General features: G+C 38.0%; 7 protein-coding genes and 1 long non-coding RNA gene across 16 annotated transcripts in view; 1 reads left to right on the top strand and 7 right to left on the bottom strand.

The window, feature by feature from the left end:
* Positions 1 to 20545, top strand: part of LOC103717139 (tobamovirus multiplication protein 1-like) — a 23598-nt gene extending 3053 nt beyond the window's left edge. The window contains exons 4-11 of the mRNA XM_008805415.4: positions 5704 to 5796; positions 5902 to 5973; positions 8401 to 8473; positions 8565 to 8610; positions 8700 to 8763; positions 11174 to 11227; positions 19937 to 20014; positions 20092 to 20545. Coding sequence (XP_008803637.2) covers positions 5704 to 5796; positions 5902 to 5973; positions 8401 to 8473; positions 8565 to 8610; positions 8700 to 8763; positions 11174 to 11227; positions 19937 to 20014; positions 20092 to 20184 — 573 coding nt within the window. The 3' untranslated portion in view covers positions 20185 to 20545. The remainder of the gene's footprint in view (positions 1 to 5703; positions 5797 to 5901; positions 5974 to 8400; positions 8474 to 8564; positions 8611 to 8699; positions 8764 to 11173; positions 11228 to 19936; positions 20015 to 20091) is intronic.
* On the bottom strand, positions 13985 to 17127 carry LOC103695860 (kinesin-like protein KIN-14H). Of its 7 annotated transcripts, XR_005514068.1 has the most exons (6): positions 16969 to 17121; positions 16481 to 16881; positions 15906 to 15966; positions 15680 to 15824; positions 15271 to 15543; positions 13985 to 14302 (listed from the first exon to the last, which is right to left on the bottom strand). XR_005514068.1 is itself a non-coding variant. In XM_039131864.1 (5 exons), exons 1-4 carry the CDS (start codon positions 17035 to 17037, stop codon positions 15380 to 15382), a joined length of 477 nt encoding a protein of 158 aa, XP_038987792.1. In that variant the 5' UTR covers positions 17038 to 17127; the 3' UTR covers positions 13985 to 14302; positions 15271 to 15379. The 7 variants fall into 7 exon arrangements, 5 of the variants coding, with proteins under 5 accessions (XP_038987792.1, XP_038987793.1, XP_038987795.1 ...); XR_005514069.1 differs by lacking the exon at positions 15906 to 15966 and having other exon boundaries at positions 16969 to 17123; XM_039131864.1 differs by lacking the exon at positions 16481 to 16881 and having other exon boundaries at positions 15906 to 15999; positions 16964 to 17127.
* Positions 20546 to 22776: 2231 nt separating the features above from the next.
* LOC103717156 (beta-amyrin 28-monooxygenase) lies at positions 22777 to 23389 on the bottom strand. The gene is made up of 2 exons (XM_008805440.3): positions 23186 to 23389; positions 22777 to 23082 (listed from the first exon to the last, which is right to left on the bottom strand). Exons 1-2 carry the CDS (start codon positions 23387 to 23389, stop codon positions 22777 to 22779), a joined length of 510 nt encoding a protein of 169 aa, XP_008803662.3.
* A 145-nt stretch (positions 23390 to 23534) lies between these two features.
* LOC120112436 (cytochrome P450 716B1-like) lies at positions 23535 to 24286 on the bottom strand. Its single transcript, XM_039131862.1, has one exon. The coding sequence runs from the start codon at positions 24058 to 24060 to the stop codon at positions 23566 to 23568; it is 495 nt and encodes a 164-aa protein (XP_038987790.1). The 5' UTR covers positions 24061 to 24286; the 3' UTR covers positions 23535 to 23565.
* Positions 24287 to 28437: 4151 nt separating this feature from the next.
* LOC103717138 (protein FATTY ACID EXPORT 5-like) lies at positions 28438 to 33763 on the bottom strand. Of its 2 annotated transcripts, none has more exons than XM_008805414.4 (3): positions 33318 to 33751; positions 30250 to 30337; positions 28438 to 28830 (listed from the first exon to the last, which is right to left on the bottom strand). In XM_008805414.4, exons 1-3 carry the CDS (start codon positions 33514 to 33516, stop codon positions 28758 to 28760), a joined length of 360 nt encoding a protein of 119 aa, XP_008803636.1. In that variant the 5' UTR covers positions 33517 to 33751; the 3' UTR covers positions 28438 to 28757. The 2 variants fall into 2 exon arrangements, with proteins under 2 accessions (XP_008803636.1, XP_038987791.1); XM_039131863.1 differs by lacking the exon at positions 28438 to 28830 and adding an exon at positions 28837 to 30142 and having other exon boundaries at positions 33318 to 33763.
* Positions 33764 to 37778: 4015 nt separating this feature from the next.
* Positions 37779 to 41805, bottom strand: LOC103717137 (purple acid phosphatase 18-like). The gene is made up of 5 exons (XM_008805412.4): positions 41538 to 41805; positions 39511 to 40179; positions 38685 to 38873; positions 38522 to 38610; positions 37779 to 38381 (listed from the first exon to the last, which is right to left on the bottom strand). Exons 1-5 carry the CDS (start codon positions 41691 to 41693, stop codon positions 38162 to 38164), a joined length of 1323 nt encoding a protein of 440 aa, XP_008803634.2. The 5' UTR covers positions 41694 to 41805; the 3' UTR covers positions 37779 to 38161.
* Positions 41806 to 43087: 1282 nt separating this feature from the next.
* On the bottom strand, positions 43088 to 58035 carry LOC103717136 (zinc finger CCCH domain-containing protein 55-like). 2 transcript variants are annotated; one of them, XM_039131861.1, is made up of 6 exons: positions 57893 to 58035; positions 57517 to 57628; positions 47105 to 47385; positions 45975 to 46844; positions 43638 to 45789; positions 43088 to 43533 (listed from the first exon to the last, which is right to left on the bottom strand). In XM_039131861.1, the coding sequence occupies exons 4-6, from the start codon at positions 46721 to 46723 to the stop codon at positions 43504 to 43506; spliced, it is 2931 nt and encodes a 976-aa protein (XP_038987789.1). In that variant the 5' UTR covers positions 46724 to 46844; positions 47105 to 47385; positions 57517 to 57628; positions 57893 to 58035; the 3' UTR covers positions 43088 to 43503. The 2 variants fall into 2 exon arrangements, with proteins under 2 accessions (XP_038987789.1, XP_008803631.2); XM_008805409.4 differs by lacking the exon at positions 47105 to 47385.
* Positions 58036 to 60109: 2074 nt separating this feature from the next.
* On the bottom strand, positions 60110 to 61765 carry LOC120112435. The gene is made up of 2 exons (XR_005514065.1): positions 60652 to 61765; positions 60110 to 60577 (listed from the first exon to the last, which is right to left on the bottom strand). It is a non-coding gene; the product is annotated as an uncharacterized LOC120112435 (long non-coding RNA).
* Between the last annotated feature and the right edge of the window lie 8239 nt (positions 61766 to 70004).

Genomic DNA, 70004 nt, shown 5'->3' with positions numbered 1-70004 from the left:
TCAAGACAGAATACATATAATTATGGTACACCATACTGTACCGGACGGTATGAAGCATACCGTATCGTACCGGTTTCATACCAATACATAGTATGTACCGACACTTACTATGCTGAACCAGCCTTCATACTGAACGTACCACAGTGACAAGGTGGCACCGGTACGGGGCGTGATATCGATAAGGTATACCATGCAAGGAATGTAATTTTAGTAAAATTAAAAATAGAGGTGGTGGATAGAAAATTAAGGATTATGAAGTTGCTAACAATGATAATTTTTGGTATTTAAAATCGATTATTTATAAAGGAAGATCGAAGAGGATGCTATCAATAGGATTAAAGTAGGGTGGATAAATTGAAGAAGCGTAACTGAATATTATGTGATAGTAGAATAATTATTAAGTTGAAGAAAAAATTTTATAGGACAACCATACAACTAGCTATGCTTTATTGTACATAATATTCGATAGTTAGAAAATAATGTGTACAAGATGAGTATGGTGGAAATGAGAATGTTGAGATGGATCTATGGTAATACAAAAAGAGATAGAATAAGATCAGAAAAAGGTAGAGGTAGCACGAATTAGGGACAAATTAAGAGAAGAATGACTTTGATGGTTTGGATATGTACATCAGCCAAGGGATGCACTTGTATGAAAGTTATTTGATGCATGTAGAAGGAAAGAGGGGTAGAGGTAGATTGAAAATCATATGGGATGAAGTCGTAAGGAAGGACTTGATATCACTATATTTTTTGGAAAGTATGATCCTAAACAAAGCGGAATAAAAAAGGATTCATGTTGTTGACCCTAACTAGTTTGGGATTAAGGCTTAGTTGAGTTGAGTTGAGTATTTATAAGTAGTAGATCACATCCACTGACTCGGATCATCAATGTTAGACCCCCATCTTTCAATTTTTGTTGATCGGATATGACTTGGAATTCGGTTGATTAGATCCTAGTTCACTAGCGAGCAAAATTTTGCATGGAGAATTGCATCCTTTTCCATATTTTTCTTTTCACTTTGTTGATACATTTGAGGAGCTTTAGATAAGTATAAACATACATACAAATATTATAAATGGAGAGATTTTTAGATATTACCTTGTAGGATTTGGTAAACGAATACCTAACAAAGGAGTTATGTTGCCATTATAGAAAATCTATAGACTATCGAATAGCATGTGGAACAACATGATCACTTGTGGAGTAAGATCAACTAGTCCAGGATCACTGCAAACAAGCACCATAATTTACTCGATATGCAAGAACAATAAAATTGGGAAGAATAAATTTGGAGGAAGAAACTAAAATAAGTTTTTAATGAAAAACTCAAAACAAAGGAGCTACTACACCTACGTTCCACTGTCTTCTCATATGCATCAACTCTCTTCTCTCTCTAAAGACCCAAGATATTGGCCACATCGAAAGGATGCCACTTCTTCAACATGACCTTCTTTATAAGGACATAATTTTGGATCTTGAGCTTGCTATAGTTTAACAAAATAAATAAACTATTAGAAAATCTAGGATTCTTAACTATTCCTATTTTAAGTAGAAAAGCAAGTCTAAATGAGAAGGCAACTAATTGCAATCCTAATATAGTTAGGGCTTAACAATGCTTGCCAACACTCCCCCTCATTGCAAAGTCAATGCTTATGACTCCATGCGAGCTGCCTCAGCGAGCAACTCCTTGTTGGCCCATTCCCTCCGATTTTTGTGCCGAAGTCAACAACTTCAACACTCCCCTTCAACATTGAATCTGTAGTCATCAGGTAGAGATTTCATCAAACATCTAATTGAAACCAACAAATGTCCAGCAACGATATCTTCCAATCATGGCCGGGGAACCGTTCCAAATCGGATGGTTCGGGGCGTACCAAGCCATATCAGCGGCGGATCGAGACGGTTCCGACAACCGAAACGAAAGCCGTCAACGAAGGGGGAGAAGGAGAATGAGAGGAAAAGAGAGAGAGAGCGTGCGGTGGAGAGAGAGAGGGAGAGGGAGAGGAAGGAAGAGACGGGGAGGTGGAGGCCGGCGAACCGCGTGGAGGCCGGCGGAGGAGGGGCTCCACCCCAGGTCTCCTATTTTATTCAAAATAGGGGGTCCGGCGGGGCCCTTTTTTATTGCAACTTGTACATGAAGTCGGCAAATCGCTCGTCGACTTCACTTAAAAGTCGTGAAATAAAAAGGGAGCCTCCTCCGAGACCCCTGTTTCGAAGAAAGTAGGGGACTCGGGGTGGAGCCCCTCCACACGGATCGCCGACCTCCGCCGGCCCTCCGCTGGCCTAACATTGGCCTTTGCCACCCTCCTTTCTCCCTCTTTCTCTCCCTTTTCTCTCTTTTTTCTCTCTCCCATTCTCTCTCTCCTCTACCTCTTCTACTATGTTGGCATGAGGCTGGCACGAAACAGTACGGAGGTGTACCAACCTGTGCTGCCAAGCAACCGGTTCGAGCCCCGGTTTCCGCATAGCAGACCATTTTTCCAATCGTAGTTTAAAATAATACTTGCACTTGCAAATTTTAGTGGCCACCTTTGCATGTACTAGCAATGATGAGCATGCATCTGATTGTATGCCATGCACGTCTATGGCCTTGAACCAATTTGGTCCGTACATACCTGCATATCCTCATCATTGTGCCATATACAAAATGGCACCTTGCACTCATAGAATCTATGTATGCTCACACAGTCTCATGTCTCTCATCATCATGCCACGTCCATAATTTATTTTCTGCAGGTGCAGCTCCATGTATCTGCATAGAGCTAGCTCTCTCTAAACATAGGGTCGGTTCTCATATTTTGTGCTCCATTAAGATTGTGACTGGTGGTGCATCATGGACAGCATTTTTTGTCTCTTCCTGTTCAAAACTAACAGGCTCTTCAATCACAATCTCTTCCAAATCTGATAATTGATATAATATCCACATGATTAGGCTCCTATCCAGATTTTCTTCTGGATTTTATTGAATCTTGAGCTGATCAACCTTGTCATGTTCAGGAATTTTTTCTAAACTTGATCCAGCCTATAACTGATCAAGCTCCCCATGCTTCAAATCTTCATCTTTGAACTAGTCCTTCACTTCATCTGAGTCTTTCGGGAAGTTTGGAATCAAAACCCACCCTTTAAGCAAATTTTGTTTGAGAATACTCTAATGTCTCACCTTGCTATATCTTGAGTGGACAACACAAGAATATTCTATGTTTTCTTCGGCATCCTGGATTTGAAGATAACTCTCTCTACTCATTGTAGATTTGAGCTTCCAGATCACCTTCTCAGATTTCAAAATCCATTTTCTTCTCATGATCTCATTATTAGGAGTATCCATTGGCATCGTCTCTAACTTTTTGAAGATACATGACAAATCTTGTCCGATCAAATATGATGTAACCATAGACCTCCAAATTGGATAGTGGGTGTTTAATTTACGGAGTGGGTAACTAGTAGCAAAAACAACCATGTTGATATTGGTGAAGTCGGTTATCATAGTTCGAATATCGAATCACAGTAGAGTTTACATGTTTGCACTTGCACAGTGAATTACAGAAGCTCCAGGACCATGTCAAACAATAAGCTTCAAAACCACCAACAATCAAGTTGCTGCTCTAAAACTTGTGCTCTGAACAAATCCAATTGAACATGTACATTGCTCGATAATATGTAAAATGACATATCAATTCATTATCTAATTTCTCGTCAAAAAACCTTTTAATGTATGATCATAGTGAATTTGAGAGAGAGAGAGGGAGTGGTACTAATATGCACAGATGTAGGTGGTATAATTTGTTTAACTTTTATACACTGATACTCATTTACTTCATAATTATAACATATTTTGAAGATTTGTCACCTAATATAAATGCATGTAGTTGTACCTTTGTGCCTGATAGTGGACATGTTTCGTTACTACAATATCACAACACTAGCTTTCAATTTTATTGTCAACTACTGGTAAATGCTTTATGATGTCAAAATTTAATAACTCTTTTTCTTTATGGTAGTAATAAGTTATATTCCACAATTTAGAAGTGAAAAGTATGTAAGCAAATGGCAATGAACCTTTTATATATAGATATATTTTAAAATTGATGAATCCCTACTTTGAAGTAGCAAACATAATAAAATAGAACTCTTTAGTACACTTTTGTTTATTAATAAAAGATACCTATATATTCTGAGGAAAAAACTCTAAATAAAACAAATTAACTTTTCATTTTGACTTGACATCAGATGTCCCCACTCAACTTCAAACTTTCATTAACTTTCCAACATCAAAATATTTCTCCAATTTATTTCTTTGGTTGCCACTGCCCACCTCCAGGCTTTTAGCAATTAAAAAAAAAGACAAAAACTTATTTTCTTGGGCATAGATATCTTTAAAGAAAACTTAAAAATTCTTTTCTTCTTCTCATCCATTGTTTTAATGACTTTTGCAGTGATCCTCCATTCAATAACATTTTCTCATATTAACAACTGTGATTTGCATTCTTCTAAATTTTCAACCTTATGCTCTTTTATTTCCCCTTATAAATTTGATTTTCCTGATGTTTCTCACTAAATCTTAGTGTCAAAGTGTCTTATCTTCTTCACTATGCTCCACTTGCTTTTGTTCATCAGTGTTTTTAATCTTTCTATATTTTCATCCACCTTGCCATGCTAATGAGCATTATAGCCTCATCTCATCTATTCTTTCTTTGCTTTATGAATCCCACTTTGGTAGCCCTCTATTTGCAAAATCCTCCAAAATTTAGGGTGTTCGAATCTCTTGTCATAACTTCCATCCTACTTTTCCACTGTCAAAACATACTGCTACCTGTCTACCACCATGTTGAATCCAACCCCCTCCCCCCCTTCCTGGCACCTTTTGAACTTTCAACTTGGACCCTAATTTAATGGCATTGTAGTTGCACCAAGACTTTAGTTAAGGATGGCACATACTCCATGCTCATATCACAGAATAGAATGATGATGATCTTGAGGTTAATGTATAACTAGACAGAAATATCTAAATTAAGGAAGGTAAGGGTGATTTGATCATGTCAGATAACAGCCATCATGAGTTCTGACAAGATGACAGGATACCTGAACTAATCTATTAGGAAGTAATAAGAGACGGTTTTTGGAAATCTCTACCTAATTATGAATCTGCATCATGATTCAGTTGGCTTAGTCAAGTGCTGCAGCACTGCTGTTTTGCTTTTGTTAATCAGTGAAGAATGAATTCAGAGAAATAATTTTGTGATATATGGTTGCCTGTGTTAGGATATAAATGCGAAAAATTATTAATTGCATGGACTGAGACTGTTCTCGTATATACAATGGCTTGATAGTTATGCTGGCTTAGCCATGGCCAGGAACTGATGTAGTTACTCTTTTGTTGATCTGCAAGTAATATTTCCTTCAAATACAATAAATTTTATGGTTTCCATTAGGACATTCTAATGCATCAATTTTTTTTTGTTTATTCATTTTTTAATTGGTGTCTTTTCATGATAGGAATTCATTCATGGATTTTATTCTATGAAAGCTAGGATGATTAATTGGTTTCTCTTCATGATAGGAATTCTTTTATGTATTTTATTCTATGAAAGCTAGGATGATTAATTGGTTTCTCTTCATGATAGGAATTCTTTCATGTATTTTATTTGTGGTGCAAAATCTTGGATAATTGATTGCAATAATTAATTATTTTCTTGTACCAGGTATTCACTTTAGCACTATTAGACCTTCCTGGGTTATTATTTTTCTCTACATACACGCTGCTTGTTCTATTCTGGGCAGAGATATATCACCAGGCAAGTTTGATGGGTAGTTCTTGCTTGTATGCATGAATATGTGTTTCCTCTTATAATGTCTAACCTGCCATTTTATATCACTCTTGCTTTTCTTTTGATTGCTAGGCCAGGAGTCTTCCGACGGACAAGCTAAGGACTGTTTACATCTCTATCAATAGTGTGATTTATATTATTCAGGTGTGTGTTTTGTCAAATAAATATCCTCTCCATGCATGAAATTTTTCAAAGTGAGTACTGCTAGTCTTCTATTAAGGGATTTATATATCTGTGATCTAATACAATATGGTAAACTGTAATATACAGTATTACAAGATGAACACGAGGTGATACATATCTTTGGATGATTGATCTGCGTATATCCATAATCATTTTAAGAGCTAGAATACAATTGTAGAGCTTCTAGGAGAAAACCATATGAAGGCTGTAGATGATTTATTTCAGATCCTCTCAAAGGCTTCAAACTCTGAATAAGATGCATCAAGATAACTTCCCAGTTCATTTTTTTTTCAGTAGAATATGGACCATGCTTTCAAATGCTGGCTCGTGCCATGACAATATTGGTAGCCAGCAACGGTCAGCATGGCAGCTATTAATTTTCTAGTTAAAAAGAGCTTTCTAAATCCCTTTTTGTTTCTGCTTGTGTAGGGAATGGGATGTGTGCCAGTATTGCAGAGCATCGTACATGCCATTTGGGCTACTGGTTGGTGTGCCCTGCGCCACTGGCACTTAAATCCTTAGTGTGTATAATCCTAATAAAATACTAAAAGTCTCAATTAATGACTCAAGACAATGAAATTTTACATAATTCTTTTTTTACGATTTTCTTTGCAGCAATTCCATTGTAGTATTGGTCTTATATGATATAGGACCAAAGTCAGTGAAGTAATTTATACGTGTGTTGACTTTGTGCTGTAAGGGAAGTCAGCAACATCTGTTAAGGTGAAATCAAAGAGGGAGACTGACCAAGTAATTGATGGGACTGCAGGCTGGTGCTGCTTCTTAGAGTTGTTTTATGTGTAACACAATAAGCATTCTTTTATAGAAAAGTTAACCTCTGGTTGTGAGGAAGATATCAATTCGCAATTATTCTTCGGAATATGAAATCATTTCCTAAATTATAAATTAAATCAAATCAGAATTCTATTGCAAATTAGTAGATTTATCTATTTTGTTTACTTCAATGTTATCAGTTGTTCATTTTCTTGATTTTCATTAAAAAATACAGTTTAAGGAAATAACTCTACACTTTGGCTTTCCATAACATTAAATAATCTTTCTATTTTCAAGAAAAAAATATAGAGGGGCATATAAAAATTTCCTATGCAACTTGCATGAGCAAGTCTAGAGCTTTTAAAAGCCAGTTTTCATTTGTCATCACTACAAATAATTTATTTTCACACCATGCAATCTGTAGTGCTTTATAACCCATGTGGACTGTATCACAAAATGTATGTTGTATGTGGCAAGATTTTTGACAGCAACTCTCAAGGAATTCTAATAAGGACGATTAAAATATTTTTTTGGTGAGAAAGTTTATAAAACAAACTTTATTGCAGAAAAATAGTTAAGAATCCTTATGTTACATTAAGATAGTAACAGAAATTTGAACAGAAGCATAAAAAATCCAGAGATAATTTTGTGAGTGGATCTGCAAAAAATTATCCATGAAGATCTTAACTGGGAATAGCTGGTAAGAGGTATATAATAAAGAAGTAAATTTCTGTCAAGAGGGTGGATAGTAAAAAAGGTAGGCAAGTGTAGTGGTCTTCCATGTGTCACAAAAAGGTTATAGACAGATGGTGCTGTAAAGCTATTGAAGAACTTCCATCGACACAACACTAGTTATAATGGTGGCAGTATGGCCCGCTGTTTTTTTCTGAACTGCAGGAAATATTTACAGTCATTTGTGCTCCCTGTGCAGTTTTATCTTCAGTTCTGACACACCAAGTATAAATTACTCATGCATACTGATACGCCTGCCTGTGCTCCCTGTGCTGCTTCTATTGAACCAGCATTATGCCAGTTTCTTATTTTAATAAGTTTTTCACTGAAAAAAAAAATTACATTTAGGTAGCCCACTGTTCAAATGAATTGGCATGTTGTTTGGCATGAAACTACCATATGCTTGTTGGGTTCCACTAGTATCCCATATCAACTTTTCATTTCCGACAGAAGCTTCATTTGCAACTGCTCTTCTTATGCTAGGTTGACGGGAAGGGGATTACATAATTATGTAGGTAAACTATGACATAATCATGCTATGTGAGCCAAAAGTTTGGCTCCTAGAAATGTTTAAACATTCGCCAAAAATGTCTTACTTTGTTGGGAACTAATATGGTACTTGCTTTGGTTACATGTTAGTATGATACTACTTAAGTTGATAATCTATAATGCATTTGTTGAAACAGAACAATTTTTAATCATTAAGTGGTTCTTTTAGCTCTTATATGCAACCTAAGGCCTAATGGTAGCTACTTCCTGGCAAATAAGTGCTTTTTGCTGACCACTTTAGCAGATTGATAATTCTCTACTGGTCACAAGTAATTTGTTGCTCTAAGTCATGTAGTGCCTTTTTGCACTTTAATGGAAATCACTTTCTGTCAGGTTGGTATATGGACATACCTCTGGATAAATGACAATAGTGTTGTGGAGTTAATTGGAAAGATCTTCATAGTAGGTATATTATGATTTCTCTCTCAATCTGACTTGGTTGAATATTAACCGTCTTGATATGCTTGTGTTTATGGTTATGTCTTTTGCAATTTCAGTGGTATCATTCTTAGCTGCACTTGGATTCTTGGTATATGGAGGAAGGTAAACTTGTTTGTGTCAGTTTCTTGTTTTGCCTAGATATTTTGTCTTCTGCAGCCTTTTTTCATGATCATATCTGAATCTGTTCATAGGCTATTTTTCATGCTGAGGCGTTTCCCCATTGAATCAAAAGGGAGAAGAAAGAAGCTTCATGAGGTAGGATCTTCTCTTATAAGTTAATGAGGGAAGTTAGTTAAAGACTTTATAAAGAAATCTAAATGCTGGATAAAAGGATGAACCAGATATTGATCATGTTTCTTCACGTGGTATCTATATCTATATTTCTATCTGTTCATCCATCTCTTTAGACGCACACATACATGTGCACCTACATATATACACACAGAAAGAGGGAGAGAATACTACCAGCGGGATTGGAGCCCAAATCTTTTCAGTGCAAATAAATCGACTATCTGAATTGAAAATCCACAGTGCCCAGTTCTGAGCCTTTTTTTTAAATTGTCTAGAAAACCAAAAAAAAAATCAGATGTTTTGGTGGCTGCACCCTATGCATCAAACAAATACAAGATGAGTATATTAATTTGATTGATTTTTTAGAAGAAGCCAACCCTGTTAAACTTATGTTCATACATCTTTTAATGTGTAGTATTCCCTGTCATAAATTTTATTCTAGCCCTACTGATACCATCTATTTCATGTCATTCAATGCATAGATATGAGACTTGCAAGACATGTTGTAGGTCATGATCATTGTTGTGGGTCCTCTATTTAGTTAGCCCATCAGGGCTTGAAGGTTCCGAGTCATCTCTCTCTGTCTCTCCCTCTCTCTTTCTCTCTCTTCATATATAAACACATATGGGCTCTAATTTTTCTAGGCATGAGCAACTTAGTTGTATCTTGTGCCAGCACTCATAGTGGACCATACAAATTGATGATTCTCACCTTTTATTTAGTTATATGAATCCTAAAAGACATTTAGATCAAAATTCAATTGCCTGGGCTAGTTCTCAATGATAGATGAATGAAACTTTTTATTCTATTGTTGGGAAATAAATCATTTAATCATCATATATAATAATTCTCAGAGAAACTGTCTTCGGATTTTTCATGTTTCAGTTCATTGTGAAGGATATGGTTTATCAACTTGCATGCAAACATACACACTCTTAAATAGTTGCAAAAATGATATAAACAAATAAAAGGAAACAAGTATATAAAATACTTGTAGCCATAATTTGCAAATGTAGCCACTTGACTAAGCAATTACTCTTTTTTTTCTCATTTTTGCAGAGGTAAATGGATTCTTTTATTTTTATATATCATCTATAATGTATATATTGTCAATCTCTCTCTTATACTGATAAATTTTATGTGTACAAAAAATACCAGGGCCTCATAAGAATTTCTGCTTGGTTGCATGGTGCAGAGTGCATTTAATTTTTATTTAGGCAATTTACGAACATTGCATTCCTTTTGAAAAAATAATGCCTGCTCATTCCTTGTTTCCCTAGTAGAATCTTGTATAAGTTTTGATTGTAATGTTGAGTGTCTCCATGCGTAGACCTTTTCTGTAGGAGTACATGATTTTATGAGTGTGCTGGCCGCTGCGGAAGCAGGGGTTGGAATGAAAATTTCCATGTTATTGCGCCTCTGAACATGGTATTAAAATTATATTTTAGAGCATATTGTGTGTGTATGTGTGGATAAACAAATGACTTAGAATCTAATAGAACTCTTATAGAACTCAACATGTTCAGAAAATTCTTCATAAATATAATTCGACAACCTCATAGCAGTGCCATAACCATCCAAACAATTTGTTTTTGGTTCTTGTTTATGAATGAAAGTTATTGATTTAAAACACTCCATAGACACATTTAAAAAAAATAAATCATGGATTTAGAAAAGGATATAACTTTTCGATACCATAAATTGCATGATGGCTATGAGAGACATTGATCTTCATCTAGCATCAATATCATGGTATGTCGTACTGGCCCGAACCGGATGGTGTACTGGTATGCCAAAAAAACTCCGTATTGTACTGTACTAACACTATACTAGTGCGACACCAGTACGGGTCTGGTACCGAGATTGCGAATTTTGATCGATATTATTCCAAAAGAGACATAATGAAGCCATGATTAATCCCTTTTCATTTTACACTATGTTTTTCTGCTTACCATTAATTTTCAAGAACATACTGGTTTCCCTTAATAATAAAATGATTTGACTTCCCATTAGCAATAATGATGCTCAATTATTAAATATTATGTCTTCGTCATTCTTTTATTATTATTTTGACCGGATTGTAGACTATAATTCAGTAATTAGTCAAGCTCAAATGTGTTACTTATTGGAATTCAGATAGTTAGATTAAGTGAATTGACGCAACATCTAAATATTTATCCTTGTAGAGCTTTAGAATACAGATCTTTCCCTCTGACCTCCCTTTCCTTTTTGTTCTTTCTGATCCTTTTTCTTCTTTGAATCAGTTTTCATAAGCATCAATAAATAATAATTTCTTTGTTCTGTGTTCTAGAAAGTATTTTAGGTAACTACTGAGTATTTTGATTATAATTTCATATTTTGGAGTGCACTGCAGGTCGGATCTGTTACAGCAATATGCTTCACCTGCTTCCTCATAAGATGCTTTGTGGTAAGTATTCAAGTATTAAATGCACTTTGCTGTTTCAAAGTTATAGTGATGTTTAGTATAAATTATAAAATGTCACCTTCCATAGAATGAGAACAACATGTTGCGTGCCTATTTTGATAGCATAATATTGCATGTTGATATATATTCTCTTATGGAAAAGATTTTATTTTTTTACAAAATTAAAAATAATAATTCATAGAAAGAATACACTATTGTGGTTTAGTCATGCTCTTGGTACTGGAGAGCTCTTGTTTTTATGATCTTATTTTCACATGCTCTTGGAAGGGGGAAAAGAAGGAAAAGGATATGCATTTATATTGTTCAGTTTGAGCCTACTAGTTTGAATGAAATCATTAGTCACATGGTATGCTTTATCTTAAAATACTTATAATTATATTTTTTTTATTTTTTATGATAGATAATCCTAAAATGATGTTCCCCTCAAATGTGTCTTAGAACTCCTACAAGTGGTCATGTTTATTAGAGTGCATTTATCTGAGTATCATCATATAATAACATTACTCAAAAAGAATATTATCATGAGTATCAAGCGTGACATGTTTCCATAACAAAATTCGTTCAAAACCAAAACTGACTAGATCAAAACATGTATGATGGATCAACAACATGCATTATTATTTTGATGTCCAATTGGTTTACACCAAGAATAGGTTTCAAGGCATGGTCTGCTATGCCAGTATCGGGCACTGGACCGGCTGCCCGACAACACGGGTCGGTATGGGCCCGTGTCGTGCTGTGCCGGGCCTATACTGACACAGTATAGAAGGCGGGGAAGAGGGCGAATGGGAGAGAGAAAAAGAGAGAAAGGGGGAGAGGGAGGCCGGCGAAGGCTGACGCTCGGGTAGGAGGCGGAGGCTACGACTGGGTCCCCTATTTCGTTTGATTTCACTTAAAATTGCGAAATTTTTTAGCGGCCGGACCCCTATTTAGAACGAAACATGGAACCCGGCCACGACCTCCGCCTTCTGCTTGGGCGCCGGTCGCCGCCAGCCCTCCGCAAGCCTCCACGACCCTCCGTCGGCCTTCCCCCTTCTCCCTCTCTCTCCCTCCCCCTTTCGCTCTTTTTCTCTCTTTCCTTCTCCTTCTCCCCTTCCGGCAATAAATTTTGTTTTCGTTGCCGGAACTGACCCCGGGATGGCTCGGTACGACTGGAACTTCCCGGTTCGAGACGGTTCCGCCGACCCTGTTTCAAAAGTTAATAATTTGATTAAATTGAAAGAAATCTACTGGAATATTGTTTGATAGAATAAAATATGAAGATGAGGCTGTAGTTGCAATGACCAACCAAGAAATGCTCTAAAACCATCATGTTTTTGTATGCTGCCTTTGTTTTACAAAAGGATGGTAAGTTGGATGAGTGCCAATTTATTGGCAATAAAATGGGGTAGATTGCCATGGTCAAATACAGAAGGATGACATTGGTAGATGTATATTCCATGATTGTGGCATGCTTATGACATTTTGTGAAGTTTCTGTAGTGTGTTCATTACCCATTTTCTAGTTTTAGTTTTGGCACTTGTGCAATGACTTGAAATAGAGCATATAATAAATAGTAAGTTGAGCTGTGGCAAATGTAGCGAGGATCAAGTTAAATGGGTATTGAAATCTTGGTAAAGACTAGCTGGTGGCAAAATTATTTTCAAATCTCAGATAGTTTGATCATGTATGATGAGACTGAGTGCTAGATCCCGAGGGTGCTTGCATAATGCTTCAAGGATCTAGATCCTTGATGATGGAAAGACTGAGAAACATAGATGGGAGTGCTAAACATGGTTTTCTTTCTTGATAAGAATTATATCTTGAACATTACTGAGGGAGTCTAGGTATCCAAAAGAATCTGCCATGTGATACTTTGGGCATGTTTGGTTGGGGTGAGGTTGGCAGCCCAAAGATTGCTTCCGGTGGAAGCATGGACTTTAGGTTGCTTGGTTCACCAAAGTGGTCTTGAAGTCAACTTCCCACAGAAGTCCCACTTTGCCACATCACAACTAAAAGGTGACTTCAGCAACTTTGGAAGGGGAGTGTCTGAAGTCACCCAAAGTGGACAGACTTCAACTTCTGCCACATCTATGAAAGCAAACATGCCCTTCAAGAAATCAGACACAGGATCATGTTTGTGCTATATAGATGTTTGCAGATGTCACTACCAGAAAACACGCGTATAGTAACGGAGATTTCCGTCACTATATCGTGTTTCCGGTTACTAATACGGAATTTGTGACCGGAGCTCCCGTCACTGAATTGGTTACAAAAACACGCGTCACTAAATTTTTAGTGACGGCGGCGATTCCCGTCACTAAACACCGTGACAGAACCGCCGTCACTAAGCCGTTACAAATCCAAAAATTAAATATTTAAAAAATTACATATTTTCCGTCACTATCCAGTCGCTGAGTTAGTGACGAAGGTAACTTGGTCACTAATTTTGTCACAGTATTCGGTCACAAGTTTGGTCACTAATCTGTCACAACCTTCAGTGATAGATTTAGTCGTCACAAATATGGTCACAAATTTCGTTACTAAATTTGTCATTAATCCCGTCACTGACCTAGTAACAAGATTACCGTTACTAATTTGTCACAACTCACTGAGCAAAATTAATTTTTAGTAACCAAAATCCTGTCACTAAATTTATGGCTGCTCGTTACAATACTTGATAAACAATTCAGTAACCAAATTTGGTCACTGATCACATTCCAATAATCTGGTACATTTGGTACATTGATTGGCTCATAATAATAATAATAATAATAATAATATCATTAATAGCAAAGGCATTCAACATTACGCAAAAGTCATTTAACACATCATTCAAAATAGACATCAACATGTCCTAAATCCATCAAAATCAAAATCCAAAAGCATGTCATAGAGATCAACAGAGATTTCATTCCTCCTAGGAATGCAAAGACCTATCATCTAAGGCAAAAGCAATCATAATGAAGCATTCCAACTTTAGCATGCGCAGAGACCTCCCTCCATGACAACCAAGGACCATTGAAAAATTGGTGCATGATTGCAATAGTTTTGTGACTGACCTCATAATCAAGAAACCTGCAATTTAAAAAATATTCATTAGAAAATAAACTAAATACTTTAAATGCAACAAACACATAAATTCAAGTTAGTGATGGTAAATTCAAGACATGGAAAGTGATCATGCTATTATATTCTCTTCGTCATTCTTATTAAGGCGTTATTTTCATTTCTACCACAATCAGAATTGGACATTTTGTTTTATTTAGAAACTCCAACCAGTAACCAAACCACAAAAATAGAAAAGTTGATTGATATTGGGTCTTTATAAATTTAATGATGAGCCAATTAGATGTGAAAGATGGGTGGCAGAAACAGATTATTGTATGGAGGGTTTTAGCTCCAAGTTTCAGGAATTAAACTAGTTCAAATATGATATTCAAATACCACCTAAGGTATGATAGTTGTAAGTACAAGATGAACCTGTCACACTATGAACCTCCACTTGAGAGCATAATAACCAACAAAGACTTCAGTGTGCGAGAATGACATCTAAAGACCGACCATTAGCAGAGAACATTAGGCTTGTTTCCAAATTACAGCACCTCTGTATTTAATGGATCTGGAATTGCAGAACCTAAAGATGAACTGCTGTACACCTAAACAATTCTCAAAATAGAGTCCCCACCGACTGTTATACAATTATAGTAAGGAGAAGCAAAGGCATATAGCTATCGCACAAGATGGACAGCATTCAGTTAAAAGGATAATCTAATGTTATACTGCATGGAGTACAAAAGTAAACAGTAAACTCAATTAAGAAATAATATTGTCATACGAAAACAAGTTATCTTCTAGCTATATCAGATTAAGACCGTCTATCCTATTCAAAAACAGAACCCATGGAAAAGATTTTTTCATCCAATATCACTAGAAGGTGCTTCTAAATATATTTATCCTTTGGTTTCACTCAGCAACAATTAAGCACTACATAGAATTGATTTTTGCAATAGTAGTTATAAAATAAAGGAAAGAACTGGATTGACCTTTTCTAGCTCTTCGGATAATTTTGCCCGCAAATTTTCAACTGCAATCCTTGCCTCTCTTTCCATCTCATAAGATTTAATGAAGGCCTGTCATTTTTCAAATCTGCCATCAGAAACATGCCAAACAATTAACAGAAGAACTAGAAATTTTCAAAAGATCTATCAATTTGTCAGCTTCCTCCTTTCTGAAGCTTTCCAGCAAAGATGCATGCTGCCTCTGAAGGTCCTGGATAATTGCATTTAATTCTTCAACCTTGGCCCTCATCTGAGCCTCTACAGAAGATAAAAACCGACCAAATAAATACTACAAACACCTAGTTCTTCAAACTTCTAATCAAAAAAGATTTCTTTTAACAGCCAATCAATGAACAATTAGCAGTCCGAATTAAAAGGCATAAGTGACATTTACCAATCTCTGCATGCCTTTTCTCTTTAGAATCCAACATACTTCTGAGTTTCTCCTGATCAGCCAAATACCCATCTTCAAGCTCCATGAACCATCTGATACAAGTCCTTAGTTTCTTTATGTATTTTATCATCTGCTCGCTCTTTCCCTATAATATAAATAAAATTCCCACAAAATCAGTTAAAATGGGCAAAAATTCAACAAAATGGGAAATTTTCAGACCAATTACCTTGTAATCATTCTGGTTCTTCCCCTTCATCTTCTCACCCAAAAGCCTCTCCACATCCTCCCTAGATGTGAACAAAGTAATCCCAAGAAAGAATCTTGCATGAATAAACCATGATACCAAAGGCCACATGTGACAACACCGTGTGATTCACCTAACTACTGGTTTCCAGACCCCCATGTGAACTGATCTATATGGTATACCTACATTACCATTTACCACATTATGATGCAAGGTAAACTGTTAATTATGTGGAGCCCAACCTCATGATCTTGGTTGTGCTTGGGTTGACATCTACCATCCTGAACCTCAAAATGTTGTGCAACCAAAATGCAGCTTTGAAGTTCTCCAAGCAAAACAAGAAATTAAACCATCATGCTTAGACATCAACAGCTTTGATTTTAACTTTGTTTTTCTTTCCTTTTCTATCATTCTTCATCTCATATTCTTATATAAATCATAAATGCAATGAATCCAATGGACTTTCCCATCCTTTGCCTAAAAAACAGAAAGAAATAACATATGGTTTACTGGTTTAGGCATTTCATCAAACGTCTTTAAGTCAGAGAAAGACTTACAAGTTACAACTCAAGTGCAGCGGGTTGACGACCTGACGTGAAGAAGATGGGGTTGCACCGTCGCAGTCTCACAGACGTGAGTCAGGGGACGGCCGGACGGGAGCCGGGAGGGAGGCGAGGAGCCGAGGAGGTCGCGGGATGCCGGGGAGGCAGAGGAGACGACCTCACCGGCTCGCTGGCGCGGAGAAGACTTGCAGGCAGCCGGGAGGGAGGCGAGGAGGTCGCGGCCTCGCGGGATGCCGGGGAGGCGGGGCAGGGAGGCGGAGGACTGAGGAGACGCCCCTGCTCCAATCTTCCAATCTTCCTTCGAGCTGGGGCCTTAGGCGGCCTAAGGCTTGGGCCGCCCCTGCTCCAATCTTCCTTCGCTTGTCCACAGGCGCCTCATCTAAATTCTCCATCTTCTGCAAGAACCGAACCAGTGATCAATCCAAAACCCTAGAAGCCAAAACCCTACCCCTAGGAGAACGATAGTAGAGGGCAAACCTTACATTTGAGGGGCTTGGAGTGGGGTCGAAGACCGGGGTGGGAGGGGGCCTGTTCTGGTTCCGGGAGGACATGGATTTAAGAGGATATTAGGGTGATAGGGTTAGGGTTTTGAGGTGGGAGGTGGAGAATGTACTTTATTTATTGTAGGGATCTACGCTACAGATTGGATCATTGGATGGAGAATGTAACTCTGAGAAGAAATATTTTGACCAATAAAAACATCTACAGTAAACTTTATTTTTATTTTTATCTTCATTTATATATTTATTTTTATTTTTTTACTTTAGTTATCTTAATTTATTCATAATTCTTAAAGTAGAATCATAGTTCTAGCTCATCCTCCTTTGAATAGATAATATTACGGTAGTAAAAATTCTTACATCAAGGCTTACGCTGCCAACCTTTCACCTCTCTTCTTTTCGATTCTAGATACTATTGGCATGCTTGTATGCTTAGACGAATCTGCTAGGAATGCCATACCGTTTTGGAGAGCGATTGGGATTTGGGCTATCAAAGAGATTTGGACAAGGCGGCGGGCACACTTAGTTTCATTTTGGATTTTCCTCTTTTTACCTTTTTTTTAAGTTATAATTACTCAAAAATAATATTTTTAATATTTTTGGAATTAAAAATTAAATTTGGTGACGGAAATTTTTGTCAATAACCCGTCACTGCCAAAAATAATCTTTTAAAAATTTATAAACACTTGGGTTACGATTTTTGTGACGGCTGAGTTTGTCACTGTCTGGTTGCAATTTTGGTTACCAGTTGTGTGACAGATACCCCGTCACTATGGTGGTCACTAAGTTTTGGCGCCCATCCTATCCGCGTATTCTGTGACCGGTCTGTCACTAATCTGTTACTAAGTTTACACCATGGTGACCAAATTTCTGTTGGTCACTAATCCGTCACAAATAGTGACTGATAACGGTCCGTCACTAGTTTTCCGTCACTATACGCGTGTTTTCTGGTAGTGTGTGTATGAATGTACTAAACTATTAGTTAGATTAGTTGCTCCATGATTTGATGAAAGCGGCATCATCTTTTTTTAAAAGTTATGTTATACCTAACAGCTTTTGTAAAGTCTTGACACGGAGTGGGGATGGCATCATGATTTGCTATGTTGAAGTGTGTCATGGAGTATCCATTAACCAAGTTTCTACACCTCAAGGAAACCAAAACTTGAATTGTTTAAGGAAAATAGTTTTTGAACTTGACAGGAACAAATGACAAAGATTATAGTTTTGTCAACTAGGATGATTAGTGGAGAAGGAAAGAAAGAGAAGCTTGGTAGTGGTAAAGATGGTGGGCAAAATTATCTGCAAATCCCTGAGATAGTTTGGGCATGCATGATGAGACTTATAGCCAAACTTAGTGAGTGTTTGCTTTTTTCTTAAAGGATCTAGATTCTGGACGGAGGCTGAATAGACGAAACAAATGGACTTATTTTTCCAGGATAATGGTATTTTAGGTTCCACGGATCCATTTGTTGTGATAGGGTGAGATATATTCTTTTTGTTAAGAAGGATTACTTACACAACCTATTAATTAACAATTTTGTGCCCAACATTTTCATAGAAATTGACAATTTAGGGCATGTTTGGCACGTTTGCCAGTTTATGATTTTTATTTTTGTTTTTTGAAAACTACATAAACAAGGCAAAAACCATGTTCGGTGCTTAGATTTTTTTTTTTTTTTTTGATGTTTTTAAAAACTATGAGCCAAGTTTTTAAGATAGTGAAAACCAGATTCCTGGTTTTCACATTTTATGAAAAGGGAAACCATCCATCATTTCTGCTTTTAGCCCCCTAATTGAGACACGGCTTCCTCCCAAGGACCTGATCTTATCTTTCTTCTTTGCTCACAACCCCATCTACCTCTGATCACCTCTGCCACTAGCCTGATCTGCCTTTGCCATAGTCTTCCTCCTCTGCAACCTCTCCTTATCTTGTTCTTCTTCTCATCCTCTTGTCCTCCACCAACGAGCTCGCCATTTTCTTTTTCTTGTTTTCCATCTCTTCCTCTTCTCCTCCCGCCTTTCTTCCCTCCCAACTAGCTCGATTTGGAAGGATTTGGTCCAGCTCTACTTCCTCCTATCCTTTTATTCTCCTCATTTTCTTTTTTCTCCTTCCCTTCCTCCCTGCACAGCTCACCACCAGCATCATCGTTGGAACCACTGTCGCTTCGTGCACCTCCTCTTCTCTCCCTTCTCTTCCTCCCCTCGCACCCGATCACCAGCACCATCACTAGAACCACCACTATTGCATGTAGCGCTTCTCCTCCTCTTCCTCCCTCCAAAACCATCATCACTACCTAAACCTCCCTTTTCTCCTCCCCTTCTCCTCGTTATGTTACTCCCTTCATCGCTCACCACCAACATTATTGCCATCACCACCAAGGTTTTAAATCCTACGGGATGGGGACATCTTGGTTTTCCTATAGAACGAGATGTCTCACATCTCATCCTATCTTGGTGACCATCCCGATCGAGCATCCTGGTACTTGCTTGGGACATCCTTTTATATATATATATAAACCTGACGTGACCATCACATGATGGAATCCCGTGAGGCTAGGTAAACAAAGATGGATGGCAGGATCATACTAAACTACTCAACTTACTTCAAAGACCACTTTAAAACTATTAAACTCGAGGGGTACTAAGTGAAATTGACTATAAGTTGAGGAGGTGTCTAAATACTTCTCCTTATAATTAATAGTTATGCATGTAACTTTCAGACTTAGGTAAACTTTGTATCTCTGATGGGTATTTGTAGCAGCTATCCAAGATCTTGTCTAAATAGGAAGGAACAATCCTACATTCCTTATCATAATTTGGTATTATACAACTAAGCATATGTAGGTCATTGCAGTAAAATTTTCTGTGAGCTACTTGTTGACTACTCTTGCTTCCATTCACTGCATTAATCATTTACTTATTCTATCGTATATCCATTTCCTATTTGTAGGTTGGGTTATCCGCGTTTGATCCTGATGCATCTCTTGAGGTTTTGGATCACCCAATTTTGGACCTCATCTATTACACGGTAAGTTTATATAGTCTTTTAGCTGACAGAATTGCTTACATCTGATGTTGTAACACATTAAAATTTGTATTGAACAGCTGGCTGAGATCCTTCCTTCAGCACTTGTTCTATACATCCTCCGCAAACTTCCTCGTAAACGAGTGTCAGCACAATACCACCCTATCCAGTAATGTCATTGAACATCTGCAGCAAGGATGTTAGATCTATCGAACTGTTCGTGGCATGGTTGGAACTTGTGGGAGCTTAGATGAAAGACTAGATTTGGTGTTAAGGCTTTCTGCCATGACTTTCTTTTGTGACTTCCAATGTGTTGTTTTATGGTGTAGGTACTAACAAGCCCTCATAGTAACATTAGTTAGGAAATGTGGTGTTGGAAATAGCAAACCATTTTAGAATAGAATGGTTTGATTTGTTTTAATAGATGACATATATCCAATCATGGAGTAGTACTTGTCAGGAAGTATAGTGCTGAAAATGATTGTTCAATTTTAGTTTAGTTAGTTCCAGTGATACGAGTAATTTTATGTGCTACGTAGAGAGGTTGGCTTAATGTCGTCATTTTCTTGTTTCATTGGCTCAAAAATACCACATGGAGGAGTGCTGAGAGCCTCTCCCTCACGTTAGATGGAGAGAGGAGGGGCACATATCTATAGCTACCATTTGTTTATGTTCTCTTTTCTCTAGAATTGTAAGATTTCTACTAATATAAATATTAAACTCTTATAGCAGTTATTGAAAAAAAAAAGTATCATTAAAGATAATTTTCAGTCACGTTTCTTAATCTATGTTTTTAAAAGTAAAATAGAATTTTATACAATGGACCCTAAGTCACTTTGCTAGATCAACTATGCTCTCTAATTTTAACTTACACAAGTACTGAAATACCATCTTTAGTGTACCAACCAACCTAGAAAATATTTTTCTAGGCAAATAATTGAGGTCGTCAAAGGCAAATTGCTTTGTACCGTGACATTTTTTTTCTTTTTAAGGTTTCTTTTTCCTTTGTGTTGGGCGGCCGGGGGTTGTTTAAGCTTGAATCCATCTCAGAGGCATTTGCTTTAATTTTTAAAAGACCATTTAGAAGGTTCAAACACTGCACCCAGCGTATTGTGTTGTTTTACCTTTTTTTTTCTTGGACAGCTAGAAAAAATGCATTTTTTTAGATCAGGTTTAGGATTTATTTGTTTACTTCATCATGTTTTTGGATAGAATCAAGTCAAAGACAATTCATAAGACAAACCATAAAATTTTATGTATAAGTTGATTACATTGTTATATTTTAGCCATCATGAACCAAAACAGTAATTAAACATGTAGGCTTTGCTGGCACCACATTTGGCACAAGATTAATTGACCATCACATATGATACATACTAATAATTAACTACTTAAAAGTTATAATTCAAAACCAAATTAGTTTCTTAAACTCAGGGAGTGCTGTGACAGTAAAAGTTTTAATAGTTTTGGATCGAATCATGTCACTTGGTGATTCGTAACCAATCATATAAGTCTTTTTCCTTAATCCAAGACTTGGAGCGTGTTAATGTTGAGCTAATTCTAGATTGAGAAAGGGTAAATCCATCCACTTTTAAGGCCCTACCGAGGAGTCTAGCTTGAACGAACTCAAACTTAATGCGAATACTTTTCATAATTTTCAGGTCGATCCATAAACCAGCAAACTCATGCACGGTCAGATGTTGGCTAGACAGAGGCCGAAAATGTGACCGTGACTTTGTCTGAAGCTAATTGCGGGAAGATGAGGTAGGATTTGGAGAAACTAACTCTAGTGATAAAATGAAAGATTAAAGCTTGAAAATTTCCACCATATTTTCTTATTTTAAAGCAGGATTTCTTTTTCCGAAAACACCATTTAATGTTTTCTCATTATAACACTAATAATCAGTTTAGATTGCAATAACGATAAAATTACTATATTTAAACAGTTAACTTGTCTTTTGTTCTAATGAAAATGGATGGAAATAGTACCCTACTTATTGACGAAAATCTAAGAGATTAGAACGTCACATAGAGTAAGAGGGAGTGCAAAACCCGGCACTAGCCAAAGGGACCACTGCCGGAATTATAGATCAAGAATAGATGTCTCCCCGCATAAGATGGCATGACATTGTGGGCCCTTCGAACGGTGTACAACTAGAATATTTCAAACTTCTTGTGCAATGAACCAGTTTGATTTTCTCAGCTTTATAATAGCTTTTGTTTGCGAGCATTAGATTAATCATAAAAGAAATTCCCCTCTATCGTTCCAAACAAAACATACATGCGCGCACAAGGATCGCCATGGGACTAAAGAAAAGAAAATATTAACTAGTTAGGTCCCCCTACACCGGCAACTCCAAAAGGTAAAAGAAAATCCTTGCTATGGTTCCATATGATGCAGTTAGCTCCAACGCTCGATAGCCTGCTATCAGAAAATGGATAACCATCAAATAATATGGTCTCATATACTATACATGGCATGTCGCAATTGATAATATTGTCCATCTCCTAATAACGGCCATCGAGTGCCATAAAACTACATATGATGCAAACCACGTAGCATAAAGGATCCTACGATCCTCCCCAAAAGCAAGACCAGCCAAAAGGCCAGCATACCATTTTTTCTTTTTCCATGATAGAAAAACAAATACATCTTAGCTGCAAAATGACCTTGAGTTCCTCTTGACAATTCCCCATCTTCTTTTTATCAAAAAAAAAAAAAATCAACCTTTGAGGACTCAATTTATTTAACAATCACAAGTTGTTCATAGATTATTCTTCTGCTCGAGCTGGATTGGAAGCCCTCGAGAAGGTGATGGCATTGGATCCCTGCTAAAAACATCGTCTTTGCAGCACAATTTCCATTTGAATCTCGTAACTAGGTAGTGCATTGTGACGAGTGTCTCTATTCTTGCAAACTCACTGCCGGGGCAAATTCGTGGCCCGCTTCCAAATGCCACAAAGCAGTAAGGTGGAATTGATGATTGGTTCTCAAATCGTGTTGGATCAAATTTACATGGTTCTTGGAAAATCTTAGTGTCCATATGTGTTATGCTTGATGCCCAGAACACCTAAAGCATTAGAGGGACAAACTTCAAGTTCGATGAGAATGGCTAAAAATCTTCCATTCAAAAGTAACAATGAGTAACAAAATTATTCAAGTTCTCTCCCTACCTGCCACCCTTTTGGTATGAGGTACCCATCAAACTCAACATCTCTCAGAGCTCTTCGAAAGTTCCCAAACAGTGGAGGGATCATCCTTAGTATCTCCAGTGCAACTCGCCACGTATACTTCATCTTGTAAAGATCATCCCATGTTAGAGCCTCCCCCGGGGCCTTGCTCTTGGCTATCTCTTCCTGCTCTGCAGTCCACAGCATAAGAATTCCAAGTGAGAGAAGAACACATATAAAAAAAATCAATAACTCGATTCCTTCGGGTATATACCAGAGTTGCCACTAATTAATGAACATTTTGTGGGCTTCCTTGCATTGAGAGGAGGGTGAAGAATGTGACAAAATGGAGAACAATTCTTAAAAAATAAAAAATGAGGCAATCATTTAAATAACTCATATGAAATCATAGATAACAAGCAAAAAGATTTGTTACCATGAACGACGGCGTCACAGGTGACTTGATCCTTGGCGAGGTGGCGGATCATAAAGGTCATGAGGATGGACGAGGTGTCATGACCAGCGACCATGACGAGCATCGCGTTGTCCACGATTTCTTCATCGGTTAATCCATCGGGGCCATCTTCACCACCCAAGGTGAGCAGACGGGTGATGAGGTCTTCTTCGCCGGAGGAGTCCTGGCCTTGGGCCGCCATGGACCTTCTCTCTCGGGTGATTCCGGCGAGCACCTTTCGAGCCCGCTGGCTCGCTCTCAGGCTCCTGCTGAAGTGGGTGAAGGGCAGGTTCAGGGGCACCGCCCACATTCCCGCCAGCATGTCCGCAAAATCCTTCGCCAGGCCTTCTCGCATGGGACCCCTCTTCAACCCGAACATAAGGGAGCATATGATGTCGAACGTGAGACACTTCATTAAAGGCATCACCTGCAAATAGTTCCAAGGATATCAATACCGTGTTTGTATCTGTGCTCTACCAGAAGTAATTGGTCCCATGGCCTCGTAAACTAGTTAGTGAGCATTTGTGGCCTCTCTTTTGTCTGGAGAAGCTAGCTTGAGAGTCAAAATGATTCAAGACAAGGCGGTAGAAAACAGACTCAGGCTTCCTTCCACCTTGAAATCGCTTGCTGAGGCTTACATTTTTGAATCGAAGCATATCCTTTACAATAGTTTTTAAGGCAAAGAAGAGAGGTATAAGATATATTAGAAGTATAAAACTTGGCAAAATAGAAGCGTAAGATTCTTATTTTGCTCACTAGTGTCCTTTTAAGATTAAAGACATAAAACTTACCTTATGATTTCATTGATCATTAAATGATTGTCATGCCCTCCAGAAAATTGTAGACTCGTTTCTTCTATTCCCCGTTTCTGTTCTCTATGAAATTTTGAGATTCTAGTCTATACTAGATACCTTAAGCTTCTTAACTCTTAGTGGAGAGCAATTGATGATTTAGAAGAGTTCATGAGGAATATTCCTATCGCCATTGTGTTATCTATAATTAGTGGAAATGAATATTTGAGGCTTACATTTTTCAAATCATGTTGCCATGTTTTCATGCTGGCCGCCTCACCTCTACTGTTAGTCTTTTAAATCACTGTTTCTTGTTAATATAGTTAAGCCATAAGGCTTCTAGATTATGACGAAATGCTGATACCAGTTAATATAGAAGGATAATAGCAAAATATTGGTTATGCACGTATACGTGATGCAAACGTTATGACTCTAAATTGTCGCGATCGCCTCCTTTGTTCCATTTTTTGTGAGTAATAGTCCCAACTAGCAACCCTCATACCTATTAACAATTCAGCATCATGATCGAATTATTACCTTGAATTATAACGATGTTAACACATCAAAATTGCTTTTCTTTTTCAGATTCTTTTTGCATATTTTTCTTTTTTTTTTTTGGACTGTGAGTAGTATTATTTTTTCTTATGACAGGCAAGATAACAACCATACCATGACGGTCTGCCGGGCGATCCAATTCACCTTGAGATGATGCCTGACCTCCCAGTCAATTTTGCCCACGTAATTCTTCAACACATCTGGCTTCAGGAACTGCATTATTGCTGCTCTCACACGCTTGTGATCCTCTCCAGCCAATTCAATTATGGACTTCTTGCCCAGTATCCTGGTAATAGAACTTGGCTGCTGGGGAACCAATGCTTCATTCATGAATACGAACTTGTTTGCTGCCGGACCGGTCAGAAAGATTGTCGGCGTCCCGAAGAGTGATAGCTTCGAGATTGGCCCATACTTTTCTATTCTTTTCTCGAGCCATTGCTCGCCGGTGTTGGCCCGCATGGCTCGGAGAAGGCCGAGGCTCTGGCCAATGATGGGAAGGCCTAGAGAACCAGGAGGGAGTCTTTTTGATGAGCTTCTTTCTTTGGTTAGAAGATGGATGATAGGCAGCAAGGAAAGGAAGAGAACTAGCAAGGCTACAATAGCCATTGGAAGAGTGGAGATGTTAAGAATGTGGCCAGGCTTTAAAAGAGTTAAAGGTTGAATCATTCAGTGGTGCCATTTTATTCATGTCCTTGCTTGTCCTCAAGATTCTATTTTGTAGTTTTGCAGGTTGATGGCTTTGGCAAGTCTGAGTGGTTGCACTAGTTTTTATTAAACACGGACAAAGAGAGGAGAGGCAATGATGGAGAGGAGGATAATAAGCAAGTAGTAGATTGTCCCATCATATATTTGCTGGAAAATGACATGGTATCCAATCTATCTGAAAGCTAAGATGCCTCCACAGCTAGGACAAAATTAAAGTTGGGTGAGTTTTAGTATTCCAGGTTTTCCTTCCCATTGACTAGCGAGACCCTCCTTACTAATAATCAAAGGCTTCAAGGAAAGCTGCTTGGTGATAATGAAATGAGAGACCCTAAAAATTAAAGGATGGATGAGACAAATGATCAACAGATATCTTTTCTCAAGAATAAAAGAAAAAAAAAGAAAGGATCAACCGAGTTGGCTCACCCTACCTAAGAATTTGGTAGAACTAAGAGTAGATGCTTCCTGAGAATTTGGAATCCAAAGCATTGTAAACTAAGATATTAGCTTGGCAAATATGGTTGGAATTTGCGAGCATGTCATTCCAAAACTTCTCGAAAATGAGAAGATGCACAAACAACCTTCACCATCATGGCATCCCACCTTGCTAGAAACCCAGCAACATCTTCTGCTGGATCTTGCGGCCAAGCAGATACCAAACCTAAATATGGAATAAACCTAGTAGTCTTAATTGTGATCATTGATAGTGTGGGTAAACCATGGAAAAAATGAAGGAAAGAGTGACTAACCAAGTAGCAATGAAGCAGCATCGCAACAGTACACCAGGTGTGCTCTACAGGAATGAGACATAGTAAGGGTGGTGATTAGTATGAGGTGCAGAGGGCCAACGGTTACAATAAGATGCACTCCCTCTATTAATCGTGTCATGCAGGAGACATCTAATTAAACTATAAAACTTTAGGATGGCACAGCAACTCAGAAACCGGCTGTTGCACCAGTGGCAATACCTAACTGACGTTCATGATATTATTGGAAACTATTTTCCAGATTATGTTAAAATTGCTGATAATTGCATGCAATAAAATTCAAAGTAAATTAAAAAAATAGAAATAAGTAATACAAGAAACTGGAAAAAAAGATGAAGAGGCGTGCCTAGAACAAGGCATGTGAAAATACTACCCTCAATTCTGTAGCTCCATATGGTGGGCCTCTATAGGCCTGGTCTACAGCTGAGCTGGTAGACTGGAGCTAGGGTATAATTTCTCATTGTGATGACTCAAGAACAAGGATAAAATCTAGGTTGGTCATACAAAGTTGCAAACCAGTCCGTGAGCTCGAGGAAACCAAGTTTGCCTTCCAACTGGCAAGAGAGACACCCTTAAATTTATCCAGAAAGATTGAGAAGCCCCGAGGGGCATCGGCTATGTATAATCAATGAAATCATGAAGTCATGATCAAGGATTCTATCAACAAAGCTAGTTTCACCAAATAGAGCCTGAACTCTGAATGGGTTATCCAGCAGATAATAAGTTGCCAATTCCGATTGCTCAGTAACAGTAAGACGTGGATGAACAAGGGAAAGAGAAAGTCGTACATGGTTCCTAGGAATTTGGTATCAAACATTCTAAACTAAGATATGTATTAGCGCAGTGGATATGTTCAAAACTTGCAATCCTGCCATCCATAACTTGCAAAGAAATGATACAATGCATGCAGCACCAACACTGTCATGACTTCTCATAAAATGAATCCAGTTCTCTTAGTAGCATTAGATCACCTAAGAGTAGTTATCTCTGGTAGAGTTAGCAAGCCATGGTAAAATTGAGCTAGAAGATTTGACTGACCACATGGTACTCAAGAAGAATCACACCGCCATATGTACTCTCGCAAGGATGAGATGCATGGCGGGGTGGAGAATGTGAGGTGCAAAGGGTGAAGACTTTAGATTTCAGGTAGCTAGCTCTGTTAAACCCATAGGACGCACCAAATTAAATTAAAATAATGCAAGCAGACTTGGGATGGTCTAACAATTCAGAAGCCATTTACTGCACCACCAATGATGCTGAGCTATGGACAATCATGAAAAATCCTGTTCATGAATGTAAGAATCAGCAGGAACTGCCTGTTAAAGGAATAACTGAAAGTCAGCATTAAGGCTGAACTATTAAAAAAACATTAACATGTGAAATATCACAAATATACAATCCATTTATGATGACTTCCAATATCCGGAAGACGTTATGAACATGTTCATTGCCTCTCCAATCCCTCCTCCCTTCCCCAATCTCCTTCCCCCAGCTGAGTTGAAGGAATCATAATGAATATCCCACAATTGCATAAGATACTGAAAGATCACCATCTGGAAGATGGATTTTCTAAATTGCTGCAGTCCAAAGCTTAAAGGTTCACTGAATAGATAGAAATGGATGCCAAGTTCAAATGTAAAGAAATAAAAAAGAAATGAAAGCCAGCTTTGGTTTCAGAAATCATTGCCTGCTTAAGATCATCCATACTCAACTGAGAGATAAAAAATGTGATTCAGGGTAAAAATGGGCATAGAAAGAAAGGCAGACCAAAAGCTGGCAATTTGACAGTGCATTTATGCAGTTCTCATCAGCATGAGAAAAAAACACTAAAAGAAGCCAAGCAGTAGTGAATCCAAAGATCAACGAAAGCAACCTTTGCAATAAGGATGACATTCCACAAGCAGAGGCATCAGTTGTGGAGATCAAGAGACAATGAAGGATTGCCTTCAATGGTACCAAGACCACATCTTTGCAAAATAAAGCACAGAAATGGCAAAGTTATCCCATGCTGTTTTCTTTTAGTCGTGATGAAAAACAGCATCCACCTTAAGAGGATGTTCATTTTAATGTAATCATCAAAATGACAATATAAACAATCTAATGGGACTACCTATGCATTAGTGAACTTTCATTTTCTTTCAAGACAAACACCAAGCACATGCTTTTTAAAGTATGCATGCCGTTAAGATATGACTATCCTTCAGCAAGGAATACAACTGAGAAAACTTACAAAACAAGAACCTGATTCACGTTACATGTTACTTTCCCTAAAGCACGTTGTTGGTTTGAAATTTCAACTGACAAGTTTACTCTGCCTTGGATGGGATATGGTTGCCACCAGTTGCAATCTTGTAAAGGTAGAATCCAGACATCAGTGCACTGCAAGGGAACACAATGTTCAGGATGTGACATATAAATGCGACAAATTGTGTTATTAACACAACATGAAACATAAAGCATGATCACATGATGCTAATAGAAAAAAAAGGAGAACAAATAACCCTTCAAAAAAACTATATTTTTCATGCTTATCCAAAAGTTTATGAAGCAAAAGATACACCTGTCAGGAGAAGGCCAACAGTAAATTAAAGTGTGGAGACAAACAAGTAGGCTTGCTCCGTGAAAACTGGTTGCCGTTTCTTAGCTCACAGGAAAAGAATTTCAAACAAAATTCTGCTTAATTTTGACTTCTTCATTAGTGTCAGGTACATGAATCAATTTCTGTAGTACTGTAGTTTGATGTCAAGTTTAATTTAGTTTGATGCCAGGAAAGGGTAAGCTTGCCCAAAGTTAAGAAGTAGGGATACATTAATTTATGTTCCAGTTTCACAGTAGCATATCAGGATAGTTTTAAATTTGCAGAATCATTAGTTTCTTAGAACAAGATTTATAGGTTGAATCAGTGAATGTCAACTATTAACTATAATGTTTCAACAGATCCTGCAGTATTTGTTTTATTGGGTTCCCGTTAACCAAGAAAAAAGAAAGAAAGAACCAACGTACCAAGGAAGGAAAACTAAAAAGAGAAAGGAAAAAGATTCTAGTTTACTCCACATCAAACTTTTGCAGCTCCTTATATGGATTCAACAAGACCATTAATTCTAGTTAGTAACTTCTAAGTTACCATCTCAACACTGAGACAGTGAGGAGGCTGACACGAAGCACATATCGTTTTCTTGAGAAAACACCAAACTTAAATCTTAAGTTGCTAGGAAAGTCCTAAGATGTTTCACCATTTGATGTTTATAGGAGCATGTCTGTGTAAAAAGACATTATTTTTTATTTGACCATATTCTCCATATATATTTTTAATTACAGAAGACTCCTACATTATTAAGTTAACCAAAATGCACCTCCAAAACTTCTATTTGACACCAACCTTTACAATGACAATACCGTCAACAGCCATACATTCTCTGCCTAGTTTTACTATTAAGTATGAAATATTCAATAATCAATTTTCAAAGAGAAACCCCGTGCATACGTAGCTTGAGAAGCTAAATCTCAGTAATTCCCTATGGATTTTTTTTTTTTTTTATGTCAATGTATGTTTCCCATATATCGATGTCTTACATAAGTGTTATAAAAGAGGATATAATCCGTTAGCCAATATGTGCACGTGTGCATACGTATATAATTATTCAAATAAGTGGTAGCAGAGCCCGACCAGTGGATAGCACCTATGAGACACCTGATTATGGAACAGTTTAGTGAAAACCAATAATTGAGGATAGAAACTAACATGCAAAATATGATGGATATCAATAGCAAATTGACTAGATATTCAACTGGGCAAACCTGAGAGCAGCAACTACCCCAGCTGGCATTATCTTGAATGTTTCAAGGTATCTTTGCCCCATAACATATGCTAATATAAGGGCACAAACTGTGTTGCAGACAGTAGCAAGAAGATAATGTCAAACAATGGAAAGGAGAAAATAGTAAGTAGATGGGGAAAAAAAGAAAAATAAGTAATAAAGTTCTTTTTCTTGATTTAGTACCACCAACAAATTAGATGAGTCAGTCAATATTAGTCCAAGAAGGCAATTATCAAAAATTAACAGAAAAAAATTTATAACAACCAGAGCATTTAAAATAAGATTAAAAAGGAAAAGCAAAAATATAACTTCTTGTTGTTTTTTCCAATCAAGTCCTCTCATTGACATTAAAAGAATGCTTCTGATATCTGAAGGAAATGCTTTTGTCAGTTCAGAGTGAAAAGTAAGGCAGCTATGTTACTGCTTTTCAAGGTTGTTCAATGAACTCTTAAACTAAGCAAGATTATCTAATTCCTAGTTCAGATGCTACTGAGAATAACAAAAACAAAATATTTGAATACTTTGTAATATCAAAGTTACATAGAGCTATCACCGCACCTTGAGAGAGAGAGAGATGGCAGTAATGTGCCACCACCATTGTTGGAATACTGAACCTCCCCCAAGAGCAAATCTTTAGAAGAGGGGTGCCCACCATCGGATTTAAGTCATGTTCGCTGTGTTTTTTTTTTTTTTTTTTTTTTTGAGCAATACCAAGGATTTGACCCCGGACCTCCTGAAGGGCAAGCCTCTATGGGAAAGGTGCCAACCAACTTTGCTAACAGTTGTTAGCCAAGTCCTGTTCACATGACATCATCTCTTTTGGAAGTTGGAGGGATGATGCTGAACAAATGTAAACAGGATCTCCAGCCACTAGTTTCAAGTTCGGTGTATCCCAAGTCTTTTGACAAAGTGGTATTCATTTTCAGTAGTTTGAATGAAGAAGAAACCCAGAATACAATGACAATCATTACATGTTTCAAGTCTTTTCAAATTACAGAAGCCTTTGACCCTACTACGGTTACAAAGATGGATCCTAAGGAAGCTACAATCTTTGTCAAATTTTGAGCCACATATACTGGAGACTTGCTCTAACTGAAGCTTAAAATGAAGACCTTGGCTCTATTAGCAAGACATTTGTTCCAAAATTCCGATTGCAAAATCAACTCAACATGGATACCATATGCAGTGAGCACCAATGTGCATCACAATTTTCAGATTTTCAGAGCAATTATCTACTGTTGGCTGGAAGAGAGATCCTAAAGCAAAAGTGGCAACATAATAAGTATCTATGCTACTGCAAACTTAGGAAGCCAACAAACAAATCTCAAATAGAGTTCGTAGATTCACAATCAAAGTCAAAAGTGATGCAATATTGTAACTATCAATATATAGAATCATTTCCATTGACAATGTGCCTATGAAAAATGGGGAAAAGCATTATCTATTTAAAACTGTCCTCTTTATATTAATGTGATCACTTCATGATACAACAAGACCCCTTCTCAGACAGCAGAGATAACTTAATCATGAGTGACAAATAAGAATCCAGTTTGCGGACCTAAGTATATTTTGTTAATAATCACCATGGACTTTGGATATTCACCAAAAAAACACCAACTCAGATATTCTCAGAAGTCGAATTTTCTCATGTTCACCCTCAAAACTACCTCTACCAAGCTAGAAATATTTTTTAGCATGTCCCAACTTCCCAAATTCAACCCTATGTACCATCAGAGAAGTGTGCACCACCCATAGTCCAAGGCTTCAGATATGTATACTAGGGATTAACTAGAATCCAGGATCAGCAATTGCTCAAGTTAACACATAGAAATTGATTCAGGTACAGTGATAATGTGAGTTTTCTGGCTATTATAAAGCCTTCGATGCTGGAAATCTCCATTTCGTCATGACTATGGTCATGCATCCGCACAAAGTTTTGGGATTTTCGACCTTGTCATCACTTTCACCCTTTTATGCCACTCAAGATAAACACGAAGCAGCCTCCACTTAAGTGATACACGACCCTCTTAGTTTTTTTATATTGCCCTTCTTAAAAAAATGCCCTCTAGAGATCTATCCAAAAGTCAATTGTATCTAGATAAAACTTCAATTAGTATTCCATAAATTATCATTGATAAGTCTGCACCATTGCAACCGGCACTAACACTTCCCACTAAACTACCTTTTAGATTGCAATTTCACACCTTGTGTCTCCTATCCCTCCCTTGCTTGCCAGAGAACAGAAATTGCATTATTAAATCAAGAAAGGGTTAAAATCTTCACTCTTAATGACCAAATGAATTCCCACCTCCAATCATCCGTGAGACATAAAATCACCTCCTTAGCGGTTATCATTTATCAGAGGAGATAAAAATGAACTGGGAAGTAGCTAGTAAACTGGAGAAGTAGCATGTATTAAAATGTCATTGCTTTACTTATAATAAACAACTTAATCCAGAAACTGTGACCTACCACCTGAATTGCAAAACACATCACCTAGCCAACATCTCTCATAAATATGCTAAACTTTCCTTTCTGAATGAAAAAAAAACTTTATAAGATAGTATTAAGATAGCTCAATTAGACACGCAGACGAGAACTTTCAAGTCATATGAATCTATCTAAACTTCACATGATAGCTTCTATTTCCTCCTTGAGCATATGACTCCTTAGAAATACCATCCATTCTTTATTACGAAAAGCTGCTATATTAGAGAAAAGGTGTTATAAAAAGGAAAACAGTGAGTCCTAATCTCGTAGACCAATTGCACTGTCACTAGACCTTGCCATTTATCATATTTTGAATAGAATAAAGAAGGAGATAGAAGAAAATAGAGAACCATCTATTATTTGGCTCACAAATCTATTGATCGATCGCTTCCTCAATACGAAGTAAACATAATTCAGCAAAATAAAAAATATATCTAAAGCATAGATATCAACAAAAAAAATGCAATAGAATCCGATGGCCAAAAGAAATCAAACGAAGGGAAATGGATCGAGGAGATTGTAAAAGGCTGGACGAATCAATTGAGAGTAGTTGCACACCTGTCTCAAGGATCAGGGCGAGGGAGGAGTTGCGGCGCTTCTCGAAGGCCTTAAGGCTGACGAAGCCGGCGAGGAGGAGGAGGAGGCCGGAGCCAGCGCCGCCGGCCAGCGAGGCGGTGCTTCCCCTCCGCGCGTAGCCCACGAGCCCTCCCACCAGGATCAGGAGCCCGTACGGGATCGTGAAGCAGAAGTCGTGCATCTCCTCGTCTCCTCTGCGAAGTCCCCAACAACAAAGCTTCAGCTTCAACTTCAACTTTCTTGCCGAGAGCAAAGGAAAGAAGAGAGAGGAGTCTTTGGCGATCTCCTAAGGGTTGTCTTGGGGAAAAGAAAAGAGAAAGGAATGAAAGAAACGGGAGTTAGCGGTGGGACGAGGTCTAGGAGAGAACGGCACGGCTGGGGAAAGTGTGGCCTCCACTCGCCAGGGCCGTAGAGAGGAACGAAGTCATCATATCAGAGCTGTCAAATTTTGATCAGGACGGAGCTTTGATTCCTGATGATGGTATGATAGTAAAACATTTTTTTTTTCATAAAATAGATGGATCATATTCAAACCTATGTCGCATGAATAAATATAATAAAATTAGAAAATAAAATAATCCCAAGGTCAACCCCAACAATAGTTTTTTTGTTTTTTTTTCAAAATACTCGACTGTACAAGAGGCAACCCACTCTGTAGCCCTCTGGGTAGACATGCTTAGGGCTCAAAGATACATGCTCTCTCGAAATCCTTCGCATACGGTGTAGAAGAGGTTGTGCATCTATTGATCCTCTCTGACTTTGAATCAACCTAGTCACGATGGCTAAACCACCCTCAACAGCTATGAGGTCAGCCATCATAACTTATCATCAGTAGGTAATACATGTCCAAATCGCCGTCAACTCTGCTTAAAAATTGAGATATCAAAAATCTAACTTCTGCTGGCAACTACAAACTTAAAATTTAGGCGTTCAATCACAAATCCCACTCTATTCCTACCGTCGCTCGCAACCATATAGCCGTCAAAGTTGGCTTCAAGATTGCATGAGATGGAAAGTCTGCAAAGATGTGGTTCATGGTTGCAACCTTTCAATATAATCATATTGAAAGGAAAAAAAAATGGTATTTGTATTGACGGTTAAAACTTTGAAAAAAAAGCTCCGAATGTTAGGTAAACTGATTTCTAGAAACTATCAATATGAAACGGTGGTGGACGGTGGAGACCAGAGACAGTAGCCGGCGAAGACTTTTTTTCGTGTTTTTTTCGGGATAAAAATATCATCTAAACCTTGACTGGAAATCTTTTTATCACTCACAAGCACCTATACTTTTTTTACACCTTTTTCCTCTTTTAAGCACCACCATCTTTAAGGGAAAAAAATATAAAATAAAAGTGCCCCAGGCCTCAAAAATCACTGAGTATCAGATGAGTGATGGGATTCCAGGAAAGACAAATTTAAACCTTTTATTCTGGAGATGTCTCAATTAGTAATTTTATTTTTAAAAAAAAATCAAAGAAAAGTTCATTGTTATTTTTAACTATATATATTATAAATATACAAAAAGTAAAGTGTTTCGAGGCCAACAACATGATTATGAATCAAACCTCGTTTGCTCATGTCTCAGTTGTGAGAGTTCGAGCTCTAAAGTTTGGGCACAAACTTGACGGTCCGGCTTCCAAAAGTGTATATAGGCTGTCGCTTACAACATGACCATGCTAGACATCATGAATCAAACAGCATTTCTCATGCCTCTATTGTGATAGAGTTTGGATTCTCTTCAAGTTGGAGGACTAGACTTGATGGTCCAATTTCCAACCATGACCGTCCATGTATTGCACTACTGCCGTAATGTATCGAGTTCCATGTATTGAAAGTGCTACCATTCCATCTCTTCGTTATGTAATTCATTGACAGCCATGATGGTAGAACCATACCATCATGTTCAGAGATAGTCCCCGAACTTGAGAGAATCCGAATTCATGGTGATAGCCAATATTCTCTTCTTGATTTCATCTTCCAATCTGCAAGCTACACAATTCTTTATAAATTCAAGAAACATATATCAACAATTAAACTCTACAAAGAGATGGTTGTAATTCATAGAAGGATAGAACCATCCAATTTTCGTTAGCATGGTTGCACATGATCAAATTAATTTGATAAAAGTAAACTTCAATTGAGGTGTATATATATATATATATATATATATATATATATATATATATATATATATATATATATATATATATATATATATATATATATATATAATATTTATGTGTATATATATATTGATATATCTTAGGAGAATTGGTAATTAAGAATGTACCATGGGAACATATTATTTCTTTACCCATGGAGAAAATGGAATCCAACTTTTGCAAGCTCTTTATTTTTTTCAGAAAAATTGATTCGATTGGATTTAGGAAAATTACAGAATTTGACGAACGTAAGGTCTAAGTCTTCTTTTTTTTCTTTGATTTATTGATGAATCATAAATTGAGATACATAGCTCCATATAATATTAGTGAGGTTTGCTTTTGCACAATTCATATTATATTTCTATTTTTAGTTTGAATAAGATTAAGTTTTCAAAAATAGACACAACTAGTGAAAGTAATGCAAAAAAGCTAAAATCCTGTAGAAGGTAGATCTCGAGTCATGCATCAACTTAGCCTTTGTTCTGCCTAATTCTTCTCGGATTGGAAAATATACTCATTAAAATTTTTTCCAAATAGAAAATTTAAAATTTGATTGACTCGTTTCAAGATCCAAAAGATGAACTATGGCTCTGATTGCTACTATGTTGCAGATCTCGAAAAGTTATACAATTTTTTTGGAAAAAAATATCTCAATTCGGTGCCGTATTGCCAAATTATGGCCTCTAGAAGTTTGATACATGATTCAACTTTCTAATATGGCAAATCTCACTCCTGAACTAAAGTGGCCTAGATTGAGTCTGGTGATCAGTCTAAATCAAAAAATTAAATAAATGGGCTTAGCTAAGATAAATAGTGTACAAAAATAATTTAGTTCGTAAGAATCAAGAGAACACTTGAATGGATTGACCCTATGCATCTATATTTTTAGTATGTGCAGTGCAATAATATAGGATAAAGTAATTGCCCCATGGCGTGCAACTTGATGGTGCAGTAGAAAAGGATATTTGTTGAATAAACCTTGCTAATATATGCACTTCTTTTTATATTTGCTGTTAATTAGAAAAAATAGGATAAATCAGCAATTTACAAGAACTTATTTATCAATTGCACATATAAAAAACTATTGTTCAAGAAAATTGCAGATATAAAAACTAAAATTTTAAATGCATATTTGATTGATAGGATCAAATCCTGTATATCAATTATTTCATTATATTAGATCAATCAAGTGCTTCCCACATACGAATTTTGTTGTAGTTGATCCTTGCATTATCCGACAACTAGGACTCAATTGTGCTCTTGAACGGTCTTCTGATATGTATGACCTTATCAATCACTATTAAACCATTATCAGAATTCTTCCACCTGATGGATGTAATAATACTATGATGTAGGATTTTTTTACGACAGTCCCACTAATCCAACAGCCGGTTTCTCTAGTACCGGAGTCACCACTAAATTCTAGGATTTTTTTATCACCTTATAAAGATTTTGCCCCTAATTGCTCCAAATTAGGGTTTCGTTATAGCGTGAAACGCGCCCATGCTGGCCGATTCCAGATGGGGACCAATCTTCCGGCAGACAGCAGCCCTCTCTCTCCTTCCTCTATCCCTATTCCATCCAAATATCCATTGCCTTCCTCAAGCCCTAACCCCATCCCCAGGGGCCTTCATGGAGGCCCTTTAGCCTTAACTACTGAAAATCCACTAGCCTTTGCCCCCATTCCTAACTCTAATCATTATCGCGATCCTCTAGCATAGCCTGAAGAAGAATCATCCTCTCCATTCCTCTACAATTGCTAAAATTGCCAAATTAAAGCTTAAAAACCTTGCTATGATCCCTGTTACCGATGTAAATTTCCATGCCCAGTTTTTTGATTGGCCTACTGGAATCTGATCGAGAATGCAGGCCATCTCTGATCAAAGAACTGCCAGGAGAAGATGGGATCAGGGGGAAGTTAGAACTTTTTTTGGCAACTCAGATTGTTGTTAATGATGATTTATGCGCAGGGTTCTTGATTGTTACACCAACGGCGAAGGCAGCAATCTTTGTAATCCTTCTGAGAAAGCTGAACTCAGAATATCTTCTGTCACCCCATATTTTCTATCATCCCAAACAACCAATGGTTCAGTTTTGGAAACGAATATAAAGGATGATGTTGTCCTAGTTCCTGGGCTACAGATCACTAAGCAGGTTGTATTGTTATCTCCATTTGGGTTCGGGGAAGATGCTCATCTCTGTCTCGATGCAGGACAAAATTGTCACAATAATGACCTTCCATGATTTTTGAAATCACAAGATGATTTCGTTTCTTGGTTCAGCAATGGGATAACCAAAATTTCTATTTTCAATATTTTAGTTTCTTCTCTGCTGCATCTAACTCTGAGAGTTCTTGCATTAGCTAAGAAATTAGAGCTTATGCAAACAAGTACAGGCTCCAACCCCGCTACTGCTGCATTTCATACTCCCATCAGCATCAAGTCAAAGGGCTTTGTACATGTTAGTGCTGGAACTACAAATGATATTTGGTAGGACTTACTGGTGCCGGAAGCGCTTCTGGGACATAATCCTTGTTGAGTTAGCTGAAACCCCTTTCCTCAGGCATCTCATCATGTTGCAGAACACCAGGCACATCATATTTATATGACTATACATTATCTGGGATAGCAGATCCTTGGGGTGGAATTGCTTCAAGTTCCTGACTTAAGGAGCCATCAGAATCCTCCTGTGCTCCGGCTTCGTATCGGCAAAGCATCCAGAACTTGCTAATGAGGTGATCCAGACTCGATCTGATTTTACCATTTCATCATCATCGTTCCTGTGCCAACTCCAAAAAGCATGGGTTGAATTTATGATCTTCAGCTCACCATGACCGAAACTTGCTTCACGGAAAGCTGACCACTCCGGCTTTGGGTGAAGATACCTGATGAGCTCAAAGGAATTCAGTAACTATACTGCAGAAGATATATTTTGAAATGCTCGGTAATTGCAGCATAAATACGAAGGTTGCAAGTTCTAGAAATGCAATTAAGCATATGCGCCATGCTAGAGGAAATGATGTACCTTTGAGCCAGACCCTCCCTGTTACCTCCATCTCCAATCGTTATGTGTACAGCTCCGCAAGGGTCTAAGCCGCCATTGTAAACACGTTCCTGAAAGTGTGAAGTGCAAGGAGAGACTTTTAGTTTGAACATGAGTGAAGTAAAGAGTCACCAGTCATGCATACCGAACGTTCATATGCATGCACATGTCCAGCAAGAAGAATATCTACGCCAGCAGCATAAAGCAATGGTTCGATTGCAGCCATCATGCCATCCCCTTCACCTTGATGAGCCCAGTTGCTGTTATACCATGGTGCATGCAATAACACGAGCAACCATGGTGTCTTTTCTCTGTCTACCTTAGCAAGATCAGCCTGTAACATCAAATACAAATGGATGCTCTCTTCATCCAAATTAAAATACTAGATCATTTTCTTTTCTTTGGATTTCTATGCAGTTGAATTAGGAAAAATCATAGAAAGGCAAAAATAATTTTTTAAAAAGGAAATTCAAGTCCTAAATCTGATAAAACCAAAGAAAAACTAATTGTTCCACAAGGTGAAGTAAGGATATTGATTCTGGGGCAAGCAAGTATTTACTGGGGGAAACATGCACTCTGGATAAAATGGAATATGGTAGCTTTTTAATTTTCAGATAGAGCTTAATTGAAACGATAGTTTCAGCATATAAGCCATAAGATGAGGAATCAATAATCCTTTTAGCTAATTCTTATGAAAGATTATGCCCTTAGTACACTATTGCCAGAAACTGAGGGAGAAGGGAGACAGATGCTATTATATTTTCAAACTTTAATTCCAATGACGAGTTATATGTTCATGCCTAAATTACATGGTCATTCTCTAAAGTTGGTTTGATCTTTGTTCCAAAGAATTGGCAAACTTGCTTTCAACTGTCCACGTTTCCCAGGCTGCCACTAGAAATGAAACTACCATGAGAAAAGTTAACTAAGAAGGATAGATAAGCTTTAAAGAAACAACAAAATAGACTAACCTTAAGCCAGGCATACTGATCTGAGTTCTTATCATACTCTGTATAAGAACCAAGCATAATAACATGAACTCCTGCTACTTCAAAAGAGTAATACAGGTTTGATGCGGATCCACTCTCTGCATAAGGCATCTTCCACCGGGCATTATATGCTTGAAATCCAGCTTCAAACAATAATATTTTCTCCTTCTCATGATTTCCTTCTGTTACCATCCATGGTCTAGCACTAGCAAGTGGCTGCAGCAGTTCACCAAAAGAATCCCACAGATGCTGCTGGTAATCAGCATATGAGAGATCCCCTGGAACAAGTTGCACATCATACTTGCACTGAGCAATGTGGTCTAAAGTTGTTGTTGTCCACCCTGTCTGACCAAGATCGCCAACTACAGCAAAAGTTATTGGAAATTGAGAGGGTGGGGTCTTAAGATAGAATTCTGGATCTTGTCCTCCACACTGATAATAATAAACTGTGCCATCTTCAAGAGGTCCAATGACAACATGGTGTATCTTCCCTGAACTATAGAATAAGTAATTGTAGGATGTGCTTTCTCCTTGAGAAGAATATGCATACTCTCCAGGTGAAGTTCCATATTTAACAATAGAAGGAGAAGATTCATCATCAGTGATCCATGATATTCTCATGTGTTTTTCCCCAGCCAAAGAAATGTGAACCTGCAAAAATAAAAAGAAAAGGATTGCTGTTGAAATAACATTTTTCTCCAAGAAAATCTGACAGTTGAATGATTTTAAGAGAATTGAAAAGGACATTTTGATCCTACTGAAAACATGATTACTTTCCCTTTTTTTCTAACATAAAACACAAAATGAATGAAATGCACAATCCAGGAGATCATATTGATGGAGCTTAGCACATTGATATCCTCAAACCTTATATAGATTCTGTGGCCTGTTTTCAGAAAATAATAATAATAATAATTAGGTTCGGTGCACAAAAGTCAAGGGCATTACCTTATATCATGCTTAAGTATAGCAACCATGCACATTCATGCATATTCCCAACTTGAAAAGTAAGACATACGGCATTACACTTATTAACCCTTTAGATTTTATCAATTTGTGAAGCAGATGCAATTTTTTGGTTTTTTTTTTTTTTTTGTGGGGGGGGGGGGGGGGGGGGGGGGGTGTGGTGGTTTACAATGGGATGCTAAACCCATAGACAACATCACACTACTCCTTGCTAAAATGATATTCATTTTCAGTGAATTTAGCATGAACATGGGAATCACAGTTAAAATAGCAAGAGGTAGCCATGTCAAATTGAGAAGCTAAATAGACAAGATGACTTCAGCAACCACTCAGTCTCAATGCTTCACCTGCAACTGAATATGTTACCTGTTGAAAAAAAAGAATAAGAGAAAATAATTGTATTTCTGCCCCCATCTGTTATAATGTACAGGAGCAGCCTTTATGAGGCTAACAAAGTTTGGTAAAGCCGACTAAGTTTGGCACAATTAATCACAAATCAATCAAGGTGAAATTAGGCAAGGCCAACTAAGTTTGGCACAATCAATCACAACTCAATCATGATCCTAATCAATCATATGATTTTAACATTACCTAAATCTCCAAAAAAATGCGATCAGATCCCAGCACAGAGACCAACAACTAAGGAATGACCATTTGGGTAGCTTGACGGCTTACACCGAGTACTTTCTGAACAAATTGCCACCGAAATTAACTTGGTTTTCTGCCGAGATATTCCCATCGTAAAAAAAATAAATAAATAAATAAAAATCGGCACTCGGTACAGTGGAAGACTGGAAATTTCGAGTTTCTGGATTAACAGCAGCAGAATCGATTTGGGTTTCCATCGGAACATTTTAAAAGGAGCCAGAAAAAGCAAAAAAAACACGCTAAAACCATCAGGCAGCGACCTGATGCCGCAAATTAGAAACAACGAGAGCAACAGATCCGACGAGTGACATTCCAGAATAGGATCAGACCAAGATCCAAACCTCAAACAAGCAAACTTCTCTTAAATTATCCGCGGAAGGGGATCAAGCACTCACCTGTTGGGGCTCCGAAGACTGCCTCCGCTTCCATGGAAAGGTTAGGGCTTTCCGGGGCTTGGGCCGGACGTAATCCTCACCTATTCCATCTCCAATTCCAGTACCTACCGACGAGATGAAGAGCAGAACCGCCATTAACATCAATCGTAGCTCCATTTTCCTGATTAAATTATTTTTCCTCGCTTTCGTCTCAGGATATTTTCATCCAAGAAAAAGATCGGGAACTCATCTCATGAGGACCCCAGGCGAGCACTTCCCTCTCGTCTCTCTCTTTTAAGTAAATTACAAAGCCATACTTTATTTTTATCCAACATTTTATTCTATAATGTAATAAAATATTAATCAAATTGTTAATTTTAAATAGAATCTAAATGCTATATCTGAAAAATTTTAAAAATAATCAAAATAATTTTCGTTCACATACTTTTCATTTAAAAATATAAAAAATTATGTATATCCTCTATTTACTCTTTTTTCCACTCAAAAGCAATTTAACCTGCTACCACTAAGGTGGGAGTGCAGTTGGAACAAGGCTTTGCTTCCATCAGTGCGATTCAGGTTCGAAATGCGCGAGCGTCGATTAAATGTGAGACCAGATACTCCCTACCTGGATACACTTGGTGGGAGCACCATCTAGTCCAGTTGGCACTAAGGTGGCGCTGGGATGACGTACTCACATGTAAGGTAACCCACGGCTCGGGAAGGGTACGAGTAAATTTTCTACCTGCATCGAACATTTCCTAGTGGAAGGAGGGCCCAGTGAAGGTTGCTACGCGGATAAGATTTCCTCTCCTTCCCCCCTCCCCCATTTCCTAAGAAAAAAAAAGGAAAAAAAAAAAAAGCACTTTGAACTTTTATATGAGAAAAACTATCTTAGTTCCGTTGACTGAATAAATTTAGATTTTATAAATTATTAAATATAAATATAATAATCAAAAAAATTAGAGAAATTTTTGTAATTTAATTTTTTTTAAAATGTCTTTTTTGAATTCCGCAGTGCGCCCTTAAAGGATATTTAGGTGTAACGGAAAAGATGATATTGCCCCTCAATTGCGGGTAGATGTACACTGCAATATATCAGATGCTCCTTCCATTTGAAACCCCAAGGAGCACACTTGCCCAATGCTACAATAAGATCATAAGGGAAGGATTGCCATCGCTTGCGGATGTCTCAAAGTACTGGGCAAACTGCTCCACTGATATGCAAGAGAATCTTTGTCGACCATAGCCTGGGAAGAATAGTTTTGATGCAGAATTACAGTGAAAATCCACGGGAAAAGAGAGGCGTAATTGCGAAGCCTCATGAATCCTGAAGAATATTTACCATTCAGACACTTTGGGATGGAGGATTATAGATGAACACTTTTCCCTTGATGACTTGAAAAATTGTTGATTGTTTGACTCGTGTAATAGAAAATCAAAACCTGATCTACAAAAACGAGCTGCTAAGAATGAGAAATATATCAAACAATACAAAACCAATAGCACCTTCTTGATGACCAGGCAGTTTGATATTCCAAAAGACTGTAATGAGGGAGAAAGAACTCCAATAAACCAAAGCATATTTCTGATATTCCATGAAGGAAATATCAACCAATCATGGGCTAATGTAGATAGAAGTAACAACCAATTACAACATGGTGTATTGGAAGCATCTCAAACCAAACACCCAGTGCCAGGTAACAAGCTGTAAACTTAACCTGTCCAGAATGCTATCATCTGTTGAAATCTAACGATTCAAGCAGCAATAAACATCCAAAGTAGCATGACTGAAATATAGGCTGCATCAGCAGATTTCTGTTACATACCAGAAACGAAGGACCGCACTATCCTGTAAGATAAACAACAAAATGCTCCCAAAAATAATCTCTAATTTACAAAAATCCAAAACTGGAGGTGGGGAAAAGGGTTATCATATTGATATAGAATGAGCAGATAATAAGCATAAGGGCTGTCAAGCATTGGCTCAGCTCTTCCCATATTTTTGTACATATGCCTGCAGTCATAAAGAGTGAAAAAGTATTAGCCAAGCCTTTCTGTCAAAGTATTCAAGCAGAGTTCCAGAAAAAAGACACAAAAATTAAAGCCCTAAATAAGAACCTGTACAAGATTGTTGAGCTTCACTTTAGAGTATGACAAATACATATCAATTCTTTCTTGTGTCCAAGGGATATTAGGGTCCTGCAAGGTACTGGTCACTTTTTCAATGACTTTCTTCACTATGGTTTTGTGAGCTTCTTTAGTCAGACGACCTTCTTTCCAGGTGGGCTTCAATATATCCTTCACGTATTCCACAAGAGCAAATTTGAACATCCGCAACCCCTTATCATCCCTGCTTCTCTTACCCTCCCCATGAGTATGAGCATATGCATTCACACCCTTTGACTGGGCAATTTCCTCTTCTTTCTTGCTCTGGCCAATTTCTGTATCACTTACTTTCTTGCTATCATCCCCATCTGGCTCAACATGCTTCAACTCATGCTTTCCACAATGCAGCTTTTCTTCCAAGTCAGCACTGTTGTTCAGATTGCCCTCATTAGGTCGGTCAGTAACAGGTAATGAAAACGAGTTATTTAGAGTATCTTGTAATGTCTCCATTATAGGATCTTTTATTTCAACAGATATTGGTTTGGAGACAGGGGGCAGGTTGTCAGTCTCTGGTGTCACAGATTTCATGCCATCAGATGTAGGAGGAGACTGCTGCTGTGAAACAGAGGCCTGATTTGGCTCAGCAGATGGTGGTACAATAGGTGAGTTCTGGTTCTGCCCATTTGAAGCATCAACCTGTTGGCTCGGGGAAATATGAGGAGAAAGAGATAGATAGTGCTGACTCTTTTCAGCCAGATTTTGGCTCTGTCCATTATGAGGAAGAAGACACTGCAGATTTTGCCCGGTGAGATTAGTATTTGAAGGTAATTGAGGAAGGACTTGCTGGTTCTGCTCATTTTGGCTGATGTTTTGTGCATCTGGAGGCTGAGGGGCTAATGGGTGGCTTTGCCAACTCTCACCAAAACACTGGTTATGGACAGAAACCACAGCCTGCAGATTGTTAGCTGAAATTTTCATGTCTGCCTGGGATTTCTCACCATTGGCATTTACATTCTCACTTTCCTCACCATCACCACAAAGCACCTCTTCCATGATGCTAGGATGCCGCTGGACACAAGCACCTTCAACCACTATTTCTGTAGTAACACTTGGAAAATTTTGATCTTTCCCCGGCACTTCCTTAGTCATATTCTGCACTCGGGAGGGTAAAGCTTTCTCAATCACCTCCTTCAGTAAGCTTTGATGGTTATTCTTCTCAGGTTCTGATGATGGAGGATGCTGAGATTTAATTGTGTAATCTTTTATACCCATGGAGTGAGGAGCAGCATCTCCTGCGCCATTACTGTCACTCATCCACTGAGAGGAGTTGGGTGCATGCATCTCGGCAACATCGCCCCATTTCGAACCATTCCATGCAGTGGCTGCCTGATCACCCCATTTTGGACCATCCCATGAAGTAGCAGTTTCATCACATTCACCCCACTTTGGTCCATTCCATACCGGACTTTTGTCAGATTCCGTACCAGTATTCCACGTATCATCATCTCTCCTCTCTTTTGAATGAGATTGTGGTAGAACCTGATGAGAAAACTTGCAGTCTTCACCATGACGGCAGTGGCCTTTGGCAAAATACTTGCAAGGTACATCTGTAACCCTGCGAGGCTCAAGATTTTGCCTGAAGGAAGACGCATCCGCGTCTCTTCTATCAAATGTCCTCTCCCGGGGATTATCTTTCCTGAAAGGTCCACCACCAGAGGAAGCATCATGATGAAGATATCTGCACATTGAACCTCTGTGGCATCTACCCCTTGCAAAGTCATGACAGAGGCCAGCAGACCTGCTAGTTTTATACACCTCATGCCTCTCCTCACCACTGCCATCACTTTCATGCCTCCGAGAAAACCTGTTCCTTGAATAATTGCTTTGATCCAATGAATCTCTGATGTCCTCCTTGTTGTCACGCACTGAGTACCTTCCCCTCTCAGATCTACTTTTCCTGATCTCAGTTGCATCATTGTTATGATACCTACCAGTGTGTCTTGGACTACCATCTTCATGAAGGTATCTGCATTGGCCACTTCTCCTATGCCTGGCTGCTACAAAATCTCTACAAGGTGCAGCAGATCTTCCTCCCTTTCTACCTCTATTATTCCTGCTCTCAGAAGCATGTCTTAATCCTTTGAAAGGGCTTCTGCTTCTACTCCTACATTTTGTATCCAAAGCATTAAAAACCAGTCAAACAACCAGGGGGGGGGGGGGGGAAGCCAATGAATTTTATAAATGGACAGTGAGCAAGTTGCCCTATTTTTCTCTTTTTCTTCATTGACGATAAAATGAATTAGGTGCCAGAACATTTAAGCAACTTTTTAAGCAGCAGATGGTGGTTACCTGTACGACCTGTTCCAACCATTATCTGGTGAAACACTATGGTTGTGTTGCTTCCATGCATCAGGACCAGTCTGATCTAGAGCTGTACCCCAACCAGCAGCATCCCTGATAACATTATCATCTGCTCTAGCAGACTGGCTTCCAGATACAGGTTCCCAGGAAGAATTCTTGAAGCTTTCTTTGCATTGCTTCCATGCTTCAGGACCAGCCTGATCTAGAGTTGTACCACAACTAGCAGTATCCCGGCTTACATTATCATCTCCTCTTGTGGATTGGATTCCAGATACAGGTTCCCAGGAAGAATTCTTCAAGCCTTCTTTGTGTTGCTTCCATGCATCAGGATCAGTTTGATCTACAGTTGTTCCCCAACCAGCAGTGTCCCTACTTACATTATCATCTCCCCTTGTAGACTGGTTTCCAGATACAGGTTCCCAGGAAGAATTCTTAGAGCCTTCTTTATGGTCAGCTTCCATATCAGACCACTTTGGAGATCGGGGTCTTTTAGACCATGGTGCAAATTGGCATGCTTCAAAATCATCTCCATGGATTTGGGTATTGCCTCCTTCCATTTCAGACCACTTTGAAAATTGACTATGGTTGTATTTAAAAGAACTCCAACTTGATTTTGATTCTCTATCATGAGAAAGAACTGCTTTTGCAGGCAGAGCATTGTCTTTTCTAACTTTATTTGGAAAATGAGCATCTGCCATCTCCCATCTAGTTTTACGCCTCCTAAAATTTTCAGTCATTGAATTTCCTTCACAAGCAGCAGCAGTAGTCTTCTGCTTATGTCAGAGCAATCTTAGTTGAAGAACTTGCAAGAATGGAACTCCTTGTTCTTTAAACAATCATCAGATGTTCAGAGACAGTCTTGCAGATTGGGAAAAAACAAGTTAGTCATAATGTTCACAGTCCCAAAATCAGCTATATGTATTCATATTATAGCTACAAGTTCCTAAGTATTTATCTCAAACAGAAAGTGATCATCAGTAAAGACAATTGTTCATAAAAAAATACTAAACAAGAGCTTGGCATTAGATAGGTGTTCAAGATCGTCGCCAACGGCCACGAAAAGTTACTATTAAAGATAGCTGGAATGGTAGAGCTTCACTAAGTTGTGGTCTAACTACCTGATTGTAAACTGTTTAAACTGAAAGGTGTCATCATATCATTCAAATGTTATCTGAAATAAAAAAAAATAACAACCAGTTATCAGTGTTGCAATGTGTCAGATTTCAACTTAGGTGTTCAAGACAACAGCAAATGTTGACAAAAAGCCCTAATCCCTCTAGCAAGCCATTGCAAATTCCATGCATAGCAATTAACTGATTTAGATATATCTTCTAATATAGAAAGAGACAAGAATGGAACTCCTTGTTCTTTAAACAATCATCAGATGTTCAGAGACAGTCTTGCAGATAGGGAAAAAACAAGTTAGTCATAATGTTCATAGTCCCAAAATCAGCTACAATATTGGGCTCATTTGGTTCGCGGGAAGCATTTTTCCTCCTAGGAATATGATTCTTGGGAAGAAAATTCCTAAGAAGAGAATGCTTAGGAATGTACTTTTGGCATGTTTGGTTAAACATAGGAAAGTGACAGATTTTCAGAGTGCTTATGTTTGGTTGACCATCCACTTTCCTGGAAAAGTTGTATAATTCCTATTATACCCTTAATAAAAATTAAGTCTTTAATGCCTCTTTAATGCTGAAAGGCCTTTTTAGGAAAAAAATAAAGATGGAGTGATTCCTGCCTTATAGGAAAGTAACTTTCCCATGTTTCTCATGGAAAAGACTTTTCCATGAAATGTGGGAATCATATTCCCATGGGAATATAACTTTCTCATCTCTCTCGTTTGAAAACTCCAAGCAAACAAGAGGCATCTCATTACTTTCTCGTTGATCACACTTTCCCCCCTTCTTTTCCCGCGAACCAAACGAGCCCATTATAGCTACAAGTTCCTAAGTATTTATCTCAAACAGAAAGTGATCATCAGTAAAGACAATTGTTCATAAAAAAATACTAAACAAGAGCCTGGCATTAGATAGGTGTTCAAGATCGTCGCCAACGGCCACGAAAAGTTACTATTAAAGATAGCTGGAATGGCAGAGCTTCACTAAGTTGTGGTCTAACTTCCTGATTGTAAACTAGTTTAAACTGAAAGGTGTTATCATATCATTCAAATGTTATCTGAAATATAAAAAAAAAATAACAACCAGTTATCAGTGTTGCAATGTGTCAGATTTCAACTTAGGTGTTCAAGACAACAGCAAATGTTGACAAAAAGCCCTAATCCCTCTAGCAAGCCATTGCAAATTCCAAGCATAGCAATTAACTGATTTAGATATATCTTCTTATATAGAAAGAGACAAGAATGGAGCTCCTTGTTCTTTAAACAATCATCAGATGTTCAGAGACAGTTTTGCAGATAGGGAAAAAAACAAGTTAGTCATAATGTTCACAGTCCCAAAATCAGCTATATATATTCATATTATAGCTACAAGTTCCTAAGAATTTATCTCAAACAGAAAGTCTTCATCAGTAAAGACAATTGTTCATAAAAAATACTAAACAAGAGCTTGGCATTAGATAGGTGTTCAAGATGGCCGCCAATGGCCACGAAAAGTTACTATTAAAGATAGCTAGAATGGTAGAGCTTCACTAAGTTGTGGTCTAATTACCTAATTGTAAACTAGGTTAAACTCAAAGGTGTTATCATATCATTGAAATGTTATCTGAAAGAAAAAAAAAATAGCAACCAGTTATCAGCCTTGCAATGTGTCAGATTTCAACTTAGGTGCTCAAGACAACAGCAAATGTTGACAAAAAGCCCTAATCCCTCTAGCAAGCCATTGCAAATTCCAAGCATAGCAATTAACTGATTTAGATATATCTTCTTATATAGAGAGAGACAAGAATGGAGCTCCTTCTTCTTTAAACAATCATCAGATGTTCAGAGACAGTTTTGCAGATAGGGAAAAAAACAAGTTAGTCGTAATGTTCACAGTCCCAAAATCAGCTATATATATTCATATTATAGCTACAAGTTCCTAAGAATTTATCTCAAACAGAAAGTCTTCATCAGTAAAGACAATTGTTCATAAAAAATCCTAAACAAGAGCTTGGCATTAGATAGGTGTTCAAGATGGCCGCCAATGGCCACGAAAAGTTACTATTAAAGATAGCTAGAATGGTAGAGCTTCACTAAGTTGTGGTCTAACTACCTAATTGTAAACTAGTTTAAACTGAAAGGTGTTATCATATCATTGAAATGTTATCTGAAAGAAAAAAAAAATAACAACCAGTTATCAGTGTTGCAATGTGTCAGATTTCAACTTAGGTGTTCAAGACAACAGCAAATGTTGACAAAAAGCCCAAATCCCTCTAGCAAGCCATTGCAAATTCCAAGCATAGCAATTAACTGATTTAGATATATCTTCTTATATAGAAAGAGACAATACTAGCATGTTATATCCCCCAGCTAACCTTTCTCAAAATAAATCATGCAAGCGGCTGACCACATCAACCTTCAAAGTTCATGTTCAGATACAACTGGTCTAGGAATACACATCAATGATAATGTTGTTCCACATCTTATCAAGTTTTTCTTTTGCATCATATTCCGAATACCAAAATTTTAGGGTGCATGAAATGATGTTAAGAGTGTCTGACGAACCGGCCCGTACCGGCCGATTCGAACCGGTCCAGCCTGTAACCGGTACGCTGAGCAATGAAAACCGGTACGGGCCAGTTCTGTACTGGAGATGAAGAGAAGGAGAGAGAGCACGGGGAAGAGAGGGAGGGAGGAGACACATGGCCGCCATCGAAGAGCCGCGAAGGGGCGGCAGAGGCCGGAGGGGTGGGGGGCGGAGCCCATGGAGGGCACGGGGGAACCCGCGGGGGTGCGGCGGAGGCCAAGGCCGCGGTGCCGACTTCACTTAAAATTTTCAAATTAAAAAGCCATGGCCGCAGCCTCAGCCTCCGCCGCACCCCCGCGGGTTCTTCCGCCCCCCCTCCGGCGGGCTCCGCCGCCCCCCGGCCTCCGCCGCCTCTCCGCGGCTCTCCGATGCGACGATGGGTCTCCTCCCTCTCTCTCTTCCCCGCGCTCTCTCTTCTTCTCTTCTTCTTCCCCAGCTCCAACAGGGAAGAGCTGGTCGGTTCGTACCGGCCGGTTTCGGAACGAACCAGAACCGTACCGGTCCAGTAGGCGACTGGTACACCTACCGGACCTAGTACGGCAAACCATGGTTAAGATTCATCAAAAAAATATAAAGCAAGTACAAAGAGGAAAGATAATTGAATATACAAGAAAAAATACAATTGTAAAATGATAAAGAAAACAAAATTTTAAAAGAAAATTCTAATTTTCTACATGATAAAATCCACAAGGATGACAATGATGAATCAATATTGTAACATTTAGCTCCTCCGTTAACCAATCATATGAAAGAAACGTGCATTTATATTGATTTGGTTTTATTATCATGGTTCATATGAAACATTCATTATTCTACGTCATCTACCAATTATTGCTATAGTCCATGTTCATGCATTGAGGTGTCTATCGGATGATCCATGAAATGATTAACTACATACACCAATGAAAGAAGTGCAAGGGTAAAAAATCATAAAAGACGTAAACAATGCAAATTAAGCAATTTCTTAATAACCAAGGCTTAGAAAAAAGATAGAATATTGACTAAATAATGTCCAATAACTCTGGTTAACAGAAAAATCCAGAATTGATGCTCTATATAATTCTCCCAAATTTCGAATAGTACTCAAGATCCTCTATTTTTGATTATCTCTTAAATCATTTAATGAACGTAGATTATCTTACCATTAATTTCATAACTTCTATAATCTCTTCCTGAACCAAACATGAAACATTCAATTCATTTGGCGATCATGCTCAATTGTTTATTTTATATTATGGGCATTCCGACATCTTTTTTTTTAATGTAATGAGCTTACCCTCTCTTTTCTGCACCCATGGTTTCATTGAGTTAATCATGGCAACTTTCTAGCACACGAGGATTGCTGAACCGTTACCGGTAGGCGTACCGGTTGGCCACTGGACCGATTTGGTACCGGTCGGCCACCGGACCAGTTCGAACCGGTACCACTAATTCAGCCTCCGAAAGCCCAAAAATATTGACCTGGCCGGTACCAGCCGGTACGGAAGCCAGTACAGAAGCCGATACGGGCCGGTACCGTTTTCCACTATTGTACCGGACCAGTCCGGCCGGTACGAGCCGATTTAGCATACCATGCTAGCACAAAGTTATATACAAACATTGAATAATCTATTGAACAATGGTAAAGTCCATTTGTGGAGGCATATGTTCATCTAGTCTTTCATGAGAGGCAAAGATCAATCCACTGTAAATTGAAAGTGAACAATGAATACATATTGATGTGCCCATTTATTTCCATTTCGGGCATAAGCATCATCTCAACAAATTTCTTGAATTTGAAATTTTTAACCTCTCCAACAAGTAACTATATGCCAAATAAGGTGTATTAATATTTTCCTTTTCAATTGCCAAAATCCAATCTAAATTGAATCAATCCAAACATATACACTAAGAAGAAAAAATGTTGTAATACATAATAATACAGTTCAATGAAAAAGGATAATAAGCAAGTCAACATGGTAAACAAAGGACATGTAAGCAAGACAACATGGCAAACATATTATTCTCAAATATGTGTTAATGGCCAAATGTAATCAAAGAATAAAATAGGGGGAAAAAAAGAAAAACATGATTTCTACATTTGAATTTAATCAGAATTTCACATGAGGTAGAAACAAAATTATTTTTTATTCAACATCTAAAAAATCAATCGTCTAGAATTGCTGCTTTGCCTACTCACAAGTAATAAATCTAATCTTTACAAAGCACTTTTTTGAGAAAAAAAAGTTTCTATTGTAATTTTTTAAAAATATAAGAAGCACTTTGGTTCCAAAATTTCAAGAAAAAAATGAAAATGGAGTGGAAAGAAGATAAAAGAGTCTACAATGCCGATACCACCACATGCCCACCTGCCCATGATCGCTAGCTCCGTCAAAATGTTCTGTAACATTTGAGATCGGACTGTGAGATTTAAGCTCAAAACTTATTAACTGATAGATAAGCTATATCTTGGCCTTATTTTCAAACTTCTAGACTAAAATTTATACATTGGTACATTGTGTGATGGTAACAGTCATGCTAAGTTCACATCCATATCAGGTTTATATTTGTACATTTTATTCCTATAATTTTTTACATAGTCATGTATTGGATAATTAGATAATTATAAACAATTAAATAACATATTAGACTAAAATTGATGTGCACCATAATTCTTTAATGTCAAGGTTCAAGGTTTTGAGTGCCGACTGGCACACTGTGCCAGGCTAGTACTCATACCAGATCTAGGTTAGCTTGGCACCACATAAATTCCTTTCTCTAATTCTTTTAATTGAAAAGGGACTCCTTAACATTTTTAATCATTCTTTTATTTTGGTAAGACAAAGTTAGCACTTAAATCCTTCTTTAGTATTTTAATTAACTATGTTATGATCTTGAAATATATTATGACTTCAAACTTTCAACACAAGAACACCATACCCAATGACTTCAAACGATATAAAATACTATAAAATGTTGTGATACTAGAAAAATGCCACACACAATTCATGGTAGAAGTAGAGAAGAAAAAATGAACAAAAAATAGAAAATCAAAATAACTTAAAAATATAATATTAAATAAACTTTGAAAAATACATAAAAACAGAAATAGTGATACAATAAATAAAAAAACAAAAAAAGAATTTATATATGCATATATTTTTGCAAACATATGAAAATATAGAGAGAAAGAAAATGGCGCAAGTACAATAATCTACAATCATGGATACAGAAGCTAGGCCAACATACTAAGGGTGGTCTGGCATAGTTCCACCCTCTGGTTCGAGAAATCTGGTGAGAGAGGGCGAGAGGGAGAAGGAGAGAGAGAGGAAGAGAGAGGGGGAGGGAGGCAGAGGGGGATGGAGGAAGGCAAGGAGAGGGCTTTCAAGCCTCCTCTCTTCCAGCGCGGTGTAACAGGGGCGGAGCCCCTGCTTCAAAATGGAACAAGAGCTCCATCCCCTTTATGCAGTGCCGGAGGAGAGGAGGCTTGAAAGCCTTCTCTCTCCCTCCCTTTCTCTCCCTCTCTCTCCCTCCCTTTCTCTCCCTCTCCCTCCCTACCTCTCTCTTTTCCTCTCTCTAAATGAGAAAAGGGCTCCATACCCCTATTACACGGTGCCGGAGGTGAGGGAGCTAGAAAGCCCTCTCTTAACCTCTCCCTCCCTCCCTTCTGCTGTCTCTCTCTCTCTCTCCCTCCCTTCCTCTCTCTCCTTCTCCCTCTCCCCTTTCCTTTCTGGTTTCTCTTTGTTAGTATATGCCGGAACGGCACAGCATGGTATCATACTGTATTGTACCATCGGCCGGTGCCGATTCCGATACTACGGACCTTAAGCTAGGCTTTCATGACCTAAAATCTATCCTTATAAAAGCACAAACTCCCAAATCCCTAAAACCCTAAACATGAGAAAGTAGAATTTGAGAGACTACAAAATTTTTGTAAAAGCAAAACAAATCTTGGTGTTCTAATTGGAAAAAAAGAAAGAAACCGAATCCAAAAGAAGAATACATCTCCAAAAGGCCCGAAGCTCCAAAGCCTTCAACCATAAATTAGAAAGAGAGAGTTACCAGTTCCAAAAATCCAACTCGAGCGCCTATGCGATAGATGAAGATGAGGAGGTGAGGATGGGACGGAAGAGGATCCCAAATTCTCCTCTTGTGATCAGCAAAAACTCCCAAGTCTTACATACTACAAAGTTATGGTAAGTAATTTTTTTCATTAATTTCAGTTGAGTTATCACTTTCTTCTTAGGTATATTTTAGTTAAAGTCTTGCTTAAATTAAGACTGAAAATATCTAAATTATAAAAGGCTATTATAACTTCATATCAGAAAACATAATAATGTTTTAAAGTGTCCCTCATATAAAACCAAGAGTCCGTACATATTATTTCAAAAAACAAACTGAACATCAGCATTTTTCATGGACATAAGCACAAAACATGTTGTGTCATGTCCAAGTGTCCAAATGCATTGACACTTCCAAAAATAAAAAATGGAGGATCCAAGTAACATAGACTATATTCAACAATATCTGCCATCCTCTTGCATTAAACAATTAAATTGTGAAAATTTGTGAAGGGAATAGTTTTGCACACATTTGTGGATGAAATGGATACAAAGAAGGCAAATAAAAAAAGGGGAAAATCAGTAGAGCTAAAATGGGGGCACATAATCCATAAATTTACAATATTAAACAATATAGATCCTTCATCGCCTATGAGATACATCACATACAATGCATCAAAATGGATAACCTTAATCTAGAAATGACAAAAGGGAGATCTGTAATGTTTTTCTCCTCATAATTCAATCATATAAATTTAGGCCTACAACCATCTCGTAGTAATGCACTAAATCATGTGTATTAACATCTTCAAGCTTCACAAGTACATCTAGGGTAAGAACATTCGATTAGGCTCAAATAACTTGGTTGTTGCTTTTTAGATAAGCAATCCGATATATTGCCGTTGTCCTTCTCCTTCATGATAGATTGATATTTTGAGGTGAGGGGCAAAGTTGGTTATCTGGCATCATCCAAAGGGCAGCCACTTTTCTTTGACCAACAACATCAAAGTTAGACTCCTCATCAAGTTTATGATTGTTTCCGTCAAGCCAACAAAAAATAATATGCATCTCAAACAAGCTTGCATCACCAATCATCCTGCAACAATAAATCATTTTCATCACTATGTAAATGTATGCTTCTTAATAAATTACTACTGTATAAGTAAATGCCTAGTAATTAAAGTAATTCTTTGTAATCTGCTCCCATATCTTGTTGGGCTAAAGCAAGGTAATGTATATTATTGGAGAATCTACATATGGATGCTAAAGTAGCACATGGTGGAATATATCTCATCTAGTAATGTCTTGTCTTTTTGAGGTAGCAGACCCCTTACTAGTAGCTTATTGTTATGGATTGGGTCAGTACGGCACAATACCCAAGGCAACACATGGTTCACTACTGGAGGAAAATAAACAGCTGTATAGCACATGTTACTATGTTGAGCCCTTGTACAAAATTGATACCTTATCAAGTTTAGTATAGCATGCCCGATATCGGGCAGTACAAGTTGGTACAAAAAACAATGATTCAAAGTAATATTTTGAATTGCCTGAGACAGCAAAAGCCAATCCGTTGTAAATTGCTCCGAGAAAGAATGAAGACTGATGTCAAGACACCAGTTGCTTATTCTAAACCTAAAAGAAACCATACAAAAGTTCATCATAAATTTCCTTCCTTACGAAGGTTTTGAAATTTAAATCATATAATCAATCACAAGTGGTAGGTTAAAAACCTTCCTATAGCAAATTGGTCATCTTTGTTTAGTTAAATGTGATATAAATCCAAGCATCACAAGAGCTTCATGCTAGTGCATAACTTTCCCCATTTGAGTTGAATATACTCTTGCCTAGCACTTTGATACTTAGGACTCATTTAGTTTGTGGGAAGGAGGGGGGAAAGTATGGTCAATAGGAAAATGAAAAAATGCCTCATATTTAGTTGAACCTTTCAAAGGAAAGAGATAGAAAAGTAGCTTTTGAGAATAAGTTTTCCATATTTCATGAGAAAGAAAAACCCATGTGGGACATAGAAAAGCCACTTTTCCATGGTCTGAAAATTGTGGTATTTTTTTTACCAAAAATGCCCTTAAGCCATCATGATCTTCTTAATAGCCATTTTAATAGTTAATCTTATACTATTAACGTATACTATTAAAAATTGACACAATATAAACAAGTTGTGGTAATTTTAATATAAAAATATATTAATAACTATTAAAAATTACCATAATATAAAAAGTTCTCTAAATATTAAAAATTGTTAGAATTAAAAACTCAACCCAATAAATATTTTTAATACCTATTTTTAAATATCTAAAAATATTTTTCAATATTTTTATATATCTAAAAATATTTAAAAATAGCTACTAAATATAGATGTATGTGATGTTTTACAGGTATTTTATGAAACTTTATTAAGGGCATAATAGATATTTTGCACAATTCTTTCAGAAAAGTAAAAGCTTAATCAAACATAAGTTACTATGAAAAGTATGTTTCCTATATAACATTTCTATGGTCAACCAAATATGCAAAAACTACTTTCTCAGATTTCATATACCCAGCCATCCGCTTTCCAAGAAAAAGAATCCAATGACGTAAAATTCTTCCCATGAACCAAACGAGTCCTTAAAAGTATACGGAAACAAGCAAAGTTAGAAATGTATTAACCTTTTTACTATATCTAATTACTATATCCAAACCATTCAAATAATATCAAATTACCATTTCCAAAAGAATTTGTCAACATGAGAAAAGCCAAAGGGGAACGTGTATGCTCAAAGATATAGTACCATCTCATAAAGCTTTCAATATAAATTGTACTTTCAAATTTAATTGAGAGAGCTTGGGCTGAATTTGCATTTGATAGTATAGCCTTATATTATTTCCATCAAAATAGTTGGTTTTGGACCATTTGACTGTTCTAATGGCATTTAGCTTTTACCTCAAAATAGCATTCTTCAAGATATCATCAATATAAACGCTATCTAGGGTTTAAGTGTGGGTTGAAACAAAAATACTACAATTGTGCTGTATTGCTTCTTGGTCAAACCCAATCCAAAAGTAGCGCCATAAGTAATGGGGTTTCAGCTAGGTTTAATTAATTTGAATGAAACAATGGGCATTGATCAGATTAAGGTTCCGTTAAAGTTCATTTAAAAATTTGAAAAACTGACCAATTGCAACAGAAACCAACTAAAAGCACAGAACTAAGATCACTTCTGGATCAACTTGCACTGAAACTGATTCAAAGTGACCAAAATGAATAGTCTTCGCCAGAATTTAGGATCTTGTTCTGAGTGTCAGATATGTTTCCGACTTTTGAATTGGTAGCAAGGACATTAAGGATTCTTGGAAGCATGTCATACACTTCTAAGTTACTTTCAGAAAATTATGGTTTTACATGACATAAAGGGTTTGAATAAAATAAATCTCTTAAGAAACATCCAGTTCTATTTATACTTACGAAATGGGATAAGCACACCTTCCCATTTTAGGTGAAATTGAACAACTATCTGTGTGTTTCCATCAAACAATGGTAAGTTTTAATGAATAAGGAGAAATCTGTGCACAATAAGTTGCTGTCTGACAAGAAACTTCAGAAATCTATCTACAAAGTTTGCACTAATTATATAAAACAAGCACTCAATGAACCCTATATCATAAATCCCAAAAAAGAGCACATATTTACACAATCAAATGGAACTTGCTAAGAACGAGGGGAAAAAAAGAAGAAGAATCCAATAAACAGCATACAACAACAGAAACGAAATAAAAGGAAAAAAATGAAAAAATAAAACTAACCTTGAATGATCTTTACAGTCGCCCAAGACCAAACACTAGCAATGTCGAGCAGCAGCCTTTTAACACGAACTCGTACAGAAAAGAAAAACCCTAAGCCCTCTTAATCTCCCACCTGCGGGCAAAACTCAAGATTCATTGAAAATCCCACAAGTACGTCACTTCAGTTACAAGATTTCCACACAGTTTTCCAATAAATCATCCACAAAAACACCAAATAGAAGCAAACGAAATCTGCTCGTCAACCAATGAAACAGTGATCGAAGAAATTTAAGAAAAATAAATAAAGACAAGATTTAATTGAAGAAATGACCGGTTAGAAGCTCAAGAAAAATGGAATTTCTTCGACTGAGATAAGAGAAATGCAAACACCGCTTACCTCTCTATCTCAAACGCTTCGAAAACACAGTTCTTCCTCTCAGGCCGCCCCAGAAATCGAGAGACCGAGAGAGAGTGGTGAAAAGAGGTTTCCTGCTTTTCTTTTTTTTCGGAGGGGGAAGAGGCCACGGGATATTTGAGAGAACTTAATACCTTATGATACGGCGCTACCCTAAATTTCTTGATTAAAACATTGACCGTCCGATCTTAATCAGGTGGTGGGAGTCTGCTATGCCTCTGCCGCCTAGCTTTTTAGCGGATTATTATTGCCGTCGCCATATGTCAACATTTTCCCAAACGAAAAAGCGGTGAAATTTTATACCTACCTTTGTGACTGGCTCGGCCAAGAGCCGCACCATGACATCCAGACCTACGTGTTGGCGAGGCTGCATGCTTGAGCCTTACCTGAGTGCTCTTTTAATCCTCTGAATTCCAATGAAAGGCGTGACAAATTTTAAGCTCCAAGGATAGAAAAGTTGTATTCCCATGGAATATGATTTCCATATTTTATGAAAAAGTCTTTTCCATGAGAAACATGAAAAAAAATTTTTTTTAATGAAGTGGGAACCACTACATTTTTATTTTTTCCCAAAAAGATCTTTCAGCATTAAACAGGCATTAAAGACCTAATTTTTATTAAGGATATAATAGGAATTACACATAACTTTTTCAGAAAAGTAGATGGTCAACCAAACATAAGTATTCTGAAAATCTATCAATTTTCCATGTTTAACCAAACATGCTAGAAGTATATTCCCAAGCATTCTCTTCCTACGAATCTTCTTCCCAAGAATTATATTTCTAGGAAAGAAAATGCTTCCCGCGAACCAAACGAGCCCTTAGATGGAAGACAACTCTTCAAACTCTAAAATTTGGCAAGGGAACTTACCTAGCCTTGGCAATTGGAGGTCTAAGGGTATATTGTTGCCATCTTGCCATCTTGTAGTCGTGGTAGAGATATTATGGTCGAATGTCAATTTGGAAAGGAGGTTTTGGGTGTGCCCTAATTTTAATGTAAGAAAATTGGTTAAGTTCATTTTCTGTTGCTGTGGGAAAATAAAGGAGATTCAAGACCATAATTATTTTTGTTACAGGTTGATGGACGTTGCAACTACTTCAATAGTTGGATCCAGAGTAGGGTGGACATACACTCAAGATAATTAGCAAATTGCGGGAAAGAATTGAGAAGTTGGAGCATGAGAAAGAACTTCAGATTGAAAAGGAAAGTGTAGAATGAGAAAAATTTCTGCCTGAAATTCATCTTGCTGAGCTAAAATGTAATCTGTCTTGAAGAAACGAAGCGAGAGAGAGAGAGAGAGAGAGAGAGAGAGAGAGAGAGAGAGAGAGGAAAATGTATTCGATTTGTAGCCTTATCTTGGATGATCACAATTATTGTGATTTTCTTAGCATATAAGCCTAATGCATCTGTTTCTCAACCTTACTTACCATGAGAATGTATTGACTTATTGTGAAACCTGTTAATGACAATGGATTTGTTGCTGGTGTTTAAATTGTAATCTTGTTCTTCCTATATTGTAATTAGACTGATGTCTATTTATAAAGTCAGCTTGTTACAAAGCCAATTTATTACAAAGCCAGTCTGTTACAAAGCCAATTTATTGCAAAGCCAGTCTGTTAACGAAGCCAATCTATTTACAAGTCATCTATAACACAAAGCATATAAATCCATGTTGAGACAATCTGTTCCAAAGGACAAAAACAACAATCCATGTTGAGGCTAAAAGGGCATATAAACACCCTTTCATTGTTGGATTGATGCTTAAAAGGCAATCTGTTAACTGAATATCTATCATTACAAGCCCCAGCTGATTGAAAATAGCTTTCAAGACCTACTAATTAGTTCAAGGCATTACAGTTTGCTGATTGTAAATAGCTTGCTGTTCAATCTAGCTACCATTACTCGGTTCCATACATGAAAATCAATCCAGCTAACGGCTACATATAAGAATCACTTTACACATCTACTAATAGAACCAATATGCTTTTATTTCTGCTTTCACTAAACAAACTCAGTTCAATGGATGAACAGACTCATATCTGTTAACCTAAACAAATACAGTTCCAATACAATCAATTCAATGCACATTTTTCTTTGTTTATCACAAAATAAAGTGACGCCTATTACATTGTGTATCACATTTACAGTCATATGACACACTGTATCCATACATGAACAAACTCATTTCTGCTTTCTTTGAACCAATATGCATTGAATTGTTCAATAGACAGAGAAATATTCAGATCTATACACGCCACTAATTGTTCAAGACATCTATTCACAAGACATTAGAAGGAATAACATTATGTTCAGATCCATAAATGGAAATGATAATATTTACATTCACAAGACATTTAGATTATGTTCAGAACTTTTAGAACCTCTCAATCACAATCAGAACCATGTTCAAAACTCAATTGCAATCAAAAGATATTTAGAACCCCTAGCAATCTCTTAGACCATGTTCAGAACCCCTAGCAACCTCTCAACAGTAACAATCACTGTCTTCTTTCAGAACCATGTGCAGTGAAGTCTTGAGTTGGTACAGTGTTGTCTTGACTTGATAGGATGTCTGGGTGACCCCCTGGTGTTGACTTGGTGCAATACTATTTCTCATGTGACCACCACTTCTAAAAAAAGGTTGGATCTCCTTTCGATCTCAAGTTCCTACAAAACAAAGTGAAAGCTTGTTTGTGATTGTTTAATAATTAACAAGCTGATACATAATGTTTAGCTCCCACCTGATACACAATGCCAAACCAGCTACTATTTTCAACATACATGGGACCAGAATTGTTAGTACTTCCACCTATTACCTGCCACATGACACATTTGCATAAATACAAATAAATAACAGGATACACAACAAATAAATGTCTTGTAATCACAAATAAAGAACATAACCTCTGACATACATTTACATCCCTTTCTTTTCTCTTCTTGCTCTTTCAATTTTTTAGGTCAAGTCTTCTTCGCTTCTTTCAGGTCTTGTAACTTTGCCTAAACTGCATACAATTTGAGCACCTCAGAGAATGATACCTCAGTCTAACCCCAGCCTATATTTTTGTAATACCCTGGAAAAAAAAAAAGGCTCGTGGGCCGAATGGGCCAGGCCCAAACTTGACCCATGCTTGGCACGGGGGCAATCAGGGCGGAAGACCCCGGCTGGGGTCTTCTTCCTCCCCAATTCCGATGGAGGAGGGATTCCTGAGGGATCTCCGAGTGTGATTCGAACTCGGAGATCTTGCCTATATAAATCTCCTCCCTCTCCTCTAATTTTCGCCCCTTGAACCGCCGAAAGTCGCCGCCGGTCCCAAGCTTTTCCTCTCCGAGTTCTCCCCTCTGATTCATCATCGGAAACGTCGCTGGAACGTCGCCGGATTGAGGTGAGCGTCGCTTTCCTTCCTCTTCTTCTTTTTCTATGTCTATACATTGTCCTTTCTTGGGTTTGAGCCGGCTGGTCACCTGGATTCATCCAAAAATAGAGTACTCTGCTTGGCCCCTTTTCTTCCTTGTTCCACCGCCACCGGCTGCCGGGTTTGGCTGGGTTTTGCGGCCGTCGAGGACCCCTAAGATTGGGTGGCAGCTAGTCAGCGGGCCGGCCAAGATCTAGACCAACTTGCCGTGGATCATCCTCCATCTTTTTGGATTCTTCATCTCTTTTTTTTTCTTGTGCCGGCCGACCACCGTCGCCGGTGGTGCCGCAGTTGATGGCCGTCACTGGCCGGCCGTCGTCGCCGAGGATGGGCACCTTGGTGGCTGTGCCACCCTGATCCGAGAAGAGAGGGAGATGGATCGGTTCCCCCTATTTTGAGGAGGAAGAGTTTTCTCTCTCCTCTCTCCTCTCTTGTTATTAGTTCCTCTCTCTCTAGACTTTCTCTCTACTTGGATTATTTCTCTCTCTAGTTTCTCTCTTTTCTAGTTGAGGTTTTCTTTCTCTAGCTTGATCCAGAGAGATCATAGCTAGAAGATAGCTAGATAGTCCTGGGGTGTTAGATACTAGTGGACCCTTTAGATGATCAATAGAGGGTTCTGGGTTGTAGGATACCTCAGATATATTTTGATGTTGATTTGGTTCTGTAGGGGAGCAATCTTTTGGACAAGGGGTCGTTGAGTAGGGTTTCATGTACTCCGATTCGTAGATCGCGGTGTAGGCAGGTGATAGGTCTGTCTCGTTGTCAGCAAAGAGGTAAGAATCATTGTACGCCAATCCTGCTTGATATAAATATTTTTGCACCATATATGTTGATATGCTATAATCCAGACAAAGCAAAAATAGTTTTATATTAAATTATATTTTGATCGTGTTGGCTTGTGATTGGTATTATGATGAATGCATGTATGTGTATAATCTATACCTGCATAATTGAATTTATGGATGTGGTGGTATGGACTAACCATGTTATATTGATTGCCCTATCACGGGCCGGAAACGTGACCATGGTTAGTCTAGGTCGGAAATAAAGTGCAAAAAGGGATGGATGTGTGTTTGCGAATTGATTAAATGAACAGGAACTTTGGGCTTATCTCATTATTATTGATTGCCCCATCACAGGCTGGAAATGTGATATTATTGATTGCCCCGTCACAGGCTGGAAATGTGATACCATCGATTGCCCCGTCACAGGCTGGAAATGTGATACTATCGATTGCCCCGTCACAGGCCGAAAATGTGACCAGGATGTAGCCCAAAGTCGAAAAGATAATTGATCCGGATCAAGTTAATAGAGAATGGAAAGAAAAGCATTGAAAACATTAATTGAAGATTTTGAGATATTGTATGACGTATCACACTTGAGTGGCTAGATTTTTGTTGACATTTGACTTGCATATTTATACTGATTATTCGAGCTTTTGATAACCGGTATATGATTTTATGATATGTGCATTGATTTGTCGTGGTTTTCAAAATTCATATTATTATTGTGTTGGTATGGATGTGTAAGAATTCTTACTGGGCTGTAAAGCTCACCCCCTCTTCTTTTTCTTTACCAGAGTTGCAGGATGCATAGATTTTGATGGGATGGGCGCAGAGTGCAAATATTAGAGTCATTAGCTAGTAGTTTGTTTATCCTTCTTTGATGTCGATGAACATTTGAAAGCTTTTGTAAATGAACTAAATTGATTATCTGGACATGTCGGATTTGTCTATTTGAATTACTAAATTAGTTATGGATTTGTTGGATTTTTGTTAATCATAGGCCTTGCATGATCTTTAGGGCACTGCTCTAGGGCTCATGCGGCCGGTCGCGTACCGGACCTGGGTGCTGGGTTCGGGGCGTAACAGAGTGGTATCAGAGCCAGGTTAAGGTATTCTAGGGTTTAGGTTCAGGTGAGTGTGAGTAGGAAATTATGATAGAAAAACTATCAGAGATTTGGGTTTATAATCACTTGAGATTGTAACAAGAATGATATTATAATCTAAGATTTAAGACCACCAGGGACTGTGGCCTTAGTGGCGTCAGAGTTTGAGGTTTAAGATCATTGAAAATTGTATCAAATTGGAATATGAGCATATGTTTAAGATCATTAGGGATCGTGACAGAAATATATCATAGCCTTAATCACTTGGGACATGACAATTAAATTCAGTGCTTAAGGTGTAAGATCACTGGGCATTGTGATAAAATGTATGCATCGGGTTTGGTTTTCGATAAGTGTGGAAGAAAAGTATAAATTGTCTTTGATCATGATAAAAGAGGTTTGACCTAAGATAAGTGTAGGAAGGTTAACAATGGCATACCGGTTATACCATGTTCAGATATTATTTAAATGACTTGGAAGTTCAAACTTGATATGGGTTGTGATATGATCGTACTTTGGTTTTGCTACTAATTATTAGAGTGTGATTTATACATACATCTTCCGTATTATTGGAGTGGGCTAAGAAAGATTTTTCGTAGTATTAGTGCATAATGTTTTTCGAGGTTAAATCTATATGTGGATTATATTTGGAATCGACATGTTTGAATATTGTAAATTGGCGTATTTCAATTAATGGATTAAATTCTTAAGGCCATATAGTATGCAAATTGTGGAGTATTCTAATTATTTGAATTTGTATATTTGGATTGGGCTACTGAATTTTTCTTATAATTGTTGGAGACTATTGGATGTGTTAACTTGAACTCAAGTCTAGGTTTATGATCTAACCAGAAATCTTTGTCATTGTAAAATACAATATTAAGTAGAGATTTCGGTTTTGAGATGCTTATGTGAGTTATTATGTGTAGCATTGATCATAGACATTAAGGATTTTGGTGAAGAAGGATTTGGAGGTTGATAGAGTTAATTCCTACTCATAGTGATATTTGCTCAACAGTTCTAACCCATTGAATTTGAAGTAAATTCTGTTGGAAGGAAAATCAATGTAGATTTTCTAATTAAATTGCTAAGGGAATACAAGAATTACCCCCTTTAAATTAAACCTAGATATTTGGATTCTAAGAAGGTTGTGGAGATCACGTAGTGACCTTAAACTTGACTAAAGGATTGGGGGTTAGTTATGGTAAGTATACTCTATATAAATCGAGGACAAAAGGATTAAAGGTTTTGCTCTAGTTCTACTTGAAAATTTAAAATTTGGATTTTCTTAGTCTCGATGCAAAGTGATACTTTGGTCAGAAATCATTTTGTGACTTTAGAGAATTTGATGAGTTAGATCAGAGTGCGCAGCGGAAGTGTAGTGGTTGAGTTATTTTGAAACCGATTAGAAAAAAAATAATACCTTGATCTGAAAGGTATTATTATGGAAGACTTGAGTTAGTTTTCTAGTAGAGGGGATGTCGTTGATTCTTTGCCTACTGGAAGTAGTTATGGGCTCTCCTATTTTTGATAATTCTAAGAAGATTTTGGGACATCTCAAATTTAGCGTTAATGGATTGATAGCTCTGTGATTAAGCTTTGGGCCTGGAATGATTTAACATAGTTCTTCGACTCCTAGCTCTGACATTGTTAATATACCTATTTGAACAGGTTTGCGGTTTTCCTAGGATAAAGGTTGATCATTTAATCACAGGCAAAGTTAAGAAAAGAAAATGATTATAGAATATTAAGAGCATTTGATACTAAAGATTTCTCCTATTTCAGTTAAGCCAATTATGATCTCTATGTAGAATCAAGAGAAATTAATTTCTTTGGGATATAATTATGGCATTTTAATTCAAGGTTGGGAGTTTGGAATTCTTTTGAAGGAGATCAAAAGAACTTACTACGTATGGTAAATAGAAAGGATCAAGTTTTGAGATGCTGTGATTTTTGTATGTCAAAATCTTGTGAGTAGGTACTCCGAGAGGGAGACTATTTGAGATCTCAAGGATGATATGATGGATGTATATTTTTAAAGTTTGAGACTTTAAGTAAGTTAATTTCGAGGACAAAATTTTTTTAAGGAGGAGAGTATATAATACCCCGGAAAAAAAAGGATTGTGGGCCGGCCCGAATGGACAGGCCCAAACTTGACCCGTGCTTGGCACGGGGGCAATCAGGGCGGAAGACCCTGGCTAGGGTCTTCTTCCTCCCCGATTCCGACGGAGGAGGGATTCCTGAGGGATCTCCGAGTTCGATTCGTACTCGGAGATCTTGCCTATATAAATCCCCTCCCTCTACTCTGATTTTCGCCCCTTGAACCGCCGAAAGTCGCCACCGGTCCCAAGCTTTTCCTCTCCAAGTTCTCCCCTCTGATTCGTCACCGGAAACGTCGCTGGAACGTCGCCGGATTGAGGTGAGCGTCGCTTTCCTTCCTCTTCTTCTTTTTCTATGTCTATACATTGTCCTTTCTTAGGTTTGAGCCGGCTGGTCATCTGGATTCATCCAAAATAGAGTACTCTACTTAGCCCCTTTTCTTCCTGTGTTCCACCGCCACCGGCTGCCGAGTTTGGCTGGGTTTTGCGGCCGTCGAGGACCCCTAAGATTGGGTGGCAGCTAGTCAGCGGGCCGGCCAAGATCTAGGACCGACTTGCCGTGGATCATCCTCCATCTTTTGGGTCTTCATCTCTTTTTTTTTGTGCCGGCCGACCACCGTCGTCGGTGGTGCCGCAGGTTGATGGCCGTCACTGGCCGGCCGTCGTCGCCGAGGATGGGCACCTTGGTGGCTGTGCCACCCTGATCGAGAAGAGAGGGAGATGATCGGTTCCCCCTATTTTGAGAAGGAAGAGTTTTCTCTCTCCTCTCTCCTCTCTCCTAGGTTCTCTCTCTTGTTTATTAGTTCCTCTCTCTAGACTTTCTCTCTACTTGGATTATTTCTCTCTCTAGTTTTCTCTCTCTTCTAGTTGAGGTTTTCTTTCTCTAGCTTGATCCAGAGAGATCATGGCTAGAGGATAGCTGGATAGTCCTGGGTGTTAGATACTAGTGGACCCTTTAGATGATCAATCGAATTATTTTGATATTGATTTGGTTCTGTAGGGGAGGATCTTTTGGACAAGGGGTCGTTGAGTAGGGTTTTATGTACTCCGATTCGTAGATCGCGGGTGTAGGCAAATGATTGGTCTGTCTCGTTGTCAGCAAAGAGGTAAGAATTCCTTGTACGCCAATCCTGCATGATATAAATATTTTTGCACCATATATGTTGATATGCTATGATCCAGACAAAGCAAAAATAGTTTTATATTAAATTATATTTTGATCGTGTTGGCTTGTGATTGTATTATGATGGATGCATGGATGTGTATAATCTATACCTACATAATTGAATTTATGGATGTGGTGGTATGGACTAACCATGTTATATTGATTGCCCTGTCACGGGCCGAAAACGTGACCTTGGTTCGTCTAGATTGGAAATAAAGTGGAAAAAGGGATTGATGTGTGTTTGCGAATTGATTAAATGAATAGGAACTTTGGGCTTATCTCGTTATTATTGATTGCCCTATCACAGGCTGGAAATGTGATATTAATTGATTGCCCCATCACAGGCTGGAAATGTGATACTATCGATTGCCCCGTTACAGGCTAGAAATGTGATACTATCGATTGCCCCATCACAAGCTGGAAATGTGATACTATCGATTGCTCCGTCACGGGCCGAAACGTGGACCGGGATGTAGCCCAAAGTCGGAAAGATAATTGATCTGGATCAAGTTAATAGAGAATGGAAAGAAAAGCATTGAAAACATTAATTGAAGATTTTGAGATATCGTATGACGTATCACACTTGAGTGGCTAGATTTTTGTTGACATTTGACTTGCATATTTATACTGATTATTCGAGCTTTGGTGATAACCGGTATATGATTTTATGATATGTGCATTGATTTGTCGTGGTTTTCAAAATTCATATTATTATTGTGTTGGTATGGATGCTGTAGGGATTCTTACTAGGCTGTAAAGCTCACCCCCTCTTCTCTTTTTCTTTACCAGAGTTGCAGGATGCATAGATTTTGATGGAATGGTGCAGAGTGCAAATATCAGAGTCATTAGCTAGTAGTTTGTTTATCCTTCTTTGATGTCGATGAACATTTGAAAGCTTTTGTAAATGAACTAATTGATTATCTGGACATGTCGGATTTGTCTATTTGAATTACTAAATTAGTTGTGGATTTGTTGGATTTTTGTTAATCATAGGCCTTGCATAATCTTTAGGCACTGCTCTAGGGCTTCATGCGGCCGGTCGTGTTACCGGACCCAGGTGCTGGGTTCGGGGACGTGACAATTTTGGGCTCTCTAGGACCTCTCTTTCTACTCTTTTTTAGGCCATCTGGTGTGCTTCTTTCTGCTAGGACGATTCAAGAGGTTCAAATTTGTTTCACCTATTATTCCGCCACTAGGAATAGGATATATCATAGGCTCATAAGCCTTTATATAGTCCTCCTTCCTATAATAGCTAATGTTGCATCTCAAGCTGCTGCTTTGATGCATATATTGCAGCAATTGTATGCTTACAATGGATTCCAGTGAGTTCCCACATGCAACAACACAAGACCAATTGTTTAAGTCGACGCAAAAAAAAAAACCTATTGCCACAACTCACTTGGTACACCAAATTTCAGTATATGTAGGCAAACATATAATTTAGGCTGTTTTCTCCTCTTCAAGCCTCTTCTGATGCACTTGGAGTTGATTTTCCATTAAATGTTCTTACTCCCATCTCTTTTCATTTGAAACCTCTGCATAAGGATGGTTTTAATCTACTTTACCACTGTGAGGGATTGGCTTTTCCCTTGCCTCCAATATATAAGAATTTAAAATACTCTCATAGGTGTCAGTGTGTACAGTGTACAGCTGTGTGTGTTGTGTGGTTGTGTAATATAGTTTCCTTATATAGTGTATATCCATAGATAGGCAACAGCTGTATATAGTTTCCTTGTTTTAGGGAGATTTTGATTATAGAAGATTGATAGTAGGCTGTAATTAAGGAAAGGATTTTCTATTTAATGAGAGGAACCCTCCATGAGAGGTATTCAGATCATTTGACATGGTATCAGAGCGCTCCCCTCTAATCCTAAGATTTCTCGGTCTCAATCTCTCGGTAAAGCCCTCGGGGCTCTTGAATTTGTCTACTTTCTGGTCAGCTTTGTTCTAGTGGCTGTGCTAGCCAATCTCGGCTATTCTGGAGGTTGAAGTTCTCGGCAGTTTGGAGTATTCTCGGCAGGCAAGATCTCTTGGAGATTCTCAGAACTGGTCTGCAGAAGCAAGTTTCGGCTTGACCTGGTTATTAAGATATGAATCTTCTTCTCTTGAAATGCTTCGGGTTTTCTCAGTCAATATTTCTTTTGAAACTTTTCAGCCCGTTTCTTCCATTTTGCTTTATAATGTCCGGAGAAAATTCTATTGTTCGTTTTAATGGAAAAAAATTACTCCCAACCTCAATTCAAGATGTTGTGAAGGGAAGGAATGTAGAGTCATTAGATGACTCATCTAAAGGCTCCCACTGAGTCAAAGGAGCTTGACCAATGGGAGAGCAAGGATGCACGAATTGTGTCTTGGTGCTGGGTTCAATTGAGCCGCATATGGTGATAATCTTCAATCATTCACTATCGCTAAGGAGATGTGGGATTATCTCAGGCGTGTTTATAATCAAAATAATAATGCCCGGAGCGTTTCAGTTGGAGTTAGAAATTGCTAACTACAGTCAACGTGATCTCTCTATTGAACAATTCTTGCTGGATTCCTTAATTTGTGGAGCGAATATTCTGGGATAGTTCATTCTAAGGTTCCCAAGAAAGCACTAGCAGCACTACAAGTAGTCCATGCTGAGAGTCAAAGAGATCAATTCTTGATGAAGCTAAGACCAGAATTTGAGATTGCATGGGCTGGTTTGCTAAATCGCATCCTGTTCCATCTTTGGATGTATGCTTGGGAGAATTATTAGGAGAAGGGCAGCGTCTAGCCCACAGCTTGGGATGACACAAGCAACAGCGACTTCTGAGATGGTTAACGTGGCATATGCCGCTCAAGGAAGAGGAAAATTCAAGTCACAGACACAGTGCTACAGTTTGTAAGGAGTTTGGGGCATATTGCAAAGAATTGCAGCAAGAAGTTCTGCAATTATTGCAAAAAGGAGGGGCATATCATTAAGGACTGCAGTGTGCGGCCTCAGAATCGACAGGCTCAACCTTCACGCTGCTGTCCAGCCTTTGTCAGTGCTGTCAGTCCGTCCCTGCTAGTGACCAGCCATCTATAAGCAGTCATTCACCTACTCTCACACCCGAGATGGTACAACAGATGATTGTGTCCACTTTCTTCTGCCCTAGGACTGCAAGGTAAGGGAAAACTACCCACCTCTCCTTGGTTGATTGACTCTGCTGCTTCGAATCATATGACTGGTATAGTATGGCCGCCTTACATGACGTTTTGTAAATCATGAAGGTAAGCAGCATATTCGGATAGCCAATGGCAGTACTCTTCCAATCACTGCAGTTGGAAATCTGGGCCTTCCTTAGCAATGTATTTGTGTCACCGGAGTTATCTTACGAATTTGATTTCTGTTGGGACAATTGGTAGAAGAATAATTGTGACATTTACTTTGGTCGTGGTGGTTGTCTTGTGCAGGATCAAGTGTCAGGGAAGGTGATCGCGAAGGGGTCTAAAGTGGGACGTCTATTTCCCCTCCAGTTTTCTATTCCTAGTACTGTTTCTTTAGCTTGTACTGCTGTAG

The sequence above is a fragment of the Phoenix dactylifera genome, chromosome 11, assembly GCF_009389715.1.
Source record: "Phoenix dactylifera cultivar Barhee BC4 chromosome 11, palm_55x_up_171113_PBpolish2nd_filt_p, whole genome shotgun sequence".
NCBI lineage: Eukaryota > Viridiplantae > Streptophyta > Magnoliopsida > Arecales > Arecaceae > Phoenix > Phoenix dactylifera.
This window is presented reverse-complemented; position numbering and strand designations above follow the sequence as displayed.

Excerpts from the sequence above, each read along its gene's own strand:
- LOC103717137 (XM_008805412.4), bottom strand. The coding sequence starts at position 41,693 with ATGGAGCTACGATTGATGTTAATGGCGGTTCTGCTCTTCATCTCGTCG. Across the intron at positions 40,180-41,537 it reads AGTCTTCGGAGCCCCAACAG|GTTCACATTTCTTTGGCTGG; the intron begins GTGAGTGCTTGA and ends TTATTTTTGCAG. Across the intron at positions 38,611-38,684 it reads TGCATGCATATGAACGTTCG|GAACGTGTTTACAATGGCGG; the intron begins GTATGCATGACT and ends TCACACTTTCAG.
- LOC103717156 (XM_008805440.3), bottom strand. The coding sequence starts at position 23,389 with ATGCTGTGGACTGCAGAGCAGGAAGAGATAGCCAAGAGCAAGGCCCCG. Across the intron at positions 23,083-23,185 it reads TCATACCAAAAGGGTGGCAG|GTGTTCTGGGCATCAAGCAT; the intron begins GTAGGGAGAGAA and ends CTAATGCTTTAG.
- LOC103717138 (XM_039131863.1), bottom strand. The coding sequence starts at position 33,516 with ATGCACGACTTCTGCTTCACGATCCCGTACGGGCTCCTGATCCTGGTG. Across the intron at positions 30,338-33,317 it reads CGCCCTGATCCTTGAGACAG|TTTGTGCCCTTATATTAGCA; the intron begins GTGTGCAACTAC and ends TCTGCAACACAG. Across the intron at positions 30,143-30,249 it reads GGGGTAGTTGCTGCTCTCAG|GTGTCTCATAGGTGCTATCC; the intron begins GTTTGCCCAGTT and ends TTCCATAATCAG.
- LOC120112436 (XM_039131862.1), bottom strand. The coding sequence starts at position 24,060 with ATGCCTTTAATGAAGTGTCTCACGTTCGACATCATATGCTCCCTTATG.
- LOC103695860 (XM_039131864.1), bottom strand. The coding sequence starts at position 17,037 with ATGTCCTCCCGGAACCAGAACAGGCCCCCTCCCACCCCGGTCTTCGAC. Across the intron at positions 16,000-16,963 it reads CCAAGCCCCTCAAATGTAAG|ATTCTTTCTTGGGATTACTT; the intron begins GTTTGCCCTCTA and ends TATTCATGCAAG. Across the intron at positions 15,544-15,679 it reads GAAAAGGCATGCAGAGATTG|AGGCTCAGATGAGGGCCAAG; the intron begins GTAAATGTCACT and ends TATCTTCTGTAG.
- LOC103717136 (XM_039131861.1), bottom strand. The coding sequence starts at position 46,723 with ATGACTGAAAATTTTAGGAGGCGTAAAACTAGATGGGAGATGGCAGAT. Across the intron at positions 45,790-45,974 it reads GGTTGGAACAGGTCGTACAG|GAGTAGAAGCAGAAGCCCTT; the intron begins GTAACCACCATC and ends TACAAAATGTAG. Across the intron at positions 43,534-43,637 it reads AGCTCAACAATCTTGTACAG|GCATATGTACAAAAATATGG; the intron begins GTTCTTATTTAG and ends TTATGACTGCAG.